Source organism: Toxotes jaculatrix, chromosome 14, assembly GCF_017976425.1.
Source record: "Toxotes jaculatrix isolate fToxJac2 chromosome 14, fToxJac2.pri, whole genome shotgun sequence".
NCBI lineage: Eukaryota > Metazoa > Chordata > Actinopteri > Toxotidae > Toxotes > Toxotes jaculatrix.
Window position 1 is genome coordinate 13,359,579 of NC_054407.1, and position 69,265 is coordinate 13,428,843.

The window sequence follows — 69,265 nt, forward strand, 5'->3', positions numbered from 1 at the left end:
CAGCCTTTTAGTCAAGAATGTAAACACTTTTTTTTTTCTTTTTTTTTTTTGGAAAGGAGAATTACAGATCTTTCAACACGTCTCATATCACATCAGAGCATCTCATGTTTGATGAGGTTTTGGAGCCTTACATTTGTTACAGAACACCCAAAGGACATTTTAACTCTCACAGGTCTTTGCTGTGGGTGCAGTTTGTTAAAGGCAGTGCCGAGCAGAAGTGTCTGCAAAGGTTTTTTAGCACTAACAGCTGTAACCTCACCTCTTGTGTTCCAAAAGTAGGTTGACAGGCTCTCTTACACCTTAGAACAGGGGTGACCAAACTGTTGCACAAAGGGCCGTGTGGCTGCAGGATTTTGTTCCAACCAATGAAGAGCACACAGTTTGACCAATCAGCTGTCTGAAGACTGAAATCAGTTGATTAAATGAGTCAAGTCTGGTGTGCTGCTGCTTGGTTGGAACAAAAACCTGCAGCCATACGGCCCTTTGTGGAACAGTTTGGACACCCCTGTCTTAGAAAATAAAAGTCCCTTGTCCCTGTAAAATTATCATTAAAAAGATCATAGGAATGTTTTTCCCCACATATGCACCTTTTACATCAACACCATAAAGTTGCCTGGTTCAGTGTGACACCCTTATCTCTGCTGAGACTTTTGGAAAGTTTCCATGTCTCGTCATGCATGATTTCATGAGTTCAGAGCGCAGTTCACCTAAGAACTACACCTGAAAAAGAAAGAAAGAAAGAAAAAAGAAAGAAAGTGGGTTCTCAAACCAGATTGTTTTCTAATCTAAAAAGAGGCTAGGAGTGTCTTGGTGGTTTGCTAATGTAAGCCCCCCGTTGGCCCCACTCATGACAGTATGGGGGTGAAGAACAAACACTTTACCAGATTACACAGTCATTCTCTGCTTGAGCAGCAACCTGTGCTGCTGTGTGGAACATTTGTCAGGTGGCTGGTGGCAATCTGAGGGCCTTTGAGTGACTGTAAGACAATTTGAAGCTGAAGTAAAGCAATTTGAACATAGGCGTCAATGCTGTGGTCTCATTCTGTTTGTGACACCTACAGTAAGTGCAGGTTCAATCAGCGTCACATCTCACTGTTGAGACATTATGTACATCATCATTGTTTACATGAGATGACGTAGACAAAGACAGGAGGATGTAATGTGACTATCAGAGGGACCAGGAAATACATCATCAGATGGTACTTTTATCCATGTTTTCTTTACTGTTGCAGCTATAGCACCATAAGACAAGTCACAGGAGTAAAGGAGTAACACCTTGAGTGACAGTAAAGAAGTAATCATTTGTAAATGCTATCATGTAGTCCTGCAATGACAAATGAAGTCAGCTGGGGGGGTTTTCTCAGTGTCCAAAATGATATGTATCTAAGACTGCAACTACCTTTATTGACTGGTATCTATAAAAGTTCATTTGTCAGTGACTGACATGGCCATCGTGACTGACATTAGTTGTATGCACATTACAAGTGTCATTTGTCGCTGAAATCAGGGTCAAGAAAAGAAACTGCAGGTCACCAGTCTCATCTTTCTCAAGGGCTGGGTCAATAAACAAATGAAATCTACCATCTACTATCATGTAACTCTCTTTTATCATTTTGATCCAAACAAACAGTTTTCTGAGATCTGGGATACCTTTTGCAACCACACCCAGATATATTTCAGATCTCTATTTTCTGCTGCGTGCCTACACTAAATAAATAAACATGGTTGTTTCGAAGACTTGAATGTCTGAATTTGGTTAACCTGCAGTCAAGCATTTCTGCTGGTATAGAGCAGTCGCTTGATATGTCTTGATGAAACAGGATGTGTCCACTGCCTTCTGACTTGGAATGTAGGACCACAGGATACTGGTGTAAACTTCTCATTTACCACCACTCCAACACTCTCTGCAGAAGTTCTTTGATACACCTACATACACACTTAGTCATCCAACTGTTCAAATGGAAGCAACCGTACACTCATGTTTCCAGGGTGGCACTGGTTGGACTGTATTTCCACTTTGTTGGAAGTGGGTATGGTTTGCCTGGACTGGGTTGGGTCAGGTTGAGTGGTAGAGGGAAACAGGCAGCTGGAAATGGGAGCTAATGTGGAATGTGAGGAATTGGGTTGTGTGGTAGGGGGGCCCCTTCAAGCCTAACAAACTCAGGGAGGTCCGAAGCCTGGTCTGGAGGCCTTGGATAAATAAACCATCTGAGATGACCATGCGCTGTGCAGATATCTGCCATCACACCGCCCCGGCCTCCAAACACAAATTGCCCAAGCCCTTTCTCCCTTCTTCCTCTCTGCACGTCCTGTGTCCCATATGGTCTCTCCATCCATCCATCCATCCCTTCCTCCCTTTATTTCCTCCCTTGTTCCATCTTCTCAGCCTTCACCTCCTCACTTATTTTTTTATTTCTGTTTTCCTTCTTCACACCCTCATCTTTTCCTCTGTTTCTGCTGCTACTCTGCTCCTGTGCTTCCCCTTACCTTGCCCCCCCCATCTCCATTCCTCCATTTCATCTCTCCCCAGTGACTCCATCCATCCACCCGTTCATCCATGCATGCATGGCTGGCTGTCCATCCAGGGTTCTGTATGTGCAATAGGCAGAGCTACGGAACCGCTATGGCACTCAGCCGTCTCACAACAGCCCGAGACGTCCGGGGTTCAGGCACAGAAAGTGTTTATTTATCAAAGAGAGAGGCTGTGAGGCTGCTCACGGCTGCATTTCTTCTCTGTCACTCATAAGGAAAAAGTAAAGGTGGATGAGTGAGTAGAGGAGTTGAAATATGTGCACAATGTTTTTTTACTGGAGCAACAATGATGGTAGTGATCATTTAGAGAGACGCAGACATAATCAGTCTCCTCAATGAACCTGGGGGACCTTGAAGAGGCTGTGCAAAAAAGAGAGAGAAGAAAAGATAGAACCCAACAAAAGTTTCGATTGTCGTCAACAGACAGAAATTGTTGCACTTGCATGAAACAAGACACCAAATGTTTGACCGAACTGATTAAATATGTAAAAACCTGAAACAAGAGCACACATGTGAAAATTATTGGGTCTAGACCTGAGTCTTCAGATTTGAAAACCAATTTTTTAAAAGAAGGCTTAATGCCTTCTGACATTTAAGGCTTAATACCCCGTACATGAGAACACTTGAAGCCCAGCACCTGTGTGTCACCATAAAAAATAATCAGACAGATTGTACCAGAAAATAAATGTATCTCTATCTATCTAGAACTAATCTTGCCCCAAGATAAAAAAAAAAAAAAAGAAAAAGAAAAGTATAAATAAATGATTTCTGATGCAAAGATGAAATGAAAACAAAGACTCTATTCAACTCATACAATCACTAAGCAACCTGAGGGGGACTGAGCTGGTATGATGATAATAATTTTTCACCCCCTCATTACACCTTGAGCATACTTATCTATGTGTGAGGGCAATTTCCAATAATTCCATCATGCAAACCACTTTAAAGCATAAAACAACAGAGAATCACAACTAGCTCTTACAAAAAGACTGAGACATAACAAAAAATTCCCTGAAAGAAAAAAAACAAACAAGAGAACAAATCACAAACACATTTCGGGTCAACTCTCATCCAAATGAACAAAATGTTTTCATGATAACCAAACTGAATATTTGGCCATGGGCTGACAGGCTAAAAAAATAAAGCTGATCAAAAAACACAAAGAGTTACAGTTCGTGATGACGGATAAAAAAAATATACGCCATCGTTTAAAACTAAAATAAAAAGCCTTTTCACGCTTGGGGGTTTGATTTAAAGTTCTCAGAGTTGTCTCACATGTTGTTGGGAAAACCCATGAGACATTTTCAACTTCACAAGTCTATGATTACATGAGTTTCCCAGATATCAGTGAAAAGGCCAAAAGTTGCCTGGTAGCAGAGAGACACTTTCTGCATTGAGCACCTCTGTCAGTCTCAGAGGAGCGTCGAAGCTGCCACCCACAGTCTCACACAAGATTAATTATGATAATGCATTTCTTTACCCCTTTGTCACCATAATGAATGGTTGCCTTTCTAGGGGAAAAACACACAAAACACAGAGAGAGAGACAGAGAAACACACTTTTCTTTAAGTCTTTGTTCGTGCGGTTGTAACAGAGGTATTGTCAAACGCAACTAGCAGGTGGTAATGCAAACTCGGACCTGTAGCTTTAAAAGAAGTCTGTGTGTGTTTGTGTGTGCACATGTATGTATATGTAAGCAGCTATAGCTAAAATGGTATAGCTTTTCTGCATTATTGTGATATTGTGAAGCTTATCAGAAAAGCTCCCATCTTAAAACTTTGAGACAACACACACAAATGACTTTTAGATACATTGTCCTGAGAACTGCAAAAAAAGAAACTAAGGGGTTGTTGTTTTTATCACAAAGATTAAAAAAAAAAAAGAATCCACTACTAACTTACAATTCTGTCGATTTTAAATATTTCCTCTTGCTAAGCTAATCACAAGTAGCCTTGGTGTGAAATGGAACAGAATGAAGTGATTTAAAGTGCGAGTGATTGCAGTAAAATTACAGGGCAAGAAAACTTGAAAAATGTTTATTTTTAATGATTTGGGATCGCCAGCCTGTTTGTGGTTACATCTCTGGGTGTTATAAACACTGTAATGAATAAAATTAGAAGGAAAAGGTCACCCAAGGGTGTAAAGCGGGTCAGGATTTTGCTTCTTCCTGTGATTTTATTGCAAAAGCAATTTAAGAAGAGATCCCAATCAACCACCCAGTCAATGTTTAGTTAATTAGTGAGGGGCCTCCACAGTGATGGACAGGAATATCTGACTGTGTGTGTGTGTGTGTGATGCATGTCACTGAGGTTGTTATCCCATACATGGGATCTGTGTCTCCACACAAACTCTTTGTTCGCTAAGCAACATAAGCAACTGTTGTATCTCTAATGCTTGTAAAAGGGTGTGTTTGTGTGTGTGTGTGTGTGTGTGTGTGTGTATTCAGACATTTAAGTTAGTGATGGGGTGGTGTCGGTGTGTCTGTATATGTGTGTGTGCAGGAGGAGGTGATGGGGTGGTGGTGGAGGAAATTCATTTGTGGCCGGAGAACACAGAAGACAAATTGAGGAAGTGTTGTGCTAATGTGTAGGGGTCAGCAGCAAACACACACAGGTTTCTGACTGACTGCCACTTGGGTGGCCTGCTTGCTCTCTCTCTCTTTCTCTCTCTCTCGCTCACCCACGATCAGCCCTCAAGCCATGAAGCCACCCAGCTACTCAGCCAGCCCCCTAACCCAGAGCTGAGACTCCACCTCACCTCTCTCTGCATCTGTGTATGTCTATGTATCGTACATTTGTCCCCACCATCCATACAAGCCATTTATCTATATGGTTATTTTCTATTTTCTCCCCCCTCAGGGCTCAGCAGCAGTAAGATATCATCGACCCACACAGACTATCTCAGAAATGTGTTCACATTTAATTTTGCTTGTTATTCCATCAGTCGAACTCTTTGGTTGCACATTTTTGCTCCTAAACTGCGTTGCTGGTTTGCTTCTTAGTCCACGTCTCACTTCATAAATCAACGTTTAGGAAGGTCGAACACTTCCTCCCCAACTTTATCAAACTTTCACTAGATTATCTTCAGACTTTACTTTGGACAATTTTCACCACAACTTTCTTCTTCAGTGGAAAATAGTTCCAACAAAAACTATTGCCAGTCAGACATTTGGATCTTAGGACTATCCAGAGTAAATGGAACATTTGTTTCGTGAAAAACGCACTGCTGCTGAATTTTCGAAAGTAATTTTTCAATACTTTATGCAGCAAAAACAAAATTCAATTGACCACTGTATTCACGTACTGGAGGAGGTGGATATCTCAAAACCGGGGCCCATAAATCCAAATTCTTCATTGCCAGATACCACTTAAGATAAGTGGAAAATATGCATTTTGCGATTTGGGTGAAAACTTTAAACTATCAAACATCCAGCTAATTTTATTTATGAAACTGTGTTTTGAAGGTACAAGTGGGACATGAGACAGGGTCACGGAAATATATCCAGATTATGCATTTGTCTTAACTAAAAGCATCAAATGGGTCTGGGTCCCTTCCCAGACTCTGAAAAACAAACAAACAACAACAAGAAAAAACCAAAACTCTGTAAAAAAAACCTTCTTGATCTCCAGATTTCTGTCAAGTATTCTCTCTGTGCACAAATCACAAACACACACTACAGAAGTACAAAAATCCATTTAGACATCAAGTAATTGCAATCGAAACAGATTTTAAAGTTAATTTTTTGCTGTAAAATAAAGTACGTTTTAAAATGTCACTGCAGATGTGGACGAGATTCTTTATTTATTAATACGCTAGATTTCATCTTTGTTCAAACAAACCTTATGAGCAAATGTGCTGTCAACACACAAAGTGGATAACTGACGATAATTTGTGCATGAAAATGTTTTATTTTACAGATGACTTCTCCCTGGTGCAAGACAGATTTGTTTGGGATGCATAATTAGATGAAAATCTTCTGTAGAGAGGTCAGAAAATTCCACAAGGCGACAAAACCACAGACCAACAGACAGCCTGATATACGATCTGTGGCTTGACATCTGATCTCCAGATCTGCAAAGCAAACATGCACATTTGCGTACGCATGTGTGCACACACACACGCATGCATGCATTCACTCACAGAGGTGTTGGACGCCATTGATTAGTTTGTACGACAGAGGATTAAGAGCAGTCACACACAGGTAAGCCTGAACACATGCATGCTCATGCAGGAGCAAGCACACATATGTGCTTTAAGGCGGGCTCAGGCATGGTGGCGTTGTATTGAGGGGGACTCCGGGGTCTCTGTATAAATATACAAACCTCTACCCAAACACTCCCGGCTGCCAGATCTCATCATGTGTTTGAAGAGAGAGAGGTCAGAGTGTGAGACCGCTAAAAAGGTTACCACAGCCAAGACAAAGAGCAAGGACAGACTGAACCTTAACTGTGGTTTTCATGTTTTCAATCTTAAAACCCAGGTGACAAATTTAGTCTTTCACCTTCACATCTAGTCCCTCCTGTGTGGTGAGACTACAGTAGCTTCGAACCAAAGATGAATTAGTGCTAAGTTACTTTAATAACTGGCTCACTCTGACTCTGATTTTAACTACTTTATACATGGGAATTACTGTGATAGTGAAAACATGACAAATTAACTGAATACTAAACAATGTGACAGGAGTTGCTCACAGTAAACACAGGTAAGACGAGGCATGGAAAAGTACTGAACTATGAAGGTTTTCAGTCTGTGAGCTAAGGCCACATGTACAGTAAACACAGAGGGAAGACAATTCTGTGGTGGGGCCTAAAAGGTCATATAAAGAACACTTTGTTTCTTTTAGCACTTCATCTTTTCAGCCCGCGACCCACATTTATGGAATGTGCTCTTGTAAAGGAACCAGTCAAATGAGTGCAATACTCCTTATTTTGTGTTACACCCTGTGGGCAAAAGCAGAAAATTATTTTTTTTAAGCTATTAAAATGACAATGTTTGTTTTGTTGAGTTTTAGGTTGATGGAATTTCAATTTACGACACATCTAGATACAAACATCTATGAGGCGAGACTACAAGCTATGTTGTGAATCTGTTCTGTTGGTTGGTAAACAAACAAACAAAAGCATACTTTACCAATTTAACCTAGCAAGAAAATAGTCTATATGTCACATCAGTTGAACTGTGACTTTGAAATGCCACTGCCAATGATGTTTCCAAGATCTTTCAGGAGATGTCTCACTGCTCTCAATCTATTTTAATTTTGTCGGCTGTGAGCCACTCCTCCACTTTATTTGTGCATTGCATTGTGGGAGAAAAGTGTACATCTACAGCCCACTCAAAAGTCGACCATATTTAGCACGCATACTGAATGTAGTTTGGAACTGGGACACGTTTGATATAACATGCATGGCACCTGATGCTCTTCCATCTTTGCTGAAGCTTAGAGGGGTTCTCCAGGGATTTAATATTACACTTTTTTGGCAGCGATAAAAGTTTGGCACAGCAGAGGCCAAGATATCCTGACTCTAGTTTAGGTTAACCAGTAAAAACTTTGGATCCTATGTTTCCCACAATGCAACTTCATGGCATCTTTTGTCAGAGTCTCACTACCTGGTAAACACCCCTGCCTGTGTTACAGACATTTTGTTCTCTGTTGAAAAGTTTAAGCTGTACTTAAACTTTATACGACTACTTACAATATTAAAGGTTCAGTGCCAGGGTAATTAAAAAAATATAAATTATGGATGAAAACCACATTAGCTACTAACAAACATCTAAAGTACATTAAAGACGGAAAAAAACACAACATGATAATCTCTCTTTCTCTTCTCCACACACACATACACAGCGATATCACATAATCAGGCCACAGGAGACAGTCTAAATGACTTCTGTACAGCCACAGACACAATAGGAAACAGAGGACAGTAGATCACACACGCACATGTACACACAAAGCACCCCCACAGACATCCCTGTCCTGATCTTCTTCCTTCGTGACTAAGAAACTTCAAACCTGTAATTTAAGAAATGCTCTGCCGAAAGAATGCAATAAATCTTGTGACAGCAAAGGGAGCAGAATGGGAAAGAAGAGGAGAAAAAAAAAGAAAGAAAGAAAAGAGTCAGACGCGAGTCAGTTTCCTCCTCCGCTGTGTTCGTGAGTGAGGGTGGGGTGTCGGTGTTAACTGATACAGGATCAAGCTGGGTGGTCCAGGGCCTACACATACACCATTTCTGTGTACAAATAAACTTAACCCCCACGCCATTGTGGTCACCCCTCCCACTGCTTTTTCTCTACATCTCTGGTCGTCACAGCTGCACAGCGTGCATGCGCAAACACCCGTGCACATTAAAACATGTACGAGCCCGTCCTCACTCTTCCACAGGGTAAACTGGGTCCTGCTATTAGGATACGGTAATGATCTGATAATAACTAGTGTGGTACAAAAATTACAAAGAACTGAAAGAGATGAAGGAAGAACAAAAAAAAAAAAAACACCAACAAACTGATCCATGGGTTTAAGCTGACCTGTCTTTATTTGTACACAATGTACAAAATAAAAGCCCAATGGTGAAAGAGTGTGTGAAACCATCAAGCAGCATCCAGGCTTCTGACTGGGCGGTCAGCTGATTAATTAGTTGTCCTCTGTGTTCTGCTCTCTGAATGGTTAATGAGGTGATGCCCACTCCTTCCCCACGGGAGCTAGATCTCCATCAGCTGGTCTGTTCCAACGATGACCTCGTTAGTCCTCTCAGCTGAAGAAGAGAAAGAAATTTATACACTGATAGAAAAGATTGCATCAAAGGCAGATGTTACTGTTACCTGACAGCTCTGGTAATCTTTGTGTTCTGAACAGAACTCAAAGAAAGTTTTTCTGGTTCTCTTAGAAATGAAAACGTTCTTAGATCCTTCAGATCCACTTAAATCTAGATTATCCTCAGACGCATGCATGGTGGTCAAGTGACAGTTAAAACATGCTGTATATGCAGTTTGTGGACAAATGATTATTCTGTCCATACCGTGGCCCAACAAGATGTTTATCATTTCCTAATACTCTGAATGGCCCCATTTCAGAATTAGAATGGATTACAGTTAACGGTTTTTATTAGACACCCTGTTCATAGGTATAAAAGTAAATATGGAAATCACAATCGATAACAAGAACTTCTCACGCAACACATCTCAAATTCACGCCAGCCATGATGGGGTTGGGCCTTGTACTTCACTGTGCTATTGATCAGAATCAGAGACACGCTATTGTTCATCACAAGACAATAGAAATGTTGTTCTGGATGTGGCCCACACAGTCCAAACAGAGTAAAAACAAACAAAAATCTTACCCCACCCAAATAATAGCTGCAATGTGACTAGCTTCTGACGACATTTGCAGCTGTGTTGTACTCTTTTTGTGTTTTATTGTGTAAATACTGTTGTTGTAGAAGGACAGGACTATACCGCTGGTTTTGCACTGTTAATCCTATTAAAGATACCACGTGACGTTTTTTTGATGTGCAAATAAACACAGCAATGAACCCGCAAACGCAACGAAGAGGTATCAAACGTGTGAGCAATACGTGATTTATCATCAAAGAAAAAAAAATACCTCAAGGATACATATAATGTATTTTCTTGAGAAACACTGAATGTAAACATATCTGTGTTTCCATGAAAACTACACGTATACTTTATTGATGAACAAGCGTATCACAGTCTGCGAGATTTGAGAGTTTGCAGCCAAACAGAGTTGCATTTTGGGGCTGAGTTTCGTCAGCTACATCAACGGGGAGAGTTTTCGAAATAGCTCTTTGCTCACAACTTTATTACTGCAAGCAGTCTGTATCGCTTTTACCAAGAATGTAAAGGAAATGAAAGCTTTACTGTAATACTCATTAAGTCATTTCTGCGTATTAATTTTGATACCACACTGAAATTAATGGAAAACAAAGATTGCCTGGGAGCTAGGAAAGAAATGTATACGCAATTTGTAGTTAATGGGCTACAACATGCACATCCCCTGTACGGTATTTTCACTTCTTTGAGATGAGTCCCAGAATACACAGTGTAGTAAGACTTAGGTCACACTGGCTGCTACCTGAACCTCACTAAAAGAAATACACGATGCTTGCAACTAAGTCTGTCGGCATTTTCTCAGTGTCCTCCTCAACCCCAACCTAGTTCAGCATGAGGAGAGCAGCCGCGACTCCTCCCTACATCCCTCCATCCCCGAGCACCAGTGCTGATCCAAAGCAAACGGTGGCAGAGAGTAATGTTCCATCCACACAGACAGGTTTTAGTGTGAAGGAATCTGTTGCTATGAAGGAGCTTATCCTCTGCTGTGTGTGTGTGTGTGTGGAGGGGACGACAAATGGAGCATGGGACACCAGGAGAGTGAAGGAGAGGGAGTGACTGGAGAGAAAGGGAGGAAAAGTAACTCTGATTGGGCCCTTTGATTTGTCAATAACTAACAGTCATCATATGAATTAAGACCACATGTATTCACATATACAAATTAAGGACAGAAAATAGCCATAGGTTCATAAACAAGATTCTGATTTGTTCTGCAAGCCCTTATTCTGAGCAAACATAGTTAAAAATGTCAGGTAAACACTTAAATGTAACCAGGATGCGTCGTTAGATCAAAGGGAGGCTGATGGAGAAATTGTGTGTTTTTGTCTATATATGCAGCCACAGCACAGGTATGTATCTTATAAATATCAGCACCTGATTAAACCTGCATGTGTGCATTATTACTTTGTCTGTGACTGAATGAGTGTGAGGCTAGCTGCCAGGGTGGTCCTTAGCTGCTAACAGCTTCAGCAGCAGAGTGGGTGTGTAATGTCTTTAGCAGCCCATGGTCAGCCGCTGAGATTAGTGGCAATTCTGTGCTCCTTCTTAGAGCACAACAGAAATTAAAAGAGGGAGCGGGTTTATAATTAGCACAGTGTATTATGTAGAATAATGTGATATCATCAAGAAAAACTGATGGCAGACAGCGATTCTATCAAAACTGTTGTTATAAGTGGATTACAGCAGAATGCTAGGACAATACATATTTTTTAAAACAACAATGCCAATTAGTTCAGATTTACTCAAGTTAAGAAACTGCATTGCTCCTTACTGCTCTCACTTGCTGACATGGTGTATATCAGTATGTTCTGCATAACACACGCTATATACATCTATGGTCCTAGATTATGAGAAAAGATGAGGAAAAGAAAAAAAAAACTCTAATATTTCAGGTTTGTTTTTATTTTGTTTTTCTTACTCTGCTCAGGGTGAAACTAGATTTTGATGTGCACCACGTGTGGCGGCATATGCCAGAAAGTTAATGTGCCAGTTATTTATAATAATGATTCAAGAACCAGTAAAATAATATCCCCTCCTGAGTCATGGAAGTGGGGTCATTCCTCTATTGCTCTTCTTGAGGTTTCTCCTAGTTTTGATCTCCTGATAAGGTTTGTTTTTAATGGAAGTTTTCTGTCTCCAAATCGAGAATAAAAATAATAAGGTGCTGGATTCTGAACATATTGTAAAACCTTCAAAAAAAGTAATATACAGTAGAACCATTTTAAAATACCTGAGACAATATAAGGATTTCTATATAAAATAATAATAATCAAAGAGAGAAAAATACAATAAAACAAGAGTGTATCTGTGAGATGTTTATGAGACACACAACAAGAGGCACATCAGGAGACAGAGAGATTTACACTCTGTCAGAGAAACAGAGGCTGATACTTTACTATTGTGTGACTGAACTTTGGCTATACAGTGTATGCAAAACCATTATGCAACCATGGGTCCAAGTTTCCAGTGTTTAACAACATAATGTTAGCAACTTGGTGCGGTCTCTAACAGAAAAGATTCTGCCAAAAAAAGCTGAAGCCAGATCAGTTTTGTTGCACTGATCGCTCACTGGATGCTCCAGAAAGTCTCAACTGTTTCGAATAGTTTTAGGCGAGTTTAGCTCAAATTCACACTGCTGTTACTTAGAGCACCCTGTTGTTCACTCAATTAGGCTGCTCAGTCTGGTAGCCGAGCTTGCGCTCTCTCTTTTTCTATATGTGCGTGAGTGTGTGTGTGTCTCTGTGAGTGAGTGTGTGTGCGTTGGACGTGGCTGGAGGCTGCTGCTGTTGAATTCCGGGTGGTCCTGTTCTGGCCCTGCTCTCTAACCTCTCCATCAATGTGACACACAGACACACACACACGCGCGTGCGCGCACACAGCTAGCTTTGGGGACAAGAGGATTAAGGAAATAAAAAAAAAAATCTCTGACAAATCTCTCTATCACACAGACTTCAGAATTAAGAAACTTTCCTAGTTGGCTCCAACACTTGGCACTTACGGATACCACACACATACATTAACACTTCATCTGAGTCGGCCAGAGAGAAGTCCTTAGGGTGGACAAAATAACAATAAACCTGGACAATGAAAACTCTAATAGCATTAATTTGTAAAGATGCTGACACGGGCGGTGTTATATTGTATTGTTTTTCTTCAGTTTTAAGTTGGGGATGCAAAACAGCTGACTTCATTTGAAAGCTTAAAATGCTAAAAGATACCCACAGTTACCAGAAATTAAGATATTAAATGTGTATATGTGTGTTTCTGTATGTGTGTTAGCCTCACCCTCTGGTTCGATGCGCTGTCCGTTTCCCACCAGACAGTATTTGAGGTCTGCTCCTCGGCCGATAACAGCATTACTACAAATCACACTGCCCTGGACATTACACCTGAAAAAAATAACACACAAATTACATGAATAATTTTTTTCTTATATTTTCTATAACTGTGGTTCCCAACTGGGGTGTCAGGACCCCCTTTGGGGTCTTAAGACTAATATGAGGGGCCAAAAATGATACAAGGGTTAAAAAAAAAAAAAAAGAAGAAAAAACATGTTTATTATATTCAATTGTATGACTTTTCTGAAAATGTTTCTTCTTCTTGTGGAATAGTGAATACTTTCATCTCAAGGAGTCACAAGCCAAAAATAATTGGAAACCACTGCTCTAAAGGCGACATTATCGCCAGTTTATTATGTACCACTAACCAAAACTAATGCAGCAATACCTGCAATAAAGGTTTAGGTTTAGTCTGAAATGTTCTAGAAATGTGTTGACTGAATTTTATGATGATTAAGAGTAATCCACAAATTAAGATATTATGAAAATATTTTCAGCTGTAATGAACTAAAACATTCACAACCACTCAACAATAGCCCTTTGATAGTTTACGAACTCTTGAGTAATTAAAGATTAATATTTTGCTGGGACGGGTTTCATAATGTTGAAACATTTTCTGTTTGCTCTTCAAGCTACACTGGAGATTCGTACATGCTTCACATTCTGTCTTCTTCTTTGGAGCTTATGTACACACAGACACACACATTGGTACATACACACAGCTAAGAACATTAACACTGGGAGCTGCCCAGTACAACCACAGCTTTCCACTGTTGGCTGCTAACCTTCTCCACTTGCACAGTTGTGGAGTAGCAGGAGGTAAAACTGACAGTAGAGTCATTCAGCCTGTTTCCCCATCAACCATCCTCTCACCTGCTCCAAAGACTCAAATGTCCAATCAACTGAACTTAATGACATGCCACTTTCATATACACCGCCGCTCAACAGGCTTAGAACACCCCCTTTTTCCAGCTGTTATTCAAATTTACTTAATTCAATGTCTCGAGTTTTTCTGAAATTAAAGCTAGAACTAAGTTTTTGACTTGTCCAGCAGTCAAACACACTCGTGAACTTCTTTCAACAACGGAAACTAAATATTGTTCATAAAGTTCAGCTCTACACTGTTGCACAAGTTCCCACAAATGTGCTGCATGTGCAGGTTGCTTTCCTTTCACCTTCTGTCCAGTTCATCCAAAACCAGCTCCAAGTCTCCAAGTCTGAAGACTCTGCTGGTCTTCATCATGTGAAACCACTGTCTAGTTCTTTTCTTCCAATGCTTTTGGTCATTATTTTGCTGTAGGATGAACTCCTGGCCAACAAGTATGTCTTCCTCTGGTGACTGCCATTTTCCCTGATTATTCTTTTCTGATAGCAACATACTACTACCTGCCATAAGGTATTGTCCTGATAATTCATCAGAAAGGAACTGCTGAACATTCAATGCTTCATTTACTTCAGTTCCTGCGGGAAAGCTGTAAGTTAACCAATTTCTTAATCTCTAACCAGTACTCTATATTAAAGAACAACAGCAGGCCATGCTGTGTGTGCATGGGTGTATGTGTGTGTATTAGGACGTTGTTGGCTCTGTGCTACAGTCCCACCTGAGCTGGCAGTGCCAACCCACCATGCACACTCACATTCAGCCAAACCATCACCATAAAATTCTTGGAGAGGAGACACAGACAGTCTTGTGTGTCTTGTGTCGACTAATCGTGGAGGACGTGTACGTGTAGGTGTGTGTGGGTTTGAGAATGCAAGTGTGTATGTGTTTCAGTAGCTTGGGGAGCCCGGTGGAGAACACATGTTGATCTTGCCCAGGCAGTGACGCACACACACTTGGCCCTCTGCACCTCACACACAGACAGGTTTGTATTGGCCCATTCTATTCAGGTGGTTAGGCCTGGAGGGAGAGGGAGAAAGGGGTGTGTGTGTGTGCGTGCGTGTGTGTGTCAGTGACTACCCAGGAGGTGGTGGTGGTAGATGGTGATGGGAGATTACAAGATTCAGAGTTTTGTAACATTAGAGAGAGAGGGAGAGAGAGAGACCACCAAAGAAGCTTCGGAGCTGAAACACCACTAATTACTAACACCAGGGCTCCTCCTTGCCATGACCCCCCCATCCTCCCTCTCTCTCTCTCTCTCACACACACACACACATAAACACACACACACACACACATACACACGTCAACCCCCACCTTCTGTGCCAACCCCCCTCCCACCCCTGCCCCCCCCTGTAAAGTTGACCCCTACTATCCCCCTTCCCAAACATGCAGCGCTTTGTCAACAAGCTCTGGTCAGCTCCAAACAAAGAAACTAGAAATGCGAGGGGTTTCTGCGACATGGCCGGGGTCTGCTAATCCCCTCATACTGGCTCTTTCTTTCCTTCTTTCTCCTTCCTTCTTATGTCCTCAAAGAAAGAAAAGAAAGAATTGCAATTTCTTTATTGCGTGCTAGCTTGCTTTCCCCTCGCTTCTTTCTTCCCTTCTACCGTCTCTCTCGTTCTTTCATGCCTTTGTGCGTGCACCTACATGGGCATGATGAGGGTCCCCATGCTGGCTGGCTGGGGTCCATGAAAGGCTTAAGAAGAGATGGAGAGAGACAGAAAGAGAGAGAGAGAGAGAGCAAGAGAGGAGAGAGATGGCGTTGAGGCCTTGATGGAAAGAAAAGAGAGGGAGGAGTAAGAAATTGAGATAAAAGAAAAGGAGCCTGTGAATGAGTGCATTAAAGTCTCTTTCCACCGGAGTTTCTGTGTAGATCAATCTACATGCTAATTCTACAGTAGCTAATAGCGTTGTCTGTACAATCCTCTTTTGTTGCTACAAAGCAGTCAGTTTTGATCACTTAAACTACTGGCTACAGCTGACACCAATCCTGATGTGCTAGATGTGCAATGCTGCTAATCGTGATGCATCACTATTCTGCACTGACCCTCTACGTTTCCTCAACAAAGTTGTAAATTTTATTCCTAGCCAGTTCACTGAGGTGATATCTCACTTAAAAAAGTTGCAATGATGTGAATCCTCTACTGCTGAGGAGTAAGAAGAAAGGCAGCACATTTGTACAGCTTAAAGCATATCCTATGGCTGTGTCTGTTTCCTGTTATAAATGGTGTCAAGCAACAGCATTAGATGGAAAAAGAGAAGCAAGCTATTAAATTCTTTGAGATGTAACCACATTACTTTTGGCATGCCCTTAAACCTCACTGTCACACTGGTGAGTCACTACAAACTCAAACTTAACTCCATTTTTAACTTAATAAATTCTTAATAGATTATCAAAATGAAAACCGGCACAATTTTTGGCATTTGATTAGCTGGTGCTGATGGAACAGATCAATAAATAATTTCAGAACTACTTAACTTTCTAAGAGAATTTGTTCAATGGTTCAGACTTTTGATGTCCTTTCAAACCCACATAGTATTCCACAAATTCCATAACCAGTGGGATCCTGGGTATAGGTGAGTAAAGTAGAGGCTAAATGAAATATATGGATGTTGTTTGTTTCACTTCACCAGCTCTGTGTTTGTTTGGAACTGGTCTCTGGCTGGTTGCACACCAATAGATGCATTGTTAACTCAGCGATCCCTTTTTGACCCCATAGAGCTCGGAAAACAAAACCTGTTACACCTCCCACCAACAGACACACACATACTCAAGCATCTGTCTAACACACAAGCACACTCTATGTGCCCATAGCAGCATCGAGAAAATTCAATGGAAATATATGCAGTGAATGAGGATCTGGGCATATCACTGCTTTGATTTGCAAAAATCAAAGAGTGTTAACAGAAGCAGGCAGAAAATGCTCAGTAGTTTTTGGGATAGTGTGTAAAAATATAAAAACATGAAAGGAGATTAAAGATGTTCATTACAGGTTTTTCCTGGCAACACAAAGACGAGTTGTTATATTTGGAAATCTTTGATTGCTAATTACCGTTCGGTCACACACAGTATGCATGTGCTAACTGAGCACCCGCTGACGAGAGGATTAAAACTTTAATTCATAAACATGCCTCGAAGGTGAAATTCTTTTTCAGGCTAAATTAATGTGTTCACAAAATAACTTCAAAGTACGTGTCATCAACGAGTGTGTGCATGTGTGCGTTTGTAGAGATGTGTGTGTTCTCACCCCTCCTCGATGGTAACCCCGTGCATGATGATAGAGTTGGTGACTTTGACCTTTTCTTTTATAGAGGTGGAGATCCCGATAGTGGACCTCTTAATGGAAGTCTTATCCGCTACCTGGCACAGGGCTCCGATCATACTGTCTGATCCCATCTGAAGACAGAGCAAATACACACACACAAACAGAAACATTACTCAGGCAGAGACACTTACACAGGCCTCTACAACCATTATTACGTGTAAATTAGCTGAGAGAGATAATGGTGTGGGAGCTAAAAAGATATAGAACAATAAACAGAATGACTAATCTCTTATCTGGGCAAATTTAATTATGGCTACTGAACTGACCAGTGATACTTCTAATACATTATTCTTACTTGACATCTCTCAGAAATGACAGCAGATGGATGGACTGCTGGCTCCTCAAACAGCTTCGGGGCCTGGGAGGGAGAAGACAAAAGGGAGAGAGACATGAGATTAAAAGCCCATGGAATAAAAAAAATTAAATCAAACACTGAAAGATAATTTCAGCAATCCCCCTGATATAATTGGGCCTTTGTGCCAAGTACACAACATTCTAAATAAAAGCTGAAAAACAGTTAAACTGCTCTTAACAAAAATCCTCGATGGAGCAGGTTAATCTCTGACTCACTAGCCGGTTTGCCTCTATGTAAGCAGCTAGAGTGCTGACGCGATAACACAGGCTCTGGTCCACAATGTGAACATAGCAGCGTAGCTTTCCTCCATGGTAAGCCTCGCTCATGTCACCGTGATGGTCGTTCCAACAGGAGCGCTCCTGGGCCAGCTGGAGGAGAGGCTCGTCCCGTGATGAGATGAGGAGCTCTGGGATGCAAACAGAAACAAGAAGAGAAGCAGGTAGAGCAGTGGTGGGAGTAAAAATGATGAAACATACATTCTGTTTTGGGGGACATGCCTTGGGATGGACAGAGCTGTCCTTTTCTTTGTCAGTGCTGATGGCCTATGATCACGATCCATAGCTATTTTAAACAGGTTATAGTGCTGTGGTTGTTGAGTGTTGTTTTTCCTCTGATGTTGCTGTACGAGGTAGTGATGTCTCAGGGCAAACACTGACCGTGGTTTGTAGAGGAGTCACTCTTTTTCTGGTTCTGATCCTCTGCATCGTCTTTGATTTTCTGACTGTTGGTGGTTTTGGAAAACTGCTTCCGCACCAAGTACGGCACCAACTCACCACGGATTGATGAGATGGATCTGCGATAAAAGAAAAGGAAAGATGTAATAAGACTTCAACATACCACAAATGTGTAGCATCCCACAAAGCATAAATGAAATAGTACATGAATAAACGAGAAAATAGTATTCATATGGTGCCATGCATATAAAACATAAAAAGAAACACTCAGATGATTTATGCATTTGCTATGACTTTGCTTTGACTTCAAAACTTCTGCTGTATTCAGTTCTTCCTTAACTGGTGACGTCCTTGGCAAATGCTTGGCTAGCATTTGAGATACATTTTTATTTTTTTCAGAGAGGAAAGGGCCAAGGTTGTGCCAGAAAAAAAAAATACAAACTGAATAAAAGATTTATTCATTTCATTTAGCTCTGCAGTTCAAGATCACACACTACTTCATGCTGCATCCACAGTGCATTACTATGTTGGTAATGCAGTCATTTACAAAGTAAATGATTAATTAGAATTGACATTTATCCAGGCAGAGTAGATAGTTAATAAATGTGGTAAATATCAAGGACAAGCTGAACCATGCTTTCAAGTCTGTGTAAACCTGGAGGTAATTTCCCCATCTTAATTTCTTTTTCCTCTTCTCAGCACTGTGCTGTGCTCGGTGTTGCTCTCCGCCACCTCATGCTACCCCGATCCCCTCCCTCCCCCCCACTTGTCCTCTCTTACTTTCTTTTAAAGGGAGATTAGAATTTCCATCTGAATGACAGGAGAAAAACAACAGTTACTCTGTCCATTTCTCTCCTTAAGCAAGAGACAGAGAAAGAGCATGGAAGAGAAAGGAAGAGAGACAGAGAGGAGCTGTGAAAGAAAGTCCAAGAAAAGAGCTGGAGAAAGAAATGAGTCATCTAACAAGAGAGATGATATATGGTAGCGGCGGAGGGTGCGTCAGTGATGTAATGATGTAAGATTTATATCTACATCTCTATCGCAATTAAAGTGTACCCCTCGCCTTAACCAAAAAAAAAAGTGGAGAGATTGAGTATAGCTGTGGGATCTGTGTTTGTTAGCTTGGCTTTAGATTTATTTATGTGTGAACTAAAACTGGTACAGTGAGGACACACTGCATTCAAAATGGCTGTAATTTAACCATGGGTAAGAACAGATTTCCACCATCTAACTTTCAGCCTGGCACCCACTTTCAGTGGGGACCCTGTCCTTGCGTGTCAGCGAGGACTCATCACCACCATGCTGTTCCTTAGCTTGCAGCCTGGTCTGGAGTCCATCTGGATCCAGTCCTACTGTTATCAAACGTGCCTGATATTTTTATAAGCAGTCTTGTAATGCGCTACCTATGTCTCCTCTTTAAGTGTGCACAGTTTGCCCATGTAAAGGTAGTAATTATGGTCAGCAAAGGCGACGTGTTGAAATATATTCAGGCAACTGTCTGCATAACATGATTGTGGCGCAGTATTTCACAGCACAAAAATGTAACAATTTCCACTGTGGAGCTTAAATACCGACTGCAATGTCACGGCAGTGTTGGCAGTGCCAAGTGAGTAGCTTTTTTCAAAGGGGTTGCATTGGTGCTGTAATCTTACTAAAAGATAAGCTGCATTTAGATAGAAAGTGAAGTGCTAGAGTGATTTTTCAGTGTCTTTGGCAAGACATGGGCTGGACGAGATCGTCCCCTAAAGTCTGCCGTGATGACAAGAAGCTCCAAATTACCAACAAGAAAATTTATTCCTCTTCTTTTTCCTGGCAATTATGATGCTTCAAAATATTATCTTGAAAGCAGCAGCATTTGATTTTGAAATGATTAAGATGTTTGATCAGTGTTAGCCCAACCAAGTACAGAAGTTTGTTCTTTATATTTATGAGGACACTGTGATCCTGACTTTTTTTATTCTCCCATTTAGTTTTATGGAGGAAAGGCTCCGCTTGTAAACCAAGGTGAGCAAGTCTATTTTCCTCTGACATTTATAAGAAAGATCAAGATACTAAAACGAATCAAACTGACACTGAAACTGTGAAAACTAAAACTACCCTGTACTGTGAATCAAGCAGAATAATGAGGTGACACTGACCCTGAATACCATTATGTCATCACTAATACCAGTAACGCCTGCAGATATCACAAAGATCTTTTCATTTTATCAGATTCTACCCAAGGACCTAGAGTCCGGGCAGCTACAGAAGGCTCTCTGTGACAGTGCTTCACTTCAGAGGCTAAAGGCCTAACAGCCTGCCTCAGTGGCACATAGTAAAACAAATTAACACCTCGCTAGAATACCCTGCTAACAGGACCTTTCAAAGCCTTACACACCATGTAACCATGTTTAACACTTACTACAGATTAAGCAGTGAATGTGAGTTCATGTCGATGTGACTGTGCGGGTGTTTGTGTGCACTTCAAAGTCTGTTAGTCAGCTCTGCTCACACATTAGACATCAACTGGTCATTTAGCAAATTATTTTTTCAAAAATCAGGGCTAAACTATAAAGTGGGATGGCTAATTGTCTATCAACATGCTAATTATTTAGCTAATAGTCTGAAAAAAGTGAAGAACTCACTTGTTTTCGGTGAGAAAGTCCACCACTGCTTTTTTAAGACAGTACAGATGAGCGTCCACTAGGCCTGTTTTGATGTGCATCCTGGGATGTCTGCAGGTAAAAATGAGAAACAGACAGAGAAAACGAGACAGACAACGTCAAAATCATCCTTTCATCAAAAACGCACACACAGCATTAAAATAAGATTTCTGTCAATTTATTCTATATGACATTTTTGCACACAAAATGGAAATACCTGATGCACAGAAATGATAAATCTGAATATTTTATCAGAATATGCATTTGTGCAGTCCCAGCCGCACTGCATGCATGCACCACTTTCATGACAAACAGCTAAACCTTGGCTGCTACTTGGAGAACAATTTGCTTTGATTCTTTTCATTACCTGCTGTTTTTATGTTTTACGTTTGCTTCTCATTTACTGAAACCCCTTTTAATTTACCTCCGCTTCGCACATATGACAGGAACATTTGATGAAAGCCAGACACAGCCTTAGGCTTACATGAAAGTCAGAGAACAGTGGCATCTGTCTATTGTCCTCTGTCAGCTACCGTAGATGTCGCCCCATAGAGTTGCTGCCATGAGACAGCTGCCAGCAAGAAAGGTTTATGTTGATTACAGGGCCACATGCACTCACCCACCCATGCATTCACTCATTCATTCACACATGGACACATAGTTGAGTCTGAACATGTGACATTTACGAAGCGATAGCCAAAGAAAACCATTTCATCCTCCAGGGTTCAATAAACAAATCCACACTCACTCCTTCATCCTCTGACTACCTATCCTCCTCTTCCTCTGCCCTTTCAATCACTACATAATAAAAACTGCAGGGTGCATTGTTCCTAAAAGAACCATACCGGTGCTTTTACATGTTTTAGCCCATTTACTACAAATCACATATTCCTTCTATTACCACTAACCATTTTTCAAAGTGTGCTGTATTTTTTAAAGATTTTTAAAGTTGTAAAAGCAAATTGATTTGAAAAGTCTGTGCCTCATTACCACACAACAATAACGTAACTTTGACAAAAATTAAAAGCAGACATGAGGTTCACTGTTCGCAGTGATGCCCAGATCTCAGCAGGTTGATTTATTATTCCGCACTAAAATGAGCAGAAACTAATAGCTCCTTGAAAAACAAAATCTGAAATAATACGCTACATACAGACAAACTGGACTGTAACAAAAAAAAAACCTAAAACTAAAAATTACAACAATTTTTCTTTCTGCCATCTTAGGCCAATAATGATAATGAGTGGTGTGTTGTGTGTCACTAAAGTATTCATGCCAACAAGTCTTAATAAGGTAATAAGTTGTCACCTTACTGAGTTTCTTGACATAGATTGTACAAGTCTCTGGAGCTCTAAAAATCTGCCCTCATGGGACAGTCCCATCATGTCATCATGGTAATCAGTACTAGTTAGTACCAGTATTGGAATCAGCAGTGACAAACATATAAAAAATGGTTACATAAATTTGATTAGAATTGAAAAAAAAATGTTGATGCATCTGAATGAATTTCTGCCTCAGTACATACAGCTAATATTTTATTTGAAAACTTCCACAATAAAAGTCGTGGAGCATTTCTTAAACCACTTTAAAAAGCTTGCTTTTACAAAATAAAGGCGCAAACTTTTTCTTCACTGGGGTCACCCCTTAACATTTACAGAGAAATTAGCAGTAACTAATAAATCTGCAGTGATCCACAATGTGATATTGGCATGGGATTGAATGAAATAATGATGAATGACACATTGTACCTACATTTGATGAAAAAATTTTTTCTCTTCCTCTACGTTTCCTTCACTCACTTCCTCAAAAACTCTTTTCTACAGTTTTCAAGCTTTCTTGTTTCCCCTCCTCTAAACTCTCCCCCTCTCTTCAGCAGGCCACAGTATAACTAGAGTGACTCAGGGGGATTGCTTGGTCACACATATTTTACAACCAGATGCTGAAAGCCATAAATCAAACTGCGTGTGTGTTCATCTGTGTTAAGGTATTTTATTCAAAAGCATAAAAACACATACGCGCGCACAGAGACACGCTCTGTGGGTGTTTGTCAAATGTATTTATTCATACAACATTTCCCAGGTGTGTGCCTGTGTGTGTGTGTGTATCGTGGGCTTTAAGTGGAATTTATGGGAACACCCAGCATGTGACATCAGTGCTTGGCACCTGCGAGTGGGCAGAAGAGAGAGAGCTGGGGATTACTGGGTTGTGGCAAGGGGTGTGTGTGTGTGTGTGTGTCTAAATGAGTCAGTGAGTGAATGAGATCGACAGCAACGGTAGAAACAAGTGCCCCTAAAAATTGTGAAAAAAAAAAGCAATAGAGGATGTAAAGGACTTCAGGATTTCCTTTCCTAACAAAAACACGTGGATAATCCCTTGGTCACATGTGCAAGGACAATGAGGGTGAATCCAGGTGCATTTGCCACTTGTTGTTCGTACAGGTGCTGCATAATATGCACAAAATGGCTAGACATGGTCTCATGACTCTTCATCACAAAACATGTCTCATGTTAAACTGCAATAAAAACACAAAAACACACACGACCCGGCTGGCACCAATTTTTGTGCTGCCATGTAGTCAGAGCCCAACAGATTAAGTTGTAGTTTTTAATTTTACTGAATTATTGCTTTCTTTACAACTACTTTTAGTACTTATTGAAGTTTTGACTCCTGAGTAACGCACAAGAATTCCTATGTGCCCAGACTGAGTGTTTGTGTACAAATGGCAAATAAAGATCTTGATTCTTGATTCTTCTACTTGGTCCTCAAAACAAAACAAAACAGTAAACAAACCACTTTTTTCTACCTCTATTATCAGGCTAAACAAATACATATGGAACTAAACTATCTGTACCACATGACAACACCTAATCAAACTGTTTGTGTGAACTTTTTTTTTTTTTTTTTTTTTTAACGTTAGAGTGTTCATACAGACTATTTGGAACCTAAAACAACAGTTTCTGGGGGTTGCTATCCTTTCTGATTCAAAACCTCAAGCTCTGGCCACATGTTAATTTATTAGTTTACACTTATTGCACAATCCAACCCCAACAAACATTTTGCATTTCCCAAACAAGGGTAAACATCCCTCTTTTCCTAATAGCGGAATCATGTGATTTCTGGTTGCTGCGAATGCTGTAGAGCTCCGTGTCGAGGGGAGCAGGAATTTACTGCCTCTGCAGGCAAGGATGACTCAACCCTTGGATTAATGACTGACTACTAAAGTACCACTAAAGTCCTCAGTGGGAGAGAGGAGTCACATCTCTCTCACTCTCAAACACACACAAACACACACAGCATAATGTCTTATTTAGTTACAACTAAAACCCCACAGCGGACGATGACTCAGACTCAGCAGAATGACTGTTAATACCCTCATTAGTCAGGTTTCCACTACAGAGCCAACAGGGCTGAAGGGCTTACGACTTATTTAGGGCATTCAACTATTGCCTCCAAAATAAAATGTGTGTGATTCCCTTAATACCATGCTAGTCTAACAGATGCTTTCTTAATTGAGCTGACTCACATATTTGAACCTGTGTTATAAGGCTTAAGTTCACACGGCTCTGCTTTTGCAGACGGGCTACTCCTGACAACTGACAAAACTTGCACATTGGGTACGTGAGATCATGGACACAGACCTCTATATATTTATTGTGCAGCCTATGACGTGTCAAAAAATGAAAAGAAAATAGCCCATCGCAGTTTTCCAGAGACCATGGTCATGATTTCAAGTTGCAGTCCTTGTCGGACAAACAATCCAAGACACACAGATAGGAGAACCAAGATCTGCATGTCAGGAGCTGCATGTGTAATTACCAACATTAATAAATGAAGATTAAAAAAAAAAGTTTAAAAAAAAAGCTAATCCTCACATTTCAGAAGCTGTAACCAGCATGTGTTAAATGTGATAAATTATTCAATCATCAAAATAGTATATGAATCTTCTGCCAACCTACTGATCATAAATTGAACAATTGTTTCAAATGTTGGAAGACAGGTTGAAGAAAAAGAGACATGAAAACCAGGCTGCCACCCATGACAGTGCTTTGATTTTAGCTTTCAAGCCCTTTAATCCTTTTAATCTAAGTCATTCAGAAGTTCTGACATTTAAAAAAAAAAGACTATAACAACCAAAAAATACTGATTGTATCAAGTACACTTAATACAAGATAAAGTACATAAAGTACTGCATAATCTTAACTGATGCAGTAAAACTTTTTGAAACGTGTTACTGAATTTTCGTAATCCTGTCCTTTTATTGTACTTTGCAATAAATGGTCTGTGTCCATGAGACTCTAACAGGTGGAGCTGTAATGTACAAGGGGAAGCTCTGCTGGAGTCCATTCACACTGTTTAAGCATTTTCCAGGCCAGACAACCTCACATGTGCAGAATGTTTTGAGCTAAAACACCTCAGCCATGTGGAAACCGTAGAGAGGGATGGCAAAAAAATGACACAGGACTAAATCTGAACGAGGATGGAGGATGAAAAAATGGATGGATGGTTGTATGGAACAATAAAGGATAGATGGCAGAAGAATGAAATAAAGAGGAAAATGGGCTTCAGCAGACTCTAATCTTTTAAAAAAGCTCTACCAAAGGATTCATGCAAGGATTTTATGTATTTACTGATGTGTGTGTATAAATGATCAGAGGTGATTTATGGGTTATAAGACTTTCAATGTAAGCTATAAATGTTTAACTGTGGGCTCAATGTGTTTCCATAACACTGTGGCAACTCGTGAGTGTTTTCTCTCCATCAGTGTCCACCTCATGGCTGTGTTATGTGTTTCTGTGTGTGTTCATATAAGCATTTCTGTGTGTATGAAAAAGACAGTATATATATCTGTGTGTGTGTGTGTGTGGCTCAAGAGTTGCCTGTGCAGGGAAGCATGCGAGCAGCTGCTCTGGCCCCCCTCTTATTGGCCAGAATTTACAGTGGCTTTGGCTCCATGAAGTATTTACGAGCTCCCAAAACACCCGCTCTCACACATACATGCATTTTAGGACCCCGAAACGAAAACCTACCTAGAGTACTCTTCCTGTAACAAAAATCCCACACACCAGCCACAGAACACGCAGCCTTCAAAAACTCTGATTAGAAACCTAAACATCTGCTCTGCCAAACCTGAGATTCTACAGATGTACAGAACATATCTATCATCAGTCAAACCCCAAACACTCAAATACAGACAGTGGGATGAGAACGTGAAACAGACAGCATGATGCACCGGTTCAGCAACTTAAAGAATTAATATTATTAGCCACGGCTAATAAAATGTGCCGAGGACAGTTGTTATTTCAGCTGAGGAAACTGTTGATGTACGTGAACATAAAGAAAAATCTCTAAAGAGTATCACAGAGTTCTGTTTCTCACTTTGAACAGCATTTAAGTACGACATACGGGCCTTCACATATGCTTAATGCCAATACATTTTTAGTTTAATAAGTTTGAAAACTTGTCTTCTCAGTGCATTACTATCCCTTTGTTAGCCTGACTTACTTCCTCATGATGGACTTCCGAATCGATAGACCGTCCTCCAGATCTGCCTCATTGGCCATGAACAGCAGCCTTTTCCCTGACTCATCCACACCAACAAAGTCTCTCTGCTCAGCTGGGAAAAAAATACACAATACATATTGTTAATGAAACATAATAGACATTATAGTGTAAGAATTTTCCACAATAATTTTGCTTTGCTTACAGGTATGGCAGTGTACTATAAACATCTGGGCACCAACCAATTCTGTAATGCTATAACAACTTTTGACAGTTGCACAAAAATATGCCTTAAAATGCATTATATTATATAAGCACCAATCATACATCATATTATTTTTCAGAATCATATCATACATGTAACATCTTTTGTACTCAGTTTCATGTCCTTTCCTCACATACTCTGTTACCTGTCTTTTTCTTGCCCTTCTGGCCAGGGACTGTCTCTGTGAATTCATGTGCTTTGCTCATCAGCATGGCCAGTGTTGCATTGTGGGCTCTGAACAGATCAACCACCTCATGAAGCGCCACATCTGTTATCAGGTCACAACTCACCACCAGGATGTCCGTCTGAGGAGAGAGGTTGACAAGAGGAAGACGGTAAAATAAGATTGATGTAGATATCCATACCAGCCTATTTATTTCAGTGTGTCAGGGTTAGATACAACAAAATGACCGTAACATACTGGATCTGCTGTGGTTTGACAGGACTATGATTGCTTCACCAAGTACACAGATTCCAGGCTCTCAAAGACAGCTTTCTGGCTAGTGTACTCTGTTTTGGAACAATGTCTCTCCACCTGTTGTGATTTAAAAAAAAAAAAAAAAAAAACATTTCCACTGTCACCCCTACTCACACACAAAAGCCCAAAAAGACACAGAAATGCACGAAATACAGTTTGAAGGGCGAGTTATGTTTATAAAGAGAGGTCTGCTCACTCACGACAGTCATCTCGGCATGCAGACTATACATAAATACATGTGGCGACAATGCTCCACATAAACACCTCAGGACATGAGAGCCTGGACCATGTTATTTTCAATATTCACGACAGAAATTGGCTCACTGAGAGAAAGAGAGAGAAAATGAAAGAATAACTGTTCTCGGTCAACAGTGCGCTCTTCCAAGTTTAGCAGTGCTTGTATACAGGCCAACCCACACACACACACACACACACACTCTTGTAGGTCCTAAATTAAAGTGACTTCAGTGACTGCAGTAAGTAATAAATCTTGCTTTGTTTCATTAGTTTTGTTTAAGAATATGTCAGTGTCTGCTCATTCGATCCAATTCTGTTGTTTAGTAATGTGCTTTATTATAAAAGGTTTGAATTTGAGTTCAGCTTTCATCCCTTAGCTGCATAGATATCACTATATGCACAGTAACATCATAGCAATCAATGCAAAATAAAAGCTGAAAGTGAAAAGTTGTGACATTAGAAAACCTAACATATTCAGCTAGTGGGAAGATTACAATTTACCAGTACCAGTACAGATGGAGGAAGTATCCATTTGTGACACTTAAAACATGAGTGAAGTTCTGAAGAGCAGAAAAATGGCTTATAGGATATTATGTTTTTCTGCTGCAACAAATAACCGAGGTCACTCGTATAATGCAAAAAAAAAAAAAAAAACATAAAAAATCATTAGCAGCTGTCCTATGTGGACATTAAACATTAAACAAGAAAACACTTGACTTTTAGAAACATTAATAGAACTACTGTCTGTAGCAGAACTGGGCGGTATGACCTTAACTTTATTTCACTGCATACTGTATGTCCTAATATCACCAGTAACTGGTCCACCTGTAAAGGTAAATAACAACCCTGAGTTTGCTAAATGTATTTTAAGTTTTGTTCATCTATTTTGCCCTCTACTTGTTATTTTCCATTGATTGATTTAAGGACCATTTCAGTGTTTGACTGTTGACATATGTGTTGTGTTTACTTTTGAGTCTGTGTGTGATCATATCTGTGAAAAAAAGAAACAAAGCCAAGACCACCTCTGCCTTTGTTATCATCCAGATACGTTTGTATTCAGGCCTGGTTCACATTTCTAACATGAACCTGGAAGAAACTGACACAAATAACCTTCTATCTTCCCTGTTCTACCCAGAACAACAAGACATGCCAATTGGCTTTGAGCACTCAAATGACAAAAGACGCTCTCGCTTAAAAGAAACTCATCATCGTTTCTTAATGACGAACAGAGAAAGAATTTTCTTTTTCACCCCCTAGAGATTATCCCCATCATCTTAAACTATTTACGATATTCCAGCTATGTAATTTGTAAACCAACGTATTTTTTAAATGTGTCTCAACAAACAGCTTGTAAATTCCATTGATATATCAATTACTCTGCCGCCAACAATTGGAGAACAAAACCTAACCAACATCAGTCATTTTAACTGTCCTCCACTGATGTTACATGTCTGCATGTGTGTCTGTGTGCGCCCACATTTGTGTGTCTCTGTGCAGTATCCATCTGTCTGTCCAGTGATGAAGGCTGTCAGCATAAGGACTAATCCCACCATTAGCTCCAGCCGCCTTAATGACAGAGACATCTTTACCCTGTCTGTGACAGAGAGTGAAGGACAAGAGCGCGTGAGTGCAGAAAGGGGTCGCATTTAAGGAGGAAGAAGAACACGAGTCAAGTAATTACAACTACTGGAGAGACAAATTAGAAGTATAAAAAAAAAAAAATGGATGGTGGGATGAGGGACAGACTGAAGAGAAACGAGAGGAGACATTGCCAGAGTCAAACTGTGCTTGTCATAAGCAAAGTACTGGCAAAACCTAATACATTTAATTCAGTAAAACACATCAAACCACCTGTGGGCCAACAAATATATATAATATAGATTAAGTATATAGGTATAAGCATCTTAGGAGATTCCAGAAAATGCAGCAATCACCATTAATAGTTGAACAATAAATGATGAGCAATATCAAAAACCGAAAAAAAAAACCTAAACAATCCACTGCAGCACTACACACTTTTTCTTTGTCTTTTTGCAATGATTTTGTGATTTTTGTTCTAGAACATCATGAAGCACTGGCCTGATTTTAAGTCTTTTAATAATGAGTACTGATGTTTGGCAATGTAACAAAAAAAAGAAAGAATTCACTTGAATTTGTTAATGATGTAAACTACGGATGAATGTTGAACAGATGAGCAGAGTTGTATGTGTGTGTGTCCAGGGGGTGGTATCTGTTGGAGGTCAAGGGTCACGCAGTTGACCTAGAAGTAACTCTGAGCATATCCTGGTCTGGACCTGGCGACAGGAAGCTGCCACGGCAAAGCTGGAGGTGTCTGCGGGAGATCTACTGACACTGAGACCTTTCAACTCTCTTCTCTTTCTATCACACAAAGGCAAGCTCACACACATGTTCAGAAACAGAGCACACAAGTATGCACTACACACACACACACACACACAAGCATGTGCCTGCACCATCCCCACACACAGGCACACACTCAGGCGACAGCAGAGTGGAGTCAGCTGGAGAGGCAGAGACACTTTGGCCTTTCAACAGCCAGAGTCTCTGGACAGGTCAGGACCACACACACTGAACCACACAAACACACACACACTTGTCCCAGCGGTAGCTGACTTCACTCCAAAACTACTCCTTACACAATCTCAACCCACTTTAAGGATACTTGGAAACTTTCTTTGTATGTACGTTCTTTTTACCCTCATTAAAAAAATGTGAGTGCTACTGATTAGGCAGTGTGTGGGACACTTCTGTCTCTTCAGTCTGCAGAACACGGTTGTTGTTCAAATGCTTGTCATTAAGGATTTTTAAGTGTGCGATCAACTTTCTAGATAAGAATTCAACAGCATGAGTTACATACAGTATATGCCATCTCTTACACAATATGATACTTGTTGAGAAAAACTCTGTTTGGCAAAATAAAATCTCTATTAAAAATTTGTTTGGTATTAACAGGAAATAAATGGCGACTAATAATGCTGCAAATGATGTCTGCAGTTTTATGCAGCTTTTGGTTTTTCTGCCCACTGTTCTGTTTGGTTACTTTATAATCACTGCAGTCATTACTGACTGCCTTCTATAAAACCATGGTCTGCCACTCCCAATCCACTGTCTCACATGAACCGAATGTCAACACTGTCATGTTCTTTAAAATATGAAGTCTGAGCTGTTGTATGTTACCAGGAGGAAAAAAGGTAGATGTAGTTTGGGGGAGGAAAAAAATGGGGAGAGAAATACAAAGAAATTAAGTCTCATCTAAGAATGTTTGCTGTGTCCCTCTCATGAATATCCTCAGTTCCATCTCTCACTCTTCTCTCTCTCTTCACCTTTTGTTATGTTTTGTACAAACTGACAAACATACGTAGACCAAAGGTGAACCTCTGAATCTTCAAATCCAATGTATATATAGTTCTTTTAGCCTGCGTACACTCATTCTGCCAGGTGATTAAGCCTGAATGATAATACAAATGTCACAGGGGCTTTAAGCATACAAAGCAAAAAGAGCATGAAAAGTACTCCTTTCACTAGTTTGGCTTATTGTGAAAGACCTAAGCAATAATCAGGCATATCCGTCCACTTTTGTGTAACATCACTGTTTGAAGAGTGAACAAAATAAAATATGCTGCTTGTAATCTCTCCTTTCAGTAATCAAGAGGAATGACCTAGTATGCTCACCCAGAGTGCACACTGATTCCTGTAAGCATTTTGTTTGATAGGATACACCAAATCCCCTCATGGGAGGGTGTTTGTGTAAAGAGATGAGTGATTGTGTGTGTGTCTATACTGTACTCATGCATCGGTTTGACAGTTTGAGTGATCTCTGTGCTGGGATTTGGCAGACCATGGTTACGCTTCCTCACTCATCGCCCTCCAGTGTGTGAGTGTGTGTAACTCAATGCCTCTAATCTAGCTGGCTGCTCAAAGGATTAGGAACTTGACTATTCTCAATGGGAGCATGCTGGAGCTAGTCCTGTTTAAGTGTGTGTGTGTGTGTTTATACTGTGCATCTATTAAAGAACTCGAGTGAAGAGAATAATAAGAGTCCGTACAGACCTATTCAAATGCTAGAAGAAAAAACATTAAACTCACTTGTCACAACAAATTTGGCATTTTGAGTCTTTGATAAATCTGTTTTCAAAAGCACAGCCGACCGATTTTGCAGTGAAGAATGTAATGAGCTGCAGTGGCAGGACACTTATGTCTTCAAATGTACGTTTGATGTGGTACGCTCTAAACAGAGAAGGTATCCGGAAGCACATTTCTGTAATGCTTGCACTGAGACTGTTCAGAGTAAAAATCTTATGACTCTATTTTTTTTTTTTTTAGTCTTGGGTTTGTAATATAGATTAAAATTGATTCTTGATTCAGTTCAGACGCTACTAGTTTTAGTGGCATGAGTTAGTTTTGTATAACAAAATGTTGCCATCTGTTCCAAACCTGTATTTGTACTGTTACTAGAAAAAATATTCAACCAAACAAACAAAAAAAACACTGCTTTTGTTTGGTTGGCGTTTCAGTTAGACAGACACCTCGATCAACATTACTTAGCCGACCTGCCAGTTATGTTTCATATTGCACTGCTCTACATAAGGACCTGAAAATACCCCTAAAAACTTGCATACTGAATGAATCATATCTAGCTAGTCCTCCAAGAGATGATTAAATACCAAAAGCGTCCAAAGGCTTACCTTCATTTAAGATTTGGCAAGTTTGAATTAATTTTTTCTTCTCTATAGCATCCCAATTGTGTGTGCTTGTGATTTCTTGTGTCTTGTGTCTTTTTTTGTTTTCTCAATATGGTGTATTTCACTTACACTATTTTCTTTAAACTGTGAATTTATTCAGAATTGTAAAGGACAATGACTGTGAAAGAGGAACTGCTTTAGAAATACATCAACAGTTCTAAACTGCACAGAGCCTCATAAAAAACACATTTTCATGGTCACAGGAGGCCAGTCAGAACCATGGCATACACAGAGGGACAACACATACCCAAATACAAATGTTGCACAGATGTGCATGTCTACAGGATGAGAATAAATGGTGCACTGGGTAGACTGGCAGCACAGGGAGTTTGAGTCTTAACCATGACCTCATGTGTTTAGAGAGAATCGGATGAAGGAAGGGATGGAGGGATCAGCAGGCAGGATACAGAGGGGGTCTGGAAATTGGGGTTGGGGGTCATGGATACCATGTCACCATGTGTAAATGTGTGTGCCTGTGAATGTTTGTGTGTATTATAAAAAGGTGAAGTGAGGCACTTCAGCAGCCTTGGCCATCTGGGGGAGGGAAAGGCACGGATCAGTGGTCACCCAGCAGTACACACAACGCCCACCTCAACCTCCCCCGCAATCTTCGTCATTTTTCGCCTCTGCCTCCAACCTCTCTGCAGTTTTCTTTGTAAAGAGTTGACATTATACTCAAGAAAGCAGCCCCTTCCAATACAAAACACTGGTTTATATTACAGTGGTAAATGGTATTGGTGGGCGTATCATGTATTGCTTGGCCCTCCTCTGACTATAAGCAAGGCTTCAAAAGAAAAAGAAAAAAAAAAACAAAACAAAAACAAACACACACCTTGATCTTCTGCTGGATGTGTCTGAGAGCGTCTGCAGTGCCCATGTCTCCATCTTCCTGGATACAAACCACATCCAGTTTCATCTTAACATCTAGCTTCATTTTAGGGTCTGTACTCATCATCTTCTGGACCTCTTTGGTGGTGATCACTATCACCTCTGAAAACACAGTTCAAAACAAATATTTATAAGACACTATCAACAGTTGATAACAAACACAAGCTGCTATGATGGTCTTAACATTTTACAAAGTCCCCTTGACCTCTATTTTCATGGGAATGAAAGCGACCATCAGGACCTATTGGATGAACCTAAATGTATACTCTTGCTTCTACAAAACTGATAACATTGAATGCAGAAACAGAGACATGAGTGCAAAGATGCTCAACAGCAAAGACATTAGTCCTCATTAGATATGTACAGTATTTGATTATGATAAATCCAAAACCTTAAATCAATCCACTGCTCTGCCTTTTTTTTATAAAGTTGGTAATAACTTTACCAGACCACTGTATGAATCTAAAAAAAAAAAATGCAGAGTCCGTCTGGTTTAATTAGCCTTGTCTGCATAACATGTTTTCTACCGGGCATTTGTTCACTCTAGCTGTGTCAGCCTAGTAAAACCAAATTGCAGGGCTTTGGCTAGGTGGCTGCACACAGTAAACTATTGGCCACACAGGATGATTATGTATAGAAAGCTAGTTTTATTTAGGCTAGTGTGGACCTACAGGCTTTTATAACGAACAGCCCTGTTTACTGGCAAGAACAGCATACTACAACAAATCCCTTTATAAGCCCAGAGTTTCTGGACCCACTGCGTGCTGTAGCGCAAGAGGCAAAAATCTGGACTGTAAATCTAGACAGGAAATGTACACCTGACAATGGCTGATGATGTGCTGACAAGCTGGTGAAAGTACAACTAGAAAAAAAGCAGCACAGTAAATTTAATAGGTTTTACACAGTGAAAGGAGCAACTCAATGTTGCTGGAGGCAATTTGCAAGCATATCCCACTCACTATGAGTGGAATAAAGATTTACAGTTGGTCTTGTTATTAAAATGTAAAAGCTTTGGTATAGATGTACTACTTTCCTTTTTGTTTCACTATGCTTCAGCATAGGTGTTTAACTTAACTAAACTTAAACCCCATTAATTAAAGTCCAAATTCTGTCCAGTTACTGTCCTTGTGTCTGAGTAGGAGGTAATCTTTTCCTCTTAAAAGGTCCTCTTTCCACATTAATGCTAAAACTTTGCACACTTTCTGTTCCAAGTTTTCCAAACTTACATATTAAGTACTGGCTGTACTGTCTGGCTTTTTGCTTCTTTACATTTTATGTGGAAACTAACCAAGAATGCCAGTGGACTCCTGCAACACTTTCCACCCCTGCCACTTGTGCATGGATGGAGGACTCACAGCCCACATGCGGCCACTAAAGTCACATCCAGTTAATGTGAGAATCTAATGAGAAAATGTTACAACATCAGACCTGGCTGGCAGAACATTGAATTGTTAAGATGAATCTTTCAACCACCTATTATCTTGTTAATCAGGAACAGGATAAATTAAAAAATTCTATAATGATAACAAAAAGTAAAACTGAGAGAGAAAGTCTGAAATTATATGTTTTTTTTCTAAGGGCCCTACACACCCATAAATGTGTTTTCACTTATTATGGCAAACTAGTTCTCTGCTCAGGTGGACAGTGGGTGGAGCTATGCTAGGAATCACATGAAGTCATTTAGGATGTCCCACCCTGAATGGCACAACAAAGCTAAGGGGAGAGTGAGGGTGATTTTAATCAAGCCCTCTGTGCACAGGCCCCTACAGTGCTGAGAAGAGGTCTAACTCTGCAGCATAATTTAAAACACCTGTATAGATTTGAAAGTCTAGTGTACTGAGTGAAAGTTTTAGGACATCATTCTTAGATATACTGAAAACATGAAAAATACCACTCACAATATTAGTAGTAGTGTTAAAGATGTAGTTGTTATGGTAACACAGGTAGCAATATAATGAAAAATTCAGCTCTCACCTTCAAAACCCACCCTCTCCAGCAGGTTAAGTGGATACCACATAAGGGGCTTGTTGCCAACAGGCAGCATGGGTTTGGGGGTGCTGTATGTCAGATCAGTCATACGAGAGCCCCCACCAGCCGCCATCAGCACCGCCTGGAGCTCCATGATATCTGCTGGGGATGGCTAAGAGAGAGTGCCAAGCATATAGATTGAGAGTTATATTCAGGATTGTTGACATAAGGTTACATCATCTGTATATACAGATCGTGAATACAGTATATTCCACTTTTGTTTAGTGGGTCTGAGACACCTGTATTGAGGAAGCTCTGAGGTCATCTGTGTATTACCACAAATAAACAAAAAGAGGCAATCTGATATAAAAAAGACTGTAACTGTGGAATATAACTACTTGATTTGCTTAACTCATGCACCTGAACCCTCACTTTAAATCTCAGATAAACTTTGGTATGTATTTTTGCACAAAAAGAGGACAGCAGATTTTACATTGGCTGCACATAAGGAAGAGAGCTTTTAATGGTCAGTATGAACAGGAGGTTTGCATAAAACTTTTTCAGTGTTCATATGAGTGCCTGGAATTTTTTTTAGGACAGACTTGAAAAATAGTGAACCTATTCTTGAAGTATTTTGTAGGTACTGTAAAATAATTTAAGTATTATGACTGATTTGGGTCAAACTCTCAGATTTTGACAATCATTACTCCAATTCACTTCTCCTTTTCTCTTGATTTTAAGTACAATTTTGCCCCTCATCTACCTTCAAATGGAAACCTTTCATACTAAAACACATATACGGTTGGCACACTATTTAAAAGTGTGTATTCTTTATATGCATTTTAATCATACAGTGTATGGTCTCAACACAGCATGTGCTTATGACAACACATTTCAGCACAGGACTGTGACCAGCAAAGTAGCACAGTGCAGTGTGTTGCTCTCCCTGCGAGGGTACAACACACGGTACACGCACACTCACGTGAGCCAGCGCGCGAGCTCATTTTTGCGTAAATGGCACACAAATCACGAGTCCATTAGCATTTCTTTTTACGTTATGTTGAAGCTGTGCGAGTCATTAACACAGTAACCACGGCTGACCAAGTAACCAAGCTGTGCACTGACATATGGTCGAGGCACACTGCTAACGGACCCGACGACATGGCGTCAACAATAAGGTAAATTAATCACGCTCACTCGCTCAGTGGTTGTAAAAATGGGTCTAAACGTACCTGTCAGAGTCTCCTTGGTCCCTGAATATCGGCTGCCACTGTAAATGACAGCGGTGGTAGACGCATGTAACTTAGTTGCTGTCACTGTTGTTAGCACTTGGCTAACGGTTAGCACAAAGCAGCGAACGAAACCGCTACTTCAGAGACAGCTCATAGCCAGCCGGACACGTCCTTTGAAAAGCAAACAGCAACTGAGAAAAGCAGCAGTGACAGAAGTTATATATGTAACCGAACTATTTGATACAGCCCATGTACAAGAAGCTAACAGCTAGCATCGTATGATGACACCTGTGTGCTTTCAGTGAAATACGTCCGTGTGGAAAACTACTTCCTCCGCAAAATGGTTCCTGCGGCAGAAAAGAGAGGAGAGGGGAAGAGAGGAGCTACAGGTTAGTGAATGAAATCACATCCTAAGTTTTACACAGGTTCAGAAAGATTTCAAGTTTGTTAACATTAGAGATTAAAAATAATCTAACACCCTGTTAGACCCATGTGTTTGCGGGGGGGGGGGGGGGGGTGCTCAAACCCTTCATATAAACAATGTAGAGGACACAGAATGATTCGAGCCTTTGAACGTGCTCTGTCGTGAAAAATAGGAGACAAATCAGACAGTTTAAGATGGATATCCTTACTGGCCACTGTGACCATGTGCAGCAGCCTGTTCTTTATCACCAAACACACCAAACCACAATACCGTGATTACATAATAGAAATGGGCCTAAGAGTTTCATGAGCTGTAATTGCTGATGTTGTTAATAATTACAAAAAATATTTTACAATCAAATGTTTTTTTGCCTGGCTTTAGTCCAGTTTTGGATTTTTTTTGTCAGTTTCAACAAAATAAGAGTTTTAAATACTCATGTATTTTTTTTCTCCTTTTGATCACAGTATGAGTAATTCCTGGGATTCACACACACAGAAAGTGGTGTGAACAGATTAACAGCCAGAAGCCACCCAACTATTCCTCCAGACTTCAAGCTTGAAAACTCCCAATTCACAGAGCTGAGACGTAACAGCAAATTGAGCTCGGGGAATGTGGCTTTGGTTTTGTTTGCTCTGGCCAGGAGATGAGCTTGACTGCTCACTGCTGCTTGCTCAAAACCAGAAGAGCGAGAGAAAGGAGGGAAGGAGGAGAGAGAAAAAAGAGAGAAACAGACAAACAATCTTGTCTGTCTGTTGTTGCCTGAATGCCAGAATTATGAAATAAAATAATGGAAGGAGGAAGCCTGGAGGAACGTGAAATGTTAAAGGAAGAAGAGAGAGGAAGTGAAAATATGTTAGGTGAGTTCATGGAAAAGGGGTCTTTCAGTAATGAGGGGAAAAGAACAGAGGTGAGAATGTAGAGTGAAGGGGGAAACAGCTGGTAGAAGAGTGATTGAAGAGTAGAAAAAAAGAAAGAATCGGTGCATGAAAGTGATAAACACAGAGACAGAGATTCTATGTAGAGGCAGAGAAGGAGCAGTGGCTTCTTTTAAGATGCCATTTGCTCATCCTTGTGTGAACAGCTGATGCTGTTACTCTGGGAGACTTACAGTCATACATTGAAATAAATATATGCTCAGCTTCAGTTATTTTAGGACTATAACATTAAGGTAACTCTGTTTCAATTCTTGATCTGAAAAGACTAAATAGGGTGTAAACCAATATGCACCGAGGGAAGTATCTATAATGGTTAAATTACAACCAGCCCAGAAAATGTAGTCATTTAAAAAGCTTCTTAAAATTAAGTTAGGAAAAACTCAAAGCACATTAAAGAATAATGAGAATTGAGGCAGCAGTAGTGTGGGTCAGGCTCACGAAACACTGGATCCTACATACCAATAATGCAATCAGTGGCATTGTTTTTTATGTGTCTTTCAAACTCCACACCCCTAGTTCATAACTCAGGCTGTCTGCTAAACATTTGTAATCTCCAAGCCTGGGCCAAGATGACCCAGATGACATCAGAAGGTTATTTACTCCAACCTGATAAAGCTCCCCCAGAGCCACAGGAGGCATTATACACCTCTTTTCACAGGCTGAGGAGTACTAACCATGACTAGTAAAATAACCTTAATGTTTAAAATCAATGTTCCAAGTTCCTCTTTAACTCAGTGCAGTTAGATATCGCTAAAACTGTTTGTTTGCACACTCTTGTGGCACCCATCACATAGCTTGTTATTTGATTGATAAATTCTTGTCAAAATAATTATTTCTTTTTTAATTCATTGATTCATATGTGATGTGGTTTTTGCTATTTATATCAAGTTGTCTTACACAGGATTAAACGCATTTACTTAAAAATACACTCAAACAATCCAATAGTGACACTGTTTATCTTAGAGGACATACTATGGAAAAAGCGAAGTTCCAGAGCAGCTGCAGTTTGAAATAAGTGATGTGACTTGTGAATCGTCAGCCTATAGAGTTACTACTGATGGCATTTTGGACATGTGCATTAGCAAGGACACTGACAATTATGCATTCACAAACACCAGATGAAATGATATAACAAACAAATTCTGATAGATGCATGAATCACAGCAAATGATATTATTTCCATGAAACCCATTATACTTTCCAGTATGGTCGTGTTACAAAAGGCCCTTTATGTTTTTCTGTTTCTCCTCTCCACCCTCCCAGTTTATAAGGTGTTGTCAGTGTGCAGGTGGCATCCCCCTCTCTTCATAAAAATGTGGATCTGGCAAAAAAGCGAAGCTGCAGTAAAAGTCAACCCAAACCACTGACACTCACGGAGATTACCGCTTGGCTGGTTTACCACAGAGCACTGATGTGTGTGAGACATTCCACATAACGAAACTGGGAGAACAGGGCTGCAGTTTATTGGTGTCACTGAAAGCTCACACGACAAGATGCAAACCAGTATGTGAGTTCAACAAAAGACTGATGATGGACATGGATGATGGTGTCTTGTTTCCTCTACATAAGAAAGAAGAGGGAATGCTAAGCACATGCTGCCAGAGGCTGAAAGATGATGATATTACATCATCTTTTTCATATGTAACGTTCATTATTAGAGGCAAAGAGTGAGTGAAGTGTGTGCGTAAGGGATAGGGACAGATTGTTATCAAGATTTTCCTACTCCCTTTTCTGTGGGAAATTAGGAGAGCAGAAAAAAGTGCTGAGAATGAGGGTGAGAGACTTCACAGGCAATTTAAAACCCACTGATCCCTTGCATTTTGCATATCATCAAACTCGGCTAATTTGTCAAAGACATCTGACTAAAGGGATGAGTGGGGGGCAAATGAAAAAGAGACAAACAAAGAATACTAACATCTCTAAGAGAGAACCAGATGGGGATAGACATGCGAACAGACTTAGAGACAAGTGTGCAGGTCTAGTCACAGAATGACTTGAAACGCAGCCCTAAGATTTCCTCCTCCCTCCTTGGCCCTGCTGCTGCATCTTGTAAATCATTCTCAATTCACTGAAACAAGCCAGTTGGATTAGCTTGGTTTAGATCATAAACATTTGCAGCACAGACCACCCAGGGAGTGAGCAGAGCCAAGATGAGAGCGTGCACGAGGGTGTGTATGTGAGTGTGAAGCCTTCCTTTGAGTTTAGAGGTGAGCACTGCAACACATACACACATACAAGCCGCAGATAAAGATGTCCTACTGCACTGCTGCTCAACAATGCAGTTCATATTCATTTACTAAAAGAAGAACATTTCTTTTCAGATGTTCATTAATTTTTAATTCATTTAATTATGAGCTGATTGGTTGATTTCTGTATGTTTTTCATTTCTGTGAATGTGCTTTGATTTGTTGTTTGCTGAGATTCAAAACTATGCTTTTCTGATGTGACATTTTACAAGATACGGGTGAGCAAAACCCCAAAACCGAATATATTTGCTTTCCACTGTTTCACGAAACCAGCTGCAAGATGTTAAGTGTCATCGACCCAAACAACTGATATGAAGCATGTTTTCCAGGGGACTTTCACAAATAAAATGCTTTTTTTACTCTCTAAAGTTCAACAGTCTGCGTCACCAGACCTTAAAATTCATTGTTTTTCACTTGAACACAGATGGAGTAATTCTTCTTTTGTTTCTCCCCACATGCAGGAGGGATCTGAGAGCCAAGCTGCTGTCAGAACCAGGTAATTTCTGGGTTGGGTTCTTGAAGAGCCAGAGTGGGAAAAGCTGGGCAACTCCCTGCTGCAAGGCACTGGCACTTTTCTCTCTAAGCTGCTTTTCTGTCTAACTGAGGGTCTGTCTGACACTTCTAACTGTGTGTCTCGTTCATTCCCCTGTCTGTTTGCTTGTTTACCTCTCTGTTAGTTGCACTGAAGGCCAGTCCTGCCATTTATTTCTTTCACATGACTATTTATTGTAATGGCATAAATATGAGACTATTCATGTTTTCTGAAAATTACATTTGAAATAGATGCTTATATTTGAGATCCTCACATTCATGTTTTCAACTGCAGATTTTCTGTATGGAACGAGTACCACATCTTGTGAAACAGAGCAGCGGCGGGAAGATCAAAAAGTAGGTAAGGTGTTAAAAATGGTATTTTTGCCTTTCTTATATTATTCAAAGGGATTGTATTTTTCCAAATGAGGTGCTGCAAAGGGGAGGGTTGTCTTATATTCAAGTTTGTATAGGAATGTACAGGAGTGTGTGAGTGTGTGTGATGAAGAGGTGACTGGTGATGCATTACAGACACACTAATTCCTGTGAGATGATAAGATGGTGGCAGAGAAAGGTAAATATGGAATAATACAAGAAAGAAAAGAAGATGGAGTAAAGCAAGGACAGACAGGAGGAAAGAAAAGAGAGATAAAAGTGAGAGACAGGAATCCCAGCTTAGCTTGACCACACAGTTTCAACAGCAGCTTCCCTGTCTCCTGTGTGTGTGTGTGTGTGTGTGTGTGAGAGAGAGAGAGAGAGAGAGAGAGTGTCTATGTCCACATCCATGTGTATCTTTCTGTGGCCACATTATGTCTGACGGACTGTCCACTGTCTGGGAGGTCTCTCAACCACACAGGGCAAACATGCACAGAAACACACACATGCAGTCTTTGTACATACTGATGAATATAGTATTTTTAAATATTTCTATATGTTACAAAGCATAACTTTTGATAATAAACCTTTCATTCAGAAAAAAATGATCACCTTTTAAACAGAGTGATGGTGATTAATACCAGTAATACCTTATAAATTCTAATTGTAGTTAGAATAGTTATACATTAATTTACCTCAAAGATGTATGCAAAAAATAGTAAATAACAAATGCAACAAAATGCCTAGATTCCAAGTCCTGTCTTCTCTTCTGTAATAGCAAACCCCTAAAAGGCCTAAAAGCACAAATTTAAGATGCTTTACTAAATCACTTCTCTCTTCTTTTGAAATGTTTCATGGGTAAGCAATGACTCAGCAATGAGTTTTGCTCTTTTTATATATAAACCTGTCCCGTTTTATGGACAACACACCCAAAATATTTGGTCATGTTTGATCTCTTTCTATCTGGTGGCCTACATGAATAGTTAAACTTTCCTTCCCTTTCAGCAAAAACAGTGTGAGTGCACATACACATACAGGCACGCACAACTGCATGCACATACACACACACACACACACACACACACACACACACACACACACACACACACACACACACACACACACACACACACAAAAATCCTTTTTTCAACCGAAATAAATGTTTATAGCATTCCAAACATTTTGTGTGTGAGACAGTATGTGTGGTCCTGTCTGCACCTAGCATGAGGTTTGAGGTTAAGGTGTTTGTCTGCTGGTGTGTGAGCTGCAGCGTGTGTGCATGTCTGTGTGTGTGTGTGTGTGTGTGTGTGTGTGTGTGTGTGTGTGTGTGTGTGTGTGTGTGTGTGTGTGTGTGTGTGTGTGTGTGTGTGTGTGTGTGTGTGTGTGTGTGTGCGTGTGAGAGAGAGAGAGAGAACTGAGGAACACCCATGCTTATAAAACAGAGAGAAAGAGATAAAGAATTAAGAAAATCAATCATGTAGTTCATTGCATTCAAACTGTTTAGGAACACTGTGACATAGTGCTTAATAGTAATACAAATGCTGAGGACAGATAACCAGGTAGGCTGATGAAGTTTGGTCAAGCAGGGTTTGATACATTTAATGAAATTAAGTGTTAAATTAGGTTTAAAAAAAGGACATTAAAATATGCAGAGCTTCTGCAACTACATTTGGATGTCGTTTAGTAAAGGGATTTGATGTTCGGACACTGTACTGTGGTTAATTTTTAGGTAAACCCAGTATTAGTTATCAGGCTTTTCAAATTAATAGAAGTTTAATAAAAGATGCATGTAAATTACTGATCACATGATAATACTTGAAAGCAACCTCGATAAAGTCTTTTTTCTTTTCTTTTTTTTTCTCACATAACAGACTCTTGCTGTAAAACAATAGTAACCCACCCTCAATAACAGTAAAGTCATTCATTAAATAGCACACCATGCCTCTTTCGTGTTTTACAAATCTGCGTTATTTCCCCAAAGGACTGTAATGCCAGGCACTATAAAGTACATGGAAACTGTTGTTTGCATTTACAGACCATTATTCAAGTAAATAGCACAACACACACGCATTTGGCCACTTTCACACATACATAGGGACACACAAAAGATGATATAAATGATATACCTTGTCAACAGTGTTCAGTGTCAATGCTGGTAAAGAAGTGTGTTCATAAGTGTTCGCTCTCTCACCTTATATTCATCTGTGGCCAAAAGATGTGTTTTCTAAGTCCTTTCTGTATGACTGCATATCTACAGAACTAATGAATTTGCCATCAGCCTCAGATGTATTTTGTGTTTAGTGCTCATTAGCATTAGCAGATGTTAGCATAGCAACATACTAAACTACTATTTATGATTTTAATGTAATATGATTTGCTTTTATTCTATGATTTTAATGTAATCTGTAAAGCACTATGAATTACCCTGTGTACGAATGGTGCTATATAAATAAACCTTGCCTTGCCTTGCCTACTATGATGAACATAGTAAACACTATAAGAGCTCTACATCAACATATTAGTATAGTCACTGTGAGCATGTTATACTGCTGAATTCTAACATTCAGCTCAAAGCACTGCTGTGATTCCAGCCTCACAGGGCTGTTAGCAAGGCTATAGATTATTACTGTTGTTAAAAATTGGTTGCCTATGGCCACAGGGACTTTTTGGTCACTCAACTCTTACAGGAAAAAAATAGGTACAGTATTAAGTCTTCTTCAGGTTACTATACTATCTGTTCCTCCTGAAATCTTTAAAGAGCTAAAGAGGGCAGTAGTTTACTAAGACTGAGTTTTTATGTTATCAGTGGGGCTGATTCTGTATGTAGGCTATTGCCAGTGCCAGTTCAAGGCCAAATAATAAACTGCATAGCAAAAGCACTCCTACACTTTCAGGTGCAATATCAGTCATGTAAAATTTACTACACTTTTCAATTAATAGTATCCTGTGAAAAAAAACTAGTAGTTAGCTTTGAAAGTCTCTTGAAAGTATCTGCCCACAACTATACGCAAGGACACACGACAGTATGTGTGGAAATGTGTGTGTGTACTACAGAGAGTGTTCGAGACACAGGGAGGAAAGAACAGCAGCCTAATGAGATCTTGTTTCTTGGGAAAAATACTGTCATTTTACGTAGGAGGCTGAGTATCATTTCAAGGGTTTGTGTATCAAAAAGGAGATGGGTGCATATGCTTGCACGTGCACACACACACACACGGTGTACATGTCTGCTCCAGATGTTGAGAATATTTTGTTTCAGTGAAGGTAATGCAGGCTCGCATCGGAGAGAAGATAAATCACAACCCCTGGACAGCAGTGAAGACACTTTTAGAGGCCTTCGTAAACCCACCGCATTCACTTTGTTCCCACATGGCAATATTCACAGATGCTGTTTGGAATGACACTCACATTCAGAGAATAGTAGGACAGGAGTGTTACACAGGGCCAATTATTATCAAAACTTCTCATCAAATTTTATATTCTGCTCCGGAGTAGAGCATGAAATGGAAATGTTGTACTACATAAAATAAAAGATGCTGAGATAGTTGCTAAGCTTTATGGCATTATCAGACATGCACGGACCACTTATTGGTGAAGCATACCCGAGCTGCATACCGGTCAGCAGTCAGCCTTACCTAAACGGACAGTATAAAAGTTAAAGAAATAATTAATGCCTTTATACTTATACAAGGAAAGGAAAGGTCATACATGCCCATCAGAGTTATTGTACCATATTTGACTCAAAAAAGCAGATGTGCAGTGAGACAAATGCTACTTCTCCCAGTAAAATCACTCTGGGTACCGCTGTTCATGGGTGCAAAACTGAGCATTTATCATTGTGACATGATCAAAAGAAAGTAGCACTCTTCTGACCACGTTCCTTCATCTGCACTGGGCCGTCCAACATCACAGCTGACACACACAGAGCTGAAATATTACCCCTTCCTTTGGATATTAGCTGAGCATGAGACACCAGTGGAGTAGCCTCAGACCTTCGTTCATGTGGGGGATTCAAAATCACCAGTGTGGTTTTGTGAGTGACAGCAGTTTCCTGGTCTTGACCACTAATATAGTTGTTGCCTCCTCTCATCTTGATATGGAACCTTTTTTTGTGCACAGAAGGTGTCATCAATTACATCTACCAATTCACACACACACACACACACGGCCGCACGAACCCCCTAGTCTGTCTAGTCTACAAAGACTATAAAAACAAAGGATGAAAAGAAATTCTAAATTTATGTGGCCAGTTCAGTGTGTTTGAAAGGAATAAGCTTTAATTTATAACAGGTGAATCATGTTATATGCTGACGCTGAGCGCTCTAAGTAGTCCAATTAAAGCTTATAAAAAAATGAAAATAAAAAAAAAGATTTATATTTAGAGCTCCTTACTGACTCAATATATCAATTATCAAATAAAATGAAAATGTATTTATTACTTTTCATTTTGCCTGAATCAGACTTGATTTGGTTGACTGGATTGAAAGCTGACCATTTGTTTAGGAATCATATGAATATTTTTCAAAGAACTCTGACTGAAATAAATAATAGGCAAGCCCCTCAATCATGCTGTTAAAAATGTGGACATAAAACTCACCTGCTGGCCTCTGAGGACATTCTGCTTCCACTAGAGTCAGTAAATGAGCACCATCTGCTGGTCTGGTGGAAGTACTGCTGTTGTCTTGGTAGTGTGTTACAATTACACACACACACACATACAGAAAAGTAAACATATGATTTGCAATGCATATGAGGAGAATTAGGGGAAAGTAATGTTGAAACTCGATCTTTACCGAGCTTAACAATAACTCTAACTCTAATAACGTAACTATAAGATGAACTATAACTATAAGATGTTCGTGCAGGTGTAAGGTGCAAGCGTTACAGTAAAGTTTATTTTAAATGTCTATATTACATATGGACCTTTCAAAGCCTTTTTAAATTCAATTTCCTTGTTGAAAAAAAGGTGCAGCACCATAAGAAGCTGATTTTGATTTGAAAATGATGACGGCTGCATCAGTCTGTCTTTTGTATTTGCAGATTTTAATGTGCACCATGTGAAGACAGGTGCTTTTTTTGCTAACACAGTCTTTCTGTTGTCCTTGTAGGACTCAATATGCACAACAACAGATGTGACCATAACTCCTTAGCTTCGGTTGAACTGTCCAGTGTGGAAACTTGCAGCCTGATTATTGAAAGTGTGGGCTGTCTGCTCTGGACATGATGTGACTGACCTTGTTGCTTTCAACCCATTCACACTCCTGCCTTGCTTCACTGGTGGATGTCACAGTGTCACCCACAGGGATGAGGGAGAATGAGAAAGAGAGAGATGGTTGGTAGACATTCTTGCGCTGGATGCTACTTACAAGTTCTGCATTTACACACACACAATACCGCCCCCCAAACATACACACATGCACAGCAAGTCACAGCATCCTCACGTAGATCCCTGGCAAAGCCAAAGCGGTGCAACTGCTACTCCATTGTCAAGCCCCTTAACTCCCTCCCTCCTTCTCCCACTTTTTCTCCTCACTCCCCCCAATCTCTACCCCAGTCCATGCAAGCTGGCCCCTCTCTTTTCTCCTGGTTGTCATGGTGACGGCTAACAAAGCCATCACTTTTACCAATTTCCTCAGAGACAGGTGCTGGCACAATGACTGCTTCCTTGCTGGCTGAAAGGGGAAGGGGCAAGAGGGGTCCATGGGAACTCCAGGCGGACACTCTGAGGGCTGTCCAAGTGTCCTCCTCCCCGGGCCCTGCTGAGAAAAGAAGGCTAATTTGTTGTCCCTGTTTTCCCAGGGAGGGGGGATGCAGGAGGAAGGAAGGAGGGTGGAGGGGGTGCAAGCCAGTAAGAGAGAGTGAGGCAGAAAGAGAGAAAGGGAGTATATGCAAAGGGGTGTCCACCAGTTTTCAAAACAGACCGCCTAATATCAGTCTCCTCTCACTTTCTCCTGCCAATGGGTGGCAAGGTCCTCCTTTCTCCCCTTATTCCTTCATCTCCTCTCGCTTCTGCTATTCTCCTGCTACAACTCTTTGGGGCCGGAAACAATAGCGAGTCATGGCATCATGACTGCAAGATGTTTCAATTTAGCTTTCAGCAAGCGTTCACTTCTCTCTTTTGTGCGGTGCCTTGTGTGTGTGTGTGTGTGTGTGTGTGTATCTGGATTGTAATGTTTAGTCACAAATAAGCAGAGCAGTTTAGAAGTTCTCATTCAAACATTGTATTTATGTTTCATGTTTTCTCTTCTCATATCTATATCATATTGATATCTATCTTACCATATCTATTAAACAATGGTAGTTGCCTCTTTGGACTGACAGTGTAGCCTTTGTTTTGGCGAATATTGAAGTTTATGATCCATAAATAAAACATGTAGATTTTGTTTTGCTGAATATTTTTACATTAGTACTTGATAAGCTGTTGTTTTCTTTAAGTCATTGTTTACTGGTCTCTTTCAGAGCTTGGCTGAAAGAGGGGCTGTCTGTTGGCACAGCTACAAAGTATTTATTGCCCTGCTAAGGAGAGAAGCCATGGTCTTTCAGTTTGAGGGAAGTGTACGTGTGTGTGTGTTCATACATGTGTGTCTTCTTATAAAGTTGTGTGAGTTTGTGCGTGTGTGTGGGAGCTCTTGGTTGAATAGACCATACAAACGGTTTTGTTGGTGGCACAAAACTTTTTGAGGTAACTTGTAAAGCACTTACCTTCTGTGAAGGACATGCCATTCAGCTGCAAAAGACCCTAACGGCTGTTGTATTGGTCTGTGTGTGTGTGTGTGTGTGAGATGATCCGTAATCAATTATTTTCTGGTAGACTGATGATTCTTGTGTTAGTGCTCATGTTAATACTGAAACAAGCTTCTTATTTATGTTTATTTAGAAAAGAAAAAGTGAAAACAATTATAGAACCTCTTTATGATTGAAACTAAACTGAACATCTGACATTTTTTTCTACCTTTTAGGAATTTAAAACATTTGTAGCCCTTTTGTTTTACATTATACAGTACATGTTAAATGTCAAGTGGGTTTGCATTAAACATTAAAATGTATACATATCTGTATATGTATATGCAATTGAACTGTACAGTTACTACAGTTTGCCTTTACAAGGCAGAATGGAGCCCTATGCATCAAGCTACACTTACATCAAAAAGAGTTTACATTCACATACAAAACATTAGAAAACTTTTTAAAGCCAACTTTAAAAACAGTTTTGTATAGAATTGTTGTGTATAATTCTTAAGTTCTTATTTGTAGAAAAATGAGACAATCTCATTGAAAAACGGTTTAATCTTTGTGTTGCATTCACATCATTCGTTCTCAGTGCTCCTGAGTTGTGTTTGCACAATGTACAATGCTGTCTGCCTCAGTGTCTTATTTTAACCTACCACTGGGGGCCGCCAAAATCAGATGTTTTCAAATCTGGCACAAATTGGCTTTAGTCTTGCCATTGAAGACATTTTCCAACTTGCATTTATTACTTTCCTCTCAGGTTCATTACTTCAGTGGGGCCTTTTTAGATCTTGTTCAAATATATGAAGTTTTAGCAAAGATGTTGTGAATATTATCTAAAGATGATGACACATTTTTAGCTACAAATTATGACAACTTCCAGATGTGACATTTGAGCGGGGGTGCCATGAAGTTTACATCTCGGTTGCCACGACACACATCAGCTGACCTGCAGGAAGTTTCTCAGCTGTCAGGGAAATCCTAATGTGTCACGTTCAGATCTATGTTTAGCATCCTTTTGCTACCTTCACTGTGATGCGAGGAGTGAAATACTGGACTCTGGTGTGAAATAGTGCCAAGAGGTTGAGTAAAACATGAGCCAGTAGTTTCCACAACAGAAAGAACACAGACTTTGCCTTTGACACAGTTCAAGTTTTCTGCTGTATTGATAGCTTTATTTATATAACAATTTTTAAAAAAAAGTTGTGAAAATAAAGTAACAGATAATACATGTACTACAAAGAGAGAAAGCAAGGTGATAAAAGAAGAGTTAAAAATAAATAGATTATGATTGAAAGGGTAAAAATAAACAGAATCAATTAGAACAAATTCCTCTGATAAAAGTGAGTTGTAAGAGATGATAACGGTTAACCTGAAATCCTCAGACAGGCAGAGGGTCATGGACTGAAAAGGCCCGATGACAATTGATGAGATTTCTGTGTCTCAGTTTGCATCCCATAGCCAGGACATTAGCTTGCTGGCAGGTTGTGCAACAGACATGCGTCACAAATCTGTTGAGCTGTCGCTTCCCTTAATAAGTTCATCTGTGGAAAGGTTGTCAGTGATACCATTACAGCATATGCTTTACTTAGACCTGACGTGCTTCTTCCTTTCTGCAGCTCATAGTTCCCGTTGCTATGGACTAAGCAAATACTCAGCAAAGGAAATGGTCACTGACAAAAACGCTACTTCTCATTTTGAAATTGAATAAAATAATACTTAGTAATAAGAGAGTCTCAGAAATGACCTTTGAACTTTTACTCAAATTAAATGTGACGTTTCAATTCTGTCCAGTAGATGTCAGTAAAACACCAACATAGAAATGCCTCACTGCTTGAGTTAGCCATGTGCCTCACAGCAGATGTTAGACACTGCAAGAGTCAATCCATTCATGTAACCTGCATACTAACATACTAATGCTGCATTTTAAGTTACAACATTCCAGGTTGTTATATCATAAAATGAGGGTATTTTCATGCAGTCATATCCACTGTGTCCTCTCAGAATCAAGCCCTTTTCCCTTTTCCAAACATTACTGATGACTAATGAAAGACATCATTAAAATCTAAAACTATGCATGCTATTTTTAATTCCAGCCACTTCTTTGTATCAGTGATTATGTTCTCTCATGTGAATCCCAAGCTGTAAAATGCTGCACAGCAGGAAGACACAGGGGAAACAAACATGCGCACTTTGTCTGATTTATTTTCAAAGGAACTGCCTGAGGCATTTTCTTTTCATCATGTAAATGTTGACTTCCCGTGCTCTTCAAAACAACATGTTTATCCATTAGGGGGAGGCATTGTGCAAGCTATTTGCCCGAGTATCCTTTGTGAGTGCAGCTGTGCTGCTTGACCCCAGCCATCCACCTCCTCCATTCTTCCTCATCCTTCCTCTGAACTGTTTATTCGCTTTTCAAATGAGCACAGTCAGGTAGCAGAAGACAGTGAGGTGGTCTGATTTGAGTCTTCATTCAGGCAAGTGATGCATTTGTGTACAAAACCTGAGTCATTTGGCTGCTTTACATCGCAAGCTCCTCTGCAGCTCTTGCTCTAAAAATATTTTTTTATTCGCTCCAGTGGTCCAGAACCTAAAAGGACCAAGCAGTGACAGCTATGACCAGCTGAGACAATCTACTGTAAGATGGTGTTGATAAGCCTGATTCAGCTGGGGAGCAACCAGCACTGGAACATGTACGTCATCACATCAACAGTTATTATCTCATTATTTTCCCTGGGTTTTTTTTCCTCTTCATGTGTTTTAATGAGAGTCTAATTAATGTTGCTGGTGCAACTGGCCTACATATACAGTTTGCCTCGCATGCTTAATAACTCACAGGAAATTAATATTCAACAGTTCACTGTTTTCACTGACTGACCTGACACACAGTAAAGCGTCAAAACACAGAGTAAGTGTCTTTCTTGTTCAGACATAGATTGTCAAATATGAAAACAATATTGCATGATTTTAAATCATATTTTAGATGAAACTCTAAAACTCTATGTTCACTCTTAAGGTCTTACAGTATAGTGTACAGATCAGTGTCTAATACAACAATTGGAATAACACTGAATGATGTAAAGCAGGAAGAGAAGGATGTACAGTACAGTACAAACACTAAGTGCAGATTTTCTGCATATGTACATAATGTCCGCAATTGTAAGAAAAGAAGATTATCACAGTAATATCAGTCTCCTCTTTCATCATGACTTGAAATCCACTTATGTCAGCTGCCTGTTCTTTCCCTACTTTTGCTTTGAAGAGTTACACGCTGGTATATATTTGGATTCAAAAAGAACAAACACAGGGCTGCTTAACTTGTGTCATTACTGTAATAACCTGTCTCCTTCTTTTGCTCTGACCCCGCAGAGTGATTCATAGACTCAGACATTTCAAAGCTAAAATCAGTCACCCACGCTGGAGATTATCTGACTGTTGCCCTGCAGGACAAGGCAGAAGCACACACACACACACTGTCTTTCTCAGTTGATACAGTGTATGCAGTGTGCAGTGTATATTTGTCTCATATTTTTACCATTATCAACAAAGCATCAGCCCATTACTGAATTTCAGTTTGTTGGAAGATTAAAAGTGCCTGGAGTTAGGAATGGGAGCTGTTCTATTTACGGTAAATTGGCAGTTTGCTAAAGTCCAGATGCATTTACGCTTGCAGATTAATCTGCAGACTTACTGTGCCGTGTAGTGATGTAATCAGGGATGCATTACTCTGTTTCCAACCCTCTTAATGTGGACTTTTGTACATCAAATTTGCTTTTTCCTCTTTCCTTTTAATCTATTCATATTCTGCGTCAATGTCCTACTTTTAGTTATGCATTGTTCTATTCTGGTAACATACACAGTAGGCAAGGGATCCACACGCAGGCAAGCTATAAAACACACTCTCAGAGACTGACTAAGTACTTGCAGAGACTAAGTGCTGCAGATGTTTTGGGCAAAAATAGTAAAACGGGGAGAAACAAACAGTATTTATTTCTGGAGAGGATTTTCTTTACAGGTGCTCATGTAACAGCTGTTTCCAGGTGACCAAGACAGAACTGTAACTAGGCTTGAATCTAAAAAAAGTAGTCTGTGGTGTTATTTCCCTGTTTGCTGTGTCAAGTGCAGGACACACATAGCCTGAGAGAGATGGGCTTATGAACTGAGGACAGACTGTTACATGAAATTTTAGTGACATAGAGATGGAGGACCACATTCGTGACAGAGAGAAAGGAAGGAAGAAAGAAAGGAAAGTGAGGACTTATTTTGATGTGGGTTCAGCACAGTAGTTGAACAGGCAGCAACGTGACTACAGAGACAGATGGACCAATGAATCAAACAAATCTAGCTTCTTTTCTTTAGGTCTTCTTTCATCTGTTGTAGAAAGTTATACTGGCAGTCAAACACCAAATCTTCAGATCAGATCCGAGACCTGTTTTCAGGGACACCGGTTCATAAAGACCAAAGACCACAAAACACTTTAATACTCATTACAAGCAAAAACTTACAATGCATTAAAAAGGAAGGTTAAATGATTTCAGATGACAAAGAAGAGTGATTCCATAATATTACACTATGCTATTAATGGGCTATTAAAGTCAACACTGAGCACGTCCCTGATGTGAAAATTTGCACTTGAACTTTCAAGAGTATAAATGATGTTTTGTCTATAGCCACAGGCTCATGAAACTTAATTGTTTTTTTTTGTGTGTTGGTTTTAAAACCAGAGTCCGTTATTAACTCAGATAAAACCATAAAGTGATGGCTTGGATTAGTCTTTGCTTATCAATTAGGTGATAAAAGACATCACTTTACACTGGAAGAAACAACTGAGCAGGAAGATCAGCAGGAAGTGTTGTGCTTAACAACAGTAAAGCTTTATAGTTATAATATCAGATTTAAATTACATCAGAAGCTTGGTTTGCTAACTTCTCTTACAAGATATTTTACTTCTGTAACAGATTGTTTTCTTCCATATTTTTCCCCCTATGGTCTCAGTTTTGTTCAACATTTATATTTATGTCTTACATGTGACACAAGAGATAAGCACAAATCACCAATGCAAATGCAAATTGATGAGTACTGATTTAAGTACATCACACTGAACCAACATCAATCTCTGTTTAGTCTGTCTTAACAGGATGCAGGAGACGTTGCTGCAGTGACGAGTTCAAAAGCAAACAGGAAGTCAGTGCTATGTTGTGTGGAAATTTCACAGAAATTTCACTGCTTTATGGTTTTCACCATGTCGTCTTCTGCTAGTGTTTATCTTCAGTCAGTCAGCTGAGTCCTCACTTGCATTTATGCATATTGTCTTCCTCATTACATTAAATCTTTCCCCTTCAGGAATTTGTCACAGATTTGTTTTATTTTGTTCTTTATATTTGCTATGACTATTATTGTTTGCTTTGTACTTTTTGCATTGATTGATATACATCTATTCTGTGCCGTAACATACATCTTCCACCGCTATCCTGTATCCCACGTAGTGAATCTCACTCCCCCTCTGTCTAACACATACACACACACGCACAGACTGCAATCGAGCTGCAGTTGCCTTAGATTGATCACTCTATCAGCTGGCTGTGCTCCAGCACACTCTCTTCTCTATAATCCAATGACTGCAGCACTGTGATAGGAAAAGAGTGTCTACGTCTGTGTCTGTGAACAGTTCATATGTGTGTGTGTGTATAAGCACATGCACAGTATATGTGCCTCAAGTAAATATAACGTTGTGATATCCCTCCCGTCATTGCCACACAGAAATATCACCATGCTCAGTGCCCTACAAAAGCTGCAGAGTTGGTCTGACTACATAAGAACTGCTGCTGGTTATTCACTTATTGTAAGGTTACAACATCTCAAATCTGGTGCTTGAATACATCACTTGCCAAATCCTGTACTGGATAACATTTTTAGATTTCAGGGAAACTGTGACAATAATAGAGGAAGTACAAAGAGGCTACAGGGCTCTCATATTTATCTTAGCCTACATCCACTTAATGTTGACTCATTTTTCCTCTTAACTGTGAATATATATAATACAACAAGCTGTGATTTGTCAGATTCTTTAATACGATTGTATTAAAGGCCTTCTTATGATGCCCTGGGATAGTTCAGGCTGCCAGTGTGCCAGAATTTTCTTAGTCAGAAAGCCTTGCTTTCACAATGCACCATCTGTTGTCATTTTCAGTTTATGGACACAACCATTGTGTTCCTATTTTGCATGACATTTACATGTCGGTTGACAGTTGAACCCACAATACCACATATAGTCTCATGGTTAAGAAACATATACAATCCAGAAACTGACGATAACACCAGTGTTTGCTTTGCTTCAGTTTTGGTCACAGTGGTTGGAAAAGCAGATGGCACTGTTTGGCAAACATCACTAATAAGTTGGATATTTGAATCTTTGTATGTATGGTGAATGCCTTTATTCTATGCGTCACCTTTGGCTACCTCAGAGTGGCGCTGACCGTACTTCTGCACTGAATACTTAGATATTGTCAAGGGAAACTAATCCTCACAGCACTTGCTCATTGCTTGACCCAATGAGCTGCACAGAAACAAGTTTTTTTTTTTTTTTTAATTCTCTTAAATCTTCCAACTTTTCCTGAACTCCATCTGGGGAGAACTGGCCATATGGAGTAGAAAGAGTTTTCCCTGTGGGCCGGTAGTGAGAGGAAGAGCTCCAGCATGAAGGGATGGCTGGGAAGTATGAACCACAAGTTTATTAGATTCATTTTGTCCTTTGTTATCAAGACACTTAGTTACTGTATTTTTTTGTTTGCTTGCAGACTGGTGCTTTCACTAAAATATCCCACATCCAATGATTTGCTCTCTATTTGTTGCTGTTGTATAATCTGCATGGTCAAATTTATTCAGTGTTTTGTTGTTTTTTTTATCTTTCTTCTACCATGAACCATTATGGTTAGAAAACACTGCACAATGACAACAAAACAGTTAATGATGATGACACAATCTTTTCTGTGCTTGTTATGTAAGACATGAATGGCTCTGTTATTCTCTGTTGACAGGTAATTCAGCTGAGGCTATACAGGGTGAAATAATAGGAACTATAAAAGCATCTCCATCAGTTCTGTAATGAAAGTGGAGTGCTGTCACTTCTGTGTATTCACACAGCAGCTCTTAATGTTATACACTCTAGTTTGCTGATACAGAGCATGTGTCCACCCATATGCAGATACCCACCTGATGTGCAAACACACTCAGCAACCTGTTATAAAATCGACTGTCAGCAAAAAGTAATGAAAAATATTCAGTTGCAGAGGTGTTGCTGCCAGGCCATGAAATGGACAGTTTGTTGATGTCCTGATGTTATTGCACAATTCCATTACTTTTCATCCGCTTGTGCTGCTGCCTTATTCCCAACAATAGCAGAAGAAAGGACCATGCTGTGAGCAAAAAGAGTGACATGACGTTACCCTTCAAATATGAACTCTCCACTAGTCATGTACACATTACTGCATTTGCACAGCACTCAAACATGCAGCTGGATCACTGTACACATGCACACGTGTGCGTGCGTGCACAGACACACACACACACTCCATTTACCGGTTTTATAGTGGACTAAGCTGATAAAAAATAAATGAACGCAGTGATGGAGGGAAAGAAAAGGAGGGAACGAAAGGAGCAGTGGGTTGAGAGAAGACAAGAGAAGGAAAGGAAACAGAGGTAAAGAGAGGAAAGAGGGAATGACAGATAGAGAAAGAGACAGAAGGAGAGATGTGAGGGAACTTGCCCAGAGGGAAGGAGAAAGCAGAGGAGAGACTGATGCAGTCGAGCAGCCGTGGGCGGTTTGCAAAATCCTGGGTGATGGTTTGGGGCAATTGCGTTGCACTGTGCATGTTTGGAAGTGTCTGTGTGTGTGAGAGTGGTTGTGTATGCACAAGTGTATGGTATCATGTCCTCTGCCTGCGTCATTACCTTGATTAGACTGCAGAAGGGAGAGGCAAGGAAACCCCAGCCCTTTTTTCCCCTCCCTCTCTTCCTCTCCCTCCTCCACCTTATCTTGTTCTCTCTCTTTTTTCTGTCCTTCTTTCTCTCAGTCTGAGTCTCTCACACTCACTCATTTCACATCATAGTAACTGATTCTTGTAAATAGGTACGTTGTTTTGCTGCAAGTGCCCCTTTTTTGTTATGCTCACTCTCTTTTTCTGTCTTCTTCTTATATCATTCTCAGTTTCTCTTTAATAAAATGAACTCATGTCATACTGTAAGCTCTTAGTCAAATATGGAAAAAGAAACACACCCAAACAAAATGGGTAAAAACATGAGCATCTTTATTCAAAGCAGTATGTTTTCTGGCTGCAGCACAGAGGAAGTCAGACCATGCCCTGCGTGACGCTCCTGCGGTTGGATTTAGCAACAGTTTGAACTGTTTCAGTGTGTGTGTTTGTGTTAGTTAGGGTGTCTGTTGTCTCAAACCTGTCACTTTAAAACATGTGTCATTCATGTGCTACTCCCCCGGAGACTGACCTTTGAGAGCCTTTCCAGCAATTATCGCCAGATAAAATAGTCAGACTACTTGTAATACAGGTGTCTCAGATAAGCTGATCTTTATTGCTGTCTGTAAATGGATGTGCACTATAAGTTACTGGCTTATGTTATTGTCATTTTTACCCGCTAAATTAAGGTGTAATATGAGATAGCTTTGATTACATTGGTCTTTTTACATGTTTGCGCATGTTTATAGAAAATTTACATGCGAAAGTGACATGTTTTGGCTTGCTTTAGTAGTTGTTTTTTTCTGGAACTGCATCAACAAGTAACATTTACTGACAAAGATGCATCAGTGAATGCACTTGAAGCTCCTCTTGGGAGCAGTTCAACACTCTGTAAACACAACACTGACATATTATCACCTGATTAAGTGCAAACAAGTTAGCAAACTACTGTAGCTACACATTAAGCAGTTACAGAGTAACATCAACATTAATTTATAATTGTACTTCTGGCCACCTGACAAATGTAAGACCAATATTCACTCTTCTTTTAGTTATGTTTTGGCCTCCACTAACTCCTGAAGCTGTAAAGTTGAGGGCTGTAAAACCAAAACAATGAGCTGAAAGACTCTAGAATGCCCCATAAAGATGAGGAGAACTGCAGAGGTGGGTGTTAATTCTCTGTGGCTCCATCCCTAAGAGTGACCCCTTTCACACTACATGTAGTTATTTCACGATTTGTTCATATAGATATATTGATTAGAGCAGCTTTATAGTTAAGTCTAGTCTAGTCCAACTTGATTTCAGCATTTCAAAATGTATGTAATGATGCTGACATGAAACAAAATACTTCTCAGTCTGATGATCACTCTACTTAAAATCTATCCCATCACTATTATTTTGAGAATATTTATATTAAATCAACTTCTCCCAAACAGAAAAGAAAGTGAGTTAACAGTTTTTTAACCTGGAAAAAAAGTGAAAATTACTGAAGTAAAAGCATGTGAAAGAAAGTGACAACATAAAAGCAGACGCGGGGAGAGAGAACCACCGTGTGACCTTCAAACATCCTGTCTTCTCAACCACATCATTGCCTTTCACCTTTTACCAGCCAGAGAGGAAAGAAACATAACCTTTCTTTATGGAAAATGTCTTACATTAAACTAGCATTTCATTGCTCATCTCTCCATTTTTGTCGTGCTAATTTGTGTGGTAGTGACCCATTAGAAATTCAACTATTTGTTGTCTCCTTAGCCTTTAAAATTCCACCCACTTATTCTCACTTTCAGATTAATATCGTGTATGAGAAAACTTTTCTCTTTGTGGCTGTGACACAGTGCCTTTTTGATTCAATCAAAATCTCCAATATGACATGTCATCGTGGTCACTGCATGGTTTATCACTGCCTGTGGGGTTCCCAGAGCACGAAATGGAATGTGTTGATTCAAGTGTCTTTTCTTGAAAAAGCAGTTGTGCTGACATTAAGAGCAGGTTTAAACCAGAATTCTTTTCTTCCTCTCTGACAGAGTAGACAGACAGAAGCAGACAGAGAAGTAAGAGCTGAGACTGCTTGTAGTCTGTTTAGTTTAGTGCTGCTAGGGTGCTGCCAGCTAAATGAGAGACCAGCAGATGGCTGGAATGTCGAAAATGCCAAAGATCAGAGGCCAGCAGAGACACAATGAGATTAGAAGGGAAACACAGAGCAACCACCCAAAACTGAGCTGTAAACATCCTTGTGAGCTTTGAGCTGTGTTTGTGTATGTTAGAAAAAGAGACTTGTTGCATGCAGGGAGATTTTGTGTTGTTGATGTTGCTTGGATTGTCCCCACATGGTCATTTTGCCGAGGCCTAAAACTTTGTGGAGGTGTTTTTCAAAGGTCAAAGTTAAGTTTCATCTCTGTGGAACTTTGAGAATAGAGTGGGTGTTTGTTGAGTATGTCCTTGTTTATTGTTTATTGTCATTATTAAAGGATGCTAAACTGTACAGTGTAAGTCTGGTTGATGTATTCAAGGTTTTTAAGTATCATATCAGTAACACAGATGATGACAGCTTAACTTTCTTTCTTTATTTATTTATAAGTGTCTTAAAAAATAAGATTTTTTTCACATTTCATTTAAATACATTTTGGTGCTAATGTGATAAGTCTTTAAGACAACATGTCCAGCAGTCAAGGCAGAAAGTCACATTTTGTCAAATGCTCATGTTATGAGTGTTTAAATAGTTAACCTTTATATGAAAGGTGTCATCAAGACAGATGTCTATAACCACCTACAACGTCTGCCAGTTTCATTTGTGGGTTGACTTTCTATTATCTAATCTATTAATCTTTTCAAACAACATTGGATAAACCAAAGGTACCCAGCAGTACCCTCAGGTCATTTTCTTTTTACCAGAAATTATATGAGTGTTTCACTTGACAATTTCACTCTCAAAGGCCTCATTCAAAGCAAGAGTCCTGCACTGCCTATAAATCAACTCCAGGTTCATTTCAGTGAATTCCTATAATTACTCTCACAGATGCACTGAAGAATTACAGGAACATAAGGGCTGAATCTGTAATCAAGAAATAGCAGCATCTTTTTCAAGCTAGTTTGTTTAGAGTTTGTTTCTTTTCAGGAAATCCAGCAGTTTCAGAAACTTTGCACAAAGCACATTATGCATTATATAAACAAACAAAACTTAATTGTTGCCTCTTAGCAATTAGAAAATTACATCTTTGCAGGCATGTTTACCATCCCTTTACACAGCATCTCAATGTGCATTAGCGAAATATATAGTATTATAGGTATTCAGCATCTAAGAGTTTGGAAAGTTGTGTCTTTTCTCGCTTTTCCAAGACCAAAATTTATAGAAGCCTGCTAGAAATGAGAGGGCTGCTTTAGTCTACCTCTGTCTGAAATCAAGAACCCAGTGTTTTAAAAATTACTTACTTACTCCCTGTTATCATCATAAACTGCATTTCATATGAGAACAAAAAGCTTGGTGACAGTAACTGAGGGGGGCAGGGTTTAAACATCAGTGGAAAAAAAAAGAAAAAAATTATCAGTTTTATGGATCATGTTGTTTTTGTTTGACATCCTGTAGTGTGATGAAAGAATTTAAGATTAATAATTTGTCCTCTTTAAATGTAAACTCCCATTGACTATAAATCTTATCAGATAAGGTATTTCCGAGAATTTTTGTTGACATACTGGGTTTGGGCTTATTTATATTCTTATCTGTGTTGTATGAGTTGGTTTGTGTCAGTAAGTTGACCTGTGTTTGACTGATTCATGGAAAAACAAAAGAGTCTATGCTCCAAAGCTGGAACGTTTTGAGGTGACAAAGATGGTGACAGACCAGACGATGACTCTTTTCATACTGCATACTTCTTATGCTGTGAATGTGTAATGGCAAAGACTCGTGGAGGCTTTCATCAATCTGTGTTTGTAATGTTGTGTAACCACAGAGTGTGTCCTGTTGCTGTTTTGGGTGTGTGTCGTGGTTGAATGGGTTTTGTGCTATGCCTGAAGTTATTGCTCATAACATTTACTGTTTCCCAGCTGTGTGGATAAGAGGAACATACCAAAGTTTGCATCTGCTGGCACAATACTCCTCGTGTCTTTCAATGTGCAATACAGATGTGAGGTATCCAATGCAATGACCCTCATCAGACAATACACCAACTCCTGTCTTTATATCCAAACTATTCCTTCTGACTGTAGCTTTTCTTTAGCTAGTTTTCCCTGCTGTTGACTCTGAAGCTGTATTAGCTAGCATATAGTTCACTTAGGCTGAGGAAAATTCTTAAAAAAATAATTAAAAAAAACCTTGATACTGAGTGAGAACATAGTCCAAATAAGATAAAGTTAATTTATCTTCTGGTTTGAAAATATCTCAGCGTCTTTACAGGTGGAATTTGTATCAGTTGTCATTTGAATCAGTTGTCATTATATGGTCTATGTATGAAGCGTGAGCCACATGATAACAGACGGTTGCAATAATTTTATTTCACTTCAAAATCTGCATCTCCATTCCTTCACTAAAACATAGATGCTACCCAGACAAAGCAACCATCTTTCTTTGCTTCAGAGAGGACTAGACTTTGATTAAATGATGTGAGCTGCCTTCAGTCTGTCTGCATTGAACTGCAATGAGAAAACATGAAAAATGTATATACACCTTGGCCCACGACCTGTTACACCTATTATTAAATAATAATCACTGGTCTGTGCTGACCTACAGTACTACTCCTTAGCTGTTACCCTGTGACTTTAATCTCTTGTCTGTATTTCCAACAGTGTATTCTAACACAGTAGATTACGTATTTGCCTATGATCCTCAGTAATCACACAGAGGACGCCTTTGTTTTCCCCCCCTAAATCCTTTTATATAACATTAATGCATTAGTCTAAGTCAGTGTGTGTGTGCGTGTGTGTGTGTGAGTGTGTGTGTGTGTGTGTGTGTGTGTGTGTAAACTAGTTTCTACCTGTCAAAATGTTTTATTGGCCAGCTGACTGTTCTGTACTGCTCTGCTTGGAATGAATTCAAAGCGTAATCTGCTGCCTTGATAAGATCTGAACCCCACAAATCAGCTGTAGTAATGTTATATTGCTGCTCATATTGTAATTCCAGAGGAATGTTTGGACATTTATGTTGTAAAATAGTGTGAACAAAGAGGGGATTTCCAACTTAATATCCTCGGTTAAAGGAAACAGAGATTAGGATGTAGTGTAAAAAGGGAATTTGACTTGAAGATTATTAGATATTTATAAAATGGAACTTCTGAGATTTTGTTCAGCTTTTCTGGAGAGCAATGATACACCAGGTTTTCAGATGTGAATAGCTCACATTCCGATTTAATCTTCATATTCTACAAAAAGTGTTTAGCTTGTATTTGACAAAGTTCCTAGAATATTCTTCTTGTAAACAACTTTTGTTTCTTAAAAATACCGACTTTATAATCCCACTTGAGATAAGAGAGCTGCGAACAAACAACCGTCCAATTAAACTCATTTTTAGCCTCGTTATTATCCATAGAGGACATCTTAGGGCCATAATCAAAGCTTTCATCTTAAGACATTCTTGAAAATCAAATTACATAAAATATTATCCCAACCTAACTCTGAAAATAGCTCATTTTGTTCGTACATAGGAGGGTCTGGTTGTGTTTTGAGCAGTGAAACCTGCTATTCTGGAGAACTCAGCCTCACTGATAACAGCATACAGTGATTTAAAATGTTCATTTCAGTGTGGACCAACAGAGGGAGTCAAATCAAGAACTGGAGCGCAGGCACAGTGTTTGAACACAGTCAGGCCTCTGGTGGTTTTAGAGTAAAATGGGACATTGAGGATCTTTCTTACTCTGTCAAACTGTGTGATGGAGCTTTTGATTAAACATAAACTATGTTTCCACCAAAAAATAAAGATTTTATGTGTTACAATCGGTAATATGCTTATGTTACTCATTGTCAATGAAAACTTAAGAAACACAAAGGTGTCCTAAAACACATGAAACCAAGTTTTAAAAAGATCCATTCTACCATTATATATTTAGATTTGTTACCATGATGAATTATTGATTTACTCCAACAAAACAAAAATGGTGTGGCTTACAAATGTGATGCATCTAATTAGTGTGATCAAAGACGAGGATGTACAACAAAGACGCTGGGCTCGTAAGAGAAAGAAAGAAGTGCCTGAATAAGTTTGCATCATCTGTGCAACCTCGTGTGAGAGACACAAAAACACACTAGAATGACAAATAAGCAAAGTGCTAAATATGCACCAGCGCTGCATTCAATGTTCTTTACGTATGAGGGAGGACTATATTGGATACATGACGCACACAAGCACAAGGGGAACTCTCACCTTCCAACAAGCGAGGCCATACATACACAAATTAAACACACCAGACATGGACGTGAATGGTGTCTGCATTTAAAACATCCGTAACCCTCAGAAGTGTGCCAGAGAGCGCGAGAGAGAACAATAGCAGAGATTAACAGAGTGAAAAGAAGCTTCCCTCCTCCCTCTCCACACACAAACACACACACACACTCATGCTCAGTCAGCCCTGAGCCCTGACCTTTGAAGGAAGGCGACAGATGGGTCTTTTTCTTTGGCCAGGTCCCTGCTGACAGCTGTCCAGGAAATAGGGAGGTGAGGTGGGGTGTGCGTATCTGTTAGAGATGGGTGTGCAGGGAGACGGTCAAAGGTCAGACATTCCCTGGAAGAGAGAATTGAAGCACACGCATATTTATATGGACGTGTACAAAGCGCACACGTGCAGGCAGGCGGGAGCTCGCCCCTAATCTTGCATTCATGTAGACACATACATATTCATAAATGCTTCTGTCTGCCTCTGTCTGCCCTTCTCGGTTTGTCTATCCATCTGTCTGCCTCCTTGACCTATCATCATCATCATCTCTCTCTCTAATCAGGCTATTGTTTTGTTCCAAATTCATCTGACTATGAAGCACTGTGTTGATTATCACATTTCAGCCCTGTACCTCCAGTCATGTGCTGCATTTCTTGTACTTACAGGCCAGTCCTGTAATTCAGGATATACACTGCTTCCCTGCCATGTGCAGGGGTTTCCCGTCCCTTCTGGACATGTCTGTGCATGTATAACAGAGAGAGAAAGAGTCAGAGAGAGAGAGAGAGAGAGAGAGAGAGAGAGAGAGAGAGAGAGAGAGAGAGAGAGAGAGAGAGAGAGAGAGAGAGAGAGAGAGAGAGAGAGAGAGAGAGAGAGAGAGATCAAAGATGGAAGAATGTAACCCTTTTTGGCATCAGACCACATCCAAACTCTAGTTATTATAGTAAACTTGTTTTCAGACCCTTCTGTGCTTCACTGTCAACACCAGTTTTCACACTTTCCTCTGCAGATTTGTATGTTTTAAGAATAAAGTTGAAAGGTTTAGCCTACTCTGTTCAGCCTGCCTTGTATTTTTGGGATATTTGACAGACACTGAATACTTAGAAAATAAAAGGCATAGTTGAGATCTCACTTTTTTCTCACTTTCATCGGTTTGTACCACACAACTAAATGTTGTAACTTTTGGAAATTTAGATGACAGATTTCCACTTTGGACTCCTAAGAAGCTGTGATTAGAGTTGAGGTTAAATCCATTAAAGACTAGATTAATAATCAGATAGAACTGCCCTTTTGTTTTCGACAAAAAAAAAAAAAAAAAAATCGGATGTGCTGGCAAGGATTCAGAGGTCTGGAACAAGATAAATTAAGGCTCCTGCCCTGTCTGTCTTTATACTCACAACACAGGTTCAGAACGGAAATTCCTTATGTATTTCTCAAAAAGAAAAATGAAATATTTTAAACTCTCTAAACTAAGCGTACAAGTTAAGTGGCGACAAAGAAGATGAGCAGAATTGTGGATCTAAGTAAAGAAATTCTAACTTTTAACACTGTGGTTTGTTCTTTTGTAGGTTTTGTCAGCTGTCTTTCCAAAGAAAATTAGTAAAATAAATGTGTAATATTAGTAGCTGAACCTTGAACTCCAAGTTCTCACATCCTCCCTAAAACTGCATAAACTGAGGGATTTCTGCTAATTTTTATTTTTAAGATCTTATTTGTGGAGTACAAAGCTTCTGCCTTTATCTAATGGAAAACCACACAAATTTGCAGAACTGCAGCTACCAGCTGGCTGTTCCTGGTGAGTCAGATGCTTAAGGTACAGCAGTGTGTTTTCAATGCTGCTTCACAGGAATGAAACTAAAACACTCTTAAATCAAACGTACATTTTTGTAAATTCTGCGCCCTCTTTTTTTGTTTTCACTTTTCTAAATGCAGATCAGACCACACCACTTCCTGTTTCTGTTTTTGCATTCTGTTTAATTCAAATACACCAAACGGCAAAGTGGGTCATTTCTTAAGTTTCCACCTGGTTCTGCTATGCAAGCTACTCTCAAACAGGAAAAAGCTCAGAAAATGAGCCACAACTTTTGTCTCACTTTTCTTTTCTTTTCTATTTCTTGATAAACAATGAGTTTACTGTAAAGCTCCACCAATCAGTGGATCAAATTACGTGAAACGAGTGACTCGCACTGTTCAAACCACATTAACTATCACTCAATTCTGAAGCTCTGCGGGGCTTTATTTTTTGCCACCTTTAACTAATTTCTATGCATCGCAGTTACTGTAAAGTTCAGTGTCACTTCAGTGTCACTGCTCTCTTCAGCTGATTTCAGAAAAAAAAACAAAAGGCTAACTGCCTGTACACTACCATCACTGTAGCAAACAGCAGACTGACAAAGTTAGGTAGCTTGTGAAATCTACAGCAGCTGAAGGTCCCCATATATTCTCAGACACTGGTTAGTTTCAGTGTTACCTCATTGATGCTTTGGGAGTCTGTAAGGGGCTTTGGAAAAAATAAAAACAGTAAAAAACATAAACTGCATTCAACTTTTAGTGAAACGCAACAAGTCATCATCCACGAACAGTCAGCATTGGCCGATCGAATACACACACTCGCACATTCCAGGTTGAGAGAGATTGTCAAGACAAAGGACAAAATGACTGATCCACACTGTGGTAAAAATAACCACAGGGAAGTGTCTCAGCATCTGATTGGCCTTAGGGTGTTCTTCTTCCCCAAGAGACAAAAAAGAAAGATTGATAAAAGTACCTTTAAGCATACACAGGCACACACACACATTAAAGACTTTGAATCTGCAGAATTGTTCAACACTCAGGAGCTGGAGTTTTACTTGAGTTTAGAAGCTTATGTAATAAAGCGTGTGTGTGTATTGTGCATGTGTCCACAGTATGTGCATGTGTTTTGTGGGTGTGCTAGAGAGGGTGTCTGTTTGCCCACAGAACTGGATTTTAATTCAAGGGCGCATCGTATAACAGCAAGGTTACATAAGAACCTAATAATAATAATAATAAGAAGAAGAAGAATATAAAATGTTAGACACAGAACTGACTGAGAAGGTCAGACAAGCTTGGCACTGAAAATCTTTTAACACAAGGTTGAGACTGGAACATCGACAAGGGTGCGACTGATAAAAGCTCTGAGACAAGGACAAGATGGGAGACCATGAAAACAGCAATATATCAGCATTTCTGCAGTGAAAATCAACAGCCTCCACATCTGAAGTGACTTCAGATAAAGCTTAATGATGATAACAGGAACACAGAGAACAAGAAAAAAGGTTATTTAGTGATTCCATCTCAGATCCAGGTTCATGAAACCCCTGCACTTTATTTATTTTATGCAATCACTAACTACTGGGATCTTAATTTTTATACTCATCATAGGTTTATTCTGTGGGTGTAAACATACACCACGGCCTCTGTTTATTGATTGAAGACAAACCAGTAATTGGATGTGTATTCTTTTTTATTACAGTTCTGTTACTGTCACTTAAGGCATTCTTCTTTTGTTATTGCTCAATCGTATGAGCATTGGAAGCTGACTTGTTTTTGACATTTCTTTTGTCTGATGTGTTTTACTGATGTCTATCAAACACGCGCTCCTTATTGATTGGCCTTGATCCTGTGTGAACCCCTTGAAGATCGTCCCAAGCTGGAAATCCATATCAGTCCCAGTGTATCATCAGTTAAGCAAACAGAGATAAATGATAAGCGTTTAGTGTGCTCTTTGAAGATCCTGTTAATATTGAAAACACAGGAAAGAAAAAAAGTTTCCCACTGGAATGCTTTTCATTTACACAGGTGGTTTCTTATCTTTCAGTGTTGAGCAAATTGACTCTTTAAAGTCTGGCTGGTGGGACAGGGATTTTAATAAACACACAACAGAGAGTGTCGATAATCGCACATAAATCTGTGGGCATGGAAGAGCAGAGCAACAGATGGGAAACTACAGACTTCTCTGTAATGGTACAGATGAAAGTGACAATTAATATAGCCTCCACACACACACCATTCACTCTCCTCCAGGATCCTTCAGCTCTCCAGAATACTTTATTTCTTTTCACAAGTCCATACACTAAGACACACTCTCAGGCACCATGTATACACAGGCTTTCAAACAATTTATTGGACCATTAGCACAAGAGAGTTTTCCACATTCTTCACCTTCTTACAAGCAGCATTCCAGCTGACGAACAGGTGGCTTTTTTAGCCAGCTTGCAGTTAAATTGTCTGCCATCCAAACCTTAAACACAGCATAAAAACATAGCTTTTATATTTTCAATTTCCTGTTGCGGTCGACATAGCCACTGCAATGCTGTTCCATTTCAGAGCCAGAGTACTTTTAGATTAATCTGGAAATTAAATACTATTTACAGTTTGCTGTTTGTGTTTTTAAAAATAGCATTGCAGTAGAAGCAAAACCACCACTATAGGCGCGAAAGCACAAGAACTATTTTGTAAACTGCTCAGTGAAAACAGCTGGTTTGGTAGTGCATCAACACATTCCTCTGCCTCTACCCCCTCTATCTTGTCTTCTCAGGCAGGCATGCTAAGAGGACAGGTGTGAGCCTATTGCCTGCACGCATGCACACAGCCGGGATTGGGATTTCAATAATGTCATTCAGTGGAGCTGAATAGGAGCCAGTGGGGGCCCCGCTCTGTCCTGTACCTCTGGTTGACAGACGAGCAGCCGCGTCTTTGTGCTGAGTCGAGGGGGCCTCGGATCACTCAGCAGAGAGGCGGAGGTGGAGGAGGAGACGGCTGGTGGGCTCATGGGGGTTTTAGCAGTGGCAATCACCCGAGCCTGTAGTCACTTTAGTGAAGACAGGAGGAGGAGAAGGAGGAGAAGTGAAAGGAGGAGGAGCAGTGGCAGTTACGGTTTCTGGGGCTGAAATAGTGGCAGCCGTCAAGGCTTAAGGTCATGTGTCAAGTCAGTGCTTGCTGCTTTCGTCATAGCAGATGGAGTTTTTGTGTGCCTCTGTTTTTTCTGAACTTATTGTCTCTTTCTGCCATGGACCCACTTCACTATTTGTAGCACTTTATTTTACTGTTTCTATGTACATAGCGCGAGCCTGTTAAAAGTAAGCCTTTTTATTTTGCTGGCGTCCATGCAGATATATGTGTATATGTGTTTGTGTGTGTTTGTGTGTACGGGGTGGGGGTGGGGCCCTCTGGCTGATCCCACCTGCTGAGGACCATACAAAGCTTTGCTGTGTCAACTTGCCACAATGCCCCAAAGCTGCTGCTCCTGCTGCTGCCTTGCAGCCTGCTCCTTTCAAGGATTTTTTTTTTCATCCTTTTTGCTGCAACCATAATAAACACTTCTCAAAAAGGATCTCTAAACCCAATCTGCTGGGGGTCATATGCATATTAATACGTGGCACACGCAACCGCAACTGCTGCTTAAGTTGCTCCAATGCATCCCCATTTACAAAGCTTAGTCTGGTTTTCCAAATCCTTCACAGCATGAAGAATAGACATCTTTCTAGTTAAAAGGTCAGTCTATTGAAATCACTACAGCCCCAGTAGCTGCCAGTACTTTTTGAGAGAATGTTAAATGAGCTAATGTTGCCAAGCATGTTTACAGTGCCAACTCCTAGATAGATTTTCTGTATGTACTGTACATTGCAAAAAGCTTATTAAGGCTGTTTTAAAGTAGCTGCTAGCTTTACTTCAAGGCATGATAATAGGTCTGTATGCTGTACAGATTGTAAAGTCCTTTGAGACAAATTACTGATTTTTATGCTATGTAAATAAAACTTACTTTACATGACTTTCCTCTGGCAGGTAATAATCAGCAGTTCTTCATGTTAAAATGCACTAATGTATTTAGTTCCGTGATGAATTATTATGTAATTGCAATAACAGAGATGAACCATGAGAGAAAGACTAAATATGAGTGTGAGACTCTGGGGAATGTTAGATAGCTGAAGTTGTGTAATGTATCACGCAGCCACATTCACACATAAATAAGGCCATCTAATCACCAGTTATGTGCCAGGCCGACGCTCTGAACCACATTTTTAGATTTAATTTGAGCACAAGAATTCACAGCATCTTTCACAGGCTCGGATGAGTCACTGTTCTTGAAGAGAGTGACTAAAATCAATGAAATACAGCATCTAGAGAGGCCTCGCCATGTAGCAGAGTTTGTTTTATTAAAGATATGAAATATTTACACTCCCTCCATGTGTGATTGTGTCAGAGCTCAGCTTACTCTGAGAAGCCCACTGAAGAGGAGCAATGCATTATGGGTAAAATGGAGAACAAGGAAAGCTACTTGACTGGACTCCTAGTGTATGTGCATATGCAAAAGGATGTACAAAATATATAGGCAGACAGTCCGGAAGCTTTTGAGAATAGGAAAGAAAGTGAGGGAAGTTAAGTGTGTTAATGTTTCACAAATGTCTGTATCACCCATTACCTGACACTAAAAACTATAAGGTAACAGGAATTATATTTAGAGCTTAATGCACTGGAGGTGATTATAAATCGATTGACTGCAGTACAGCATACAGTATGATTTCTTTGAGCTTCTTGATCTTGTTGCCATTTATTTTTCTGTGCTTGTTTTCTGAAAGGTATTACTTTAAGTGTCTCATGAATATCGCAAGCATGAATGAAACAAACACACTGAGAATGCACTGATCCATTAACCAGAAGATGATGATAGTGAGGATGACAGGTATAGTGGTAACCCTGTTCTGTAGGCAGATCACGTCTGAGCTGTGACATCACTGTGCTGCCCTCTCTCTCTCCCTCTCCCTCTCTCTTTTTCTGTCTGCATGTCCTGCCCTCTATTTGGTATTCTGCTATGGTGTCTACTCTAAGAGACACTGCTCCATTCCCTGCTTGGTTTGAAGTAGGAACAAGGAAGGGAAAGACAGAGAGAGAGAGAGAGAGAGTGCATGAATGAAAGAAAATTTTGGGGTAAAGAAAAGGACAGAGCAAGAAAGGAAAAAGGGAAAATGGCATTGGTAAACTGCAAAGATGAAGGCTACCGATTGAAGAAGACAGGCAGACAGAGATGGACAAAGAAGAGACAAAGACAGGAGGTACTGTAGAGAGAGAGAGAGAGAGAGACAAAGGGAGGGCTGGATAAGAAAGAGAGAAAATTGTGCAACCTGGCCTTCAATTTTTATTCACCATTGAGGTACCTCTGGGAACTGCCTGTCTGTCTAAATGCATGGATGGTCAGCTGGCTGCTGGTGAAGGAAGCTATTATATGTCTCTCCTCTCTCTTCTTCTCACTCATT

General features: G+C 39.9%; 1 protein-coding gene across 1 annotated transcript; it reads right to left on the bottom strand.

Moving 5' to 3' along the window:
* Nucleotides 1-9,041: 9,041 nt before the first annotated feature.
* On the bottom strand, nt 9,042-36,747 carry eif2b3 (eukaryotic translation initiation factor 2B, subunit 3 gamma). The gene is made up of 12 exons (XM_041054858.1): nt 36,426-36,747; nt 35,200-35,365; nt 33,170-33,327; nt 27,005-27,164; nt 26,598-26,709; nt 21,078-21,167; nt 18,436-18,572; nt 17,995-18,185; nt 17,720-17,782; nt 17,347-17,495; nt 13,163-13,266; nt 9,042-9,285 (listed from the first exon to the last, which is right to left on the bottom strand). The coding sequence occupies exons 2-12, from the start codon at nt 35,345-35,347 to the stop codon at nt 9,233-9,235; spliced, it is 1,365 nt and encodes a 454-aa protein (XP_040910792.1). The 5' UTR covers nt 35,348-35,365; nt 36,426-36,747; the 3' UTR covers nt 9,042-9,232.
* Between the last annotated feature and the right edge of the window lie 32,518 nt (nt 36,748-69,265).

Excerpts from the sequence above, each read along its gene's own strand:
- eif2b3 (XM_041054858.1), bottom strand. The coding sequence starts at position 35,347 with ATGGAGCTCCAGGCGGTGCTGATGGCGGCTGGTGGGGGCTCTCGTATG. Across the intron at positions 21,168-26,597 it reads CGGAAGTCCATCATGAGGAA|ACATCCCAGGATGCACATCA; the intron begins GTAAGTCAGGCT and ends TTTTACCTGCAG. Across the intron at positions 18,186-18,435 it reads TGACTCCTCTACAAACCACG|AGCTCCTCATCTCATCACGG; the intron begins GTCAGTGTTTGC and ends TTTGCATCCCAG.